Below are 72,089 nucleotides of genomic sequence, written 5' to 3'. Positions count from 1 at the left end.
AGTAACAATTTAATTGAAAGCTGAAATTTCATTAATAAAATAAAACTGCATTGTTAATGGAATTTAAATAAAGCTGAAATAAATTAACTTTAAATAAAAACTAAGAATCTAATAAATCGAAAGCTAAGCAATGTTCTAATCTTTCTTCTCCTTCTTTGCTCTTTTCCAATTCTTTTCTGCCTCCTCCTCTTCATCCATTAATTTGGCTAGTAGGCATCCTTTAGAGGACCTACATTCAATCTTAGAATAGATTGTTTCCCCTTCCGCTAGCACCCCATGCTTCTTTTCCACCCAAACCTTTTTGTCTGTAGTGGTAGCTTTCCTTTTCCCCTTGTCTTTAGTAGAATTCTTCTTCTTAGGCATTATAGGTGTCTTGAACTCAATTCTTGCACCTAAGCGTTCCTTGGCCGGTGTCACCTTGTCACCTAGACGATTCTTCACATCAGTCCTACCCTGATTAATTGAAGACTTCTTCAGCAACCACTTCTTTACATCATTAGGCAAAGAAGGGGGAACCTTTTGGGTAATCACTTCCCATAAAGGTCTAACGCTCCAGTACGTGTCAAATTTATCTACTTCTTGAGATATAGGATACTCATAGGGAGGACGAAGATCCCCGGAAGGAATATTTTGAAGCAAGCCATATTGTCTCTTTACTCTGCAGGGATAATAATATGTCATGAGAGACAAGCTTGGAAGACGGCAGAAAGGTTGCTTGTTAACACCAACCATCCTTTTTATTTTCCACCATGGGATGACCCACTTGATAGCAAAGTCACGTGATTCAAAGACTTTCTTCCACCCATGGCGCCCAATTTTAGGGATGCGTTTCTTTCTTCTTACAAAGCAAGTGGGCGTGTAACTTTCAATGTCGTCCGGAGGGCTAATTAATCCTAGTCTTTCCATTAGCCACATCTAAAAAAAAAAAAAAAAGGAAAAGTTAGGAATGCAAATAAATTAATATTACAATACAAAAATATATTTTTAATTTCTGTAATTAAAAATATTATTTTTCTACCTGTAATAAAATTGGAGAACCGCGAAGAGGTGCTTTTGGGTCCCTTTTCAATTCATCTAGACCAATCATAGTCTCTCCAACTATTAAAGGCATCGGATTTCTCCCTGATTCAATTTGTTCTAGCACAGTGGTTATAATTGATCGACCCTCGTTAATTTTACCACTACTAAGACAATATTGATTAAGCATGCAGAATAAGAACGCCCTTCTTCTATATATGTGAAGAGATTCAGAAAGCGGTTTATCAAAATAATAGCGTGCGAATTCCTTTAAGTTCACCACGTTGCCATTCACTATCCTTGATAAATCCCTTTCCTTCAAATTAAAGAAACGCTCAAAATCCTTATAGTAATATGCATCTACTCTAGGGATCACCACCAGGTCTATTGCAGGGAAGCCTAAAATAGCACCAAATTCCTCTGGCAAAGGGCTAATTTCATCATACCCTATTCTAAAACAATGTGTGTCAATGTTCCAATATTCTAAAGCGGTATGAATGAAGTCTATGTCTAGATCTACCCCTTTAATGCCATATATTCCCCCCAAGTGAAATAAATCCAATTCTTTTCTTTCTCTAGCATTGAGAGATCGACACCACTCATGAGAATATTGGGTGAAGGTTTTAGTGGCTAAAGACATGATTACTATTTTTTCTAAAGAGAAGAATATTTTTTTCTTTGGAATTATGTGAATAATCGACTGAGCAGGGGGCTATTTATACACAAATTGCGAGGACTTTCAACCTGACTGGAATACGTAGTCAGCGTTAATTGGCGTCACACACCTGAAATTAGCGTCACCCATCTGCTCTTGGCGCCACACGCTAGCAATAGCGCCTGGCGCCACGCGCCACAGGCTGACGCCAGCTGGCGCCAAGTCAGTAGGACAGCCGAGTGTGCTCAGTTTGCGTTTTGATATTAAATTGGAGTCGGTTAATGACTTTATGGCCCCGTTTTATTTTCTTCTAAATATCTTTCTATCCTTTTCTTAATTAATTAAATATAGCAATTATGTTTAGTTAATTGTTTATTCTTTTTTTGGGATTTTTTATTAAAATTAAAAAAATTCAGCCTTTCTCTCCGTTTTATTTTTCCTTTTTATTTTTTCTTTTTGGGGGAGAGAGTCGGATAATACCCTCCATCAATAATAAAAATGACGGAATTTTTGCGCAAAATTGTTATCACATTTGCACACACTAACATACACTAACATAATAATAATACATAATAGTAGATTTACAGAATAAAGTATCTAAATAACAAGTCAAAGGCAAAGTTCTATAAAAAGTCAAAATAAAATGCATATACAGAAATAAACTACGGCGCCGGAGGACGTAGGCCCATCATGCCATAAAACTGCACTGTCCGAGGAGTCACCTCTCCACCAGCTCCAGCCCCAGCACCAGTTCCAGTCTCCGTAGGAGGAGGGAAACTCAAAACAGGACCGCTCCAGTCAAGGCCAACCTGAGGCTGAGATCGCGGAGGCTGCTGCGATGACGAGCCAACCTCGTACATCCCACCACCTCTGAAAGCTGAGGTAGCCTCTCCTAACGGCGCAGCCGGAACCTCCTCAAAAGAAGACCCTGAGCCCTCAGCAACGTCGGCTCGAGCAGCCTCAGAACGGCCACCTCTACCTCCTGACGAAGTGCGACGACGTCTCGAGCTAGACCTCGCCGGCTCTCTTTGCCCCTCAGGCCTCGTACGGGTGTGAGAAGCAATTGGCTGACCCTGCAAAAAGAAATAAATCAGAAACAAGGTGAAAACTGAAGCATAAGTGCAGAAACAATAAGTAAAGAAAAGTTACCTCTCGGACAGCGTCGTCTCGACGACAGGTAGCTGCGTTTCTCATCCAGACGAGTTGGCTCCGGAAGGCATCAATGCATCGTGCCATAGCCGAAACCACCTTGCGTGAGAACTGTCAAGGAAAGTTAAGTCAGTAAAAATGCATGATAACTGAATACAAGATTCTGGATTAGAGGTAGACTTACTCTGGTCTGATGACGAGGAATCGACCGCTCCACGAAGCGCTCGCCCTCAGGAGCCGGAGGAATCATCTCCTCGATCGGCCCGTACATCCCCTGGTAGTGGATGGACATACGGGGTGGCACAAACTCAGTGGGACCATCCTGATATAACAGAAAAAGAAATCAGTAAGGTATTACTTGAGGGCTACTCAGTGCAAAACAAAAGCCAAGAATCTTACCCTCACATCCTCGGCCGGTACGGGGGCTGGAGCAAACAAAGGAAGTAGCTCCTCAGCATAACTCCGCCCAAGGATCAGATGGGATCGCCAAAGAGAACCAGGCTCCTCAGCCATGCTCGACAACTCTCTCTCGTCGAACATGTGGCGTGGTGGAGGAGCAGGAACGACAAAGACATCGGAAGAGTGCTGTCTAGCAACTCTCTCTCCTAAATACGCAACTGCTCCGTAGGTCCCCAGAAAATAACGGCGCTCAGCAGAGTACTGTGCGGCTAATCCAGGGACTGTCCAACCACCCCATGGCCGGTATGCTACCTCATGTCCCTATAAAAATACCAATCGGGTAAGAACATGTGAGAAACATCGCAGAAGAGCAAGATAAGCACCAAGAATCATACCGAGATGATCCGACTCCGGACACGTGCAGTAGACAGGTCCACATGGTGGCCGCCCAAAGAGGCGCTCACCGGATACCCCCTCGACGATGGTCTCGCCGGCGCAATGGAAGGAAAGTATTCATAGAACCAGATCTACAAAAGGCTAAAGCATGAGTAAATGCTAATTAAACATATAGGGCTAAATGTTATAGGGAATAATGTTTACCTCTACAACTTTCCAGAAAGCGGACAAAGCGACATTCGTCCTAAGAGACCGGTGGCGACACGAGTCCCTCAGTGCGCGAACGAAGTCAGTATAGGCCAAGCTGGCCCAGTCATAAGTCCCGATCCGCCGGAGATCGCGAACAGCAGGAAGATAGTAAAGCAATTCCCTACTACCCCTATCAGGGGAGAATGTCCCTGACAATAACATCAGCACGAAGATGCGCACCCGCTGCTCTCGGGTGGTCGCATCGTCATCAAGAGCCGCTGCCAGCGTCGAGCGGCGAATCCCTCTAGAACTAAACTGAGTCGTCTCGACCTCAGCTCGGGCCCGAACAGCAATCGGCCCCAGTAGTTCCTCGACCTCTGGAGCAAAGACGTCAATACTGCCGTCGAATGGCAGCGGCACAGAAGAGAAATCCAGTCCTGTGATGAGACTGAAGTCTGTAGGAGTGACCATCATCTCACCCCATGGAAAATGAAATGTGTTGGTGGTGTCCCAAAAGAACTCCACCAAAGCGCGTACTACGTGGTGACCCCCGCTGGAGGCGACCATAGCCTCGGAGGTCTCAAACAGGGCAACCAACCCGCAAGACTCCCATAGGAGTCTCGTCTCTCGATCTCTGGCGATATGCATCCTATACAAATCACCGAGACCATCGCAGCCAGAGCCGTGATGTCGTGTCCTTCCCGGCTCGGTTCCCCGTCTCACCCTCTCAGAAATGTGGTGGACAGGGGCAAAGAACAATGTTTGTTCATCCCACTCTAGGAACTGACCAAGCGAAGTGGATGGTGTAGTGTCGTCCTCCACGGGCTCATGCTCCCGTCTAGTGTTTCGGGACCGTGAACCGGAGCCTCGTTGTCTAGCCATGCTACATTGTGCAGAATCATCATAAATCAAGGTTCTATAGTATCTAAAGGTTTTCCTAGCCGCATGATACTATGTTCGCAAAAACAGAGTACGTAGTACTAAAACAGAGCACAAATTCGAATTGAGCATGACAAGAATTTTTCAAGTAATCAAACAATTTCTTGCAACACTATAGTGATTATTGTGACAAATTGAACAAGAATTGCTAGCAAAAACATCAAGAACGAGCCACATTGTTCTTCACGACCTTAGGAGGTCCAACAATGGCGGATTGCTCATTTCTTCGCCAAATTGAGTCAAACAAGTCTCAAATTACTCCCAAGGCAATATACAAACATAAACAAGAAATTTCATGGCATAAAACTTGATAAATAGAGCAAATTGGGCATTATAAGTTTTGAATTTTCATGAAATTCGTGAATGAACATGCCAATAATTCATAAAAACCGGTGTGAGTTGGAAGGAAACTTACATAGATCGAGAATATGGATGAAAAGAGCTTTGATTTGCAACAAATTTGAGCGAATTCGGTTGAGAAATGAATGAGCAACGATCAATTGAAGTTTAGGCTTCTTTCGAGCAGCGTTCGCAACAAACCAGAGCACGAAACGAACTGAAACGGGAATTTAAAGTGATTCCCGTGCTAGCGCCAGTCCCTAGGCATTGGCGTCACATTATGTGCTTGGCGCCAGACGCCAATTTCAGCGCATGGCGCTAATGCGAAAAGCTGGCGCTGATCGATTTTCAGCGACGCCAAAGCAGCCAGCCACCTTCTAGGGTTGTGCTAGCCTTCTGCAATATGTTTTGGGTTCCTTGGTACGCCAGTTAGCCCCTCTGAGCAATTTGACATGATTAAGTAATCGGCTTGATTACATGAAGTGATCGACCTGATGAAAAGATCGTCTCACTAAGCTTAAAGCGCCTAAGCATTGGCTCATTAGCAAAAAGCACCGACATACAGGTTCATTAGCAAAAGGCACCGACATACAGGTTCATTAACAAAAGGGCACCGACATATAGGTTCAAGAGCAAAGAGCGCCGACGTACAGGCATAGCAAAAGCAAAGTTCAGGCGAACTTTTAAAGATCGACGGGCGTGGGTCTTCGGTATTTTCCTTTGGGAGATTATCGCATCAAATGAGGACGACTTCAAGAGAAGATGTCTTCGGCATCATTCCCTAGCTTGCGGAAAGTTGTCACAAACAACTGAAGGTAATTTCGGGCGAAATTGTCTTCGATCATAGTTCCTAAGGCGTGGAACGTGATCATAATGCGGATGGGAATTATTTCAAGAGAAATAATTTTCGATGATATTCCCTTGGACGTGGAATATTAGCAAAGCGGAGAGGATCGTTTCGGGCAAAGCAATCTTCTAATTTGGAAGCAGTTACAAGGCGTAGCGGTTTTCAAGCGGGATGGCATTCTCTAGCTTGCAGGAGGTCATCAAAGAAATCGGTTATTTTCAGAGACGTGTGCTCGACGGTGCAAGATATGCGTTTCTTAACTCTTTTATCTGTTTAACTAACATTGTTTTGCAGGTATTGGCGTTATAAGATTGATTTAGGATCGCAGAACGTTCTGAATCATTCTCCGTCCCTATCGATACTTTGACTTTCGTTTTTTGAAACTTGCGTTTCTCCAAACTCAGTCAAAGTGGGGGCTTCTGTAGACACCCATTTGTGTCTCCCCAAAACCAAACCCAGTGATGAGTACCTTTCACGTTGAATCATGATCGAATGAAACGAAAGTGTGGAAAGGTCTAGTGTTGCGGAAAGTTTTATTTCTTTTCTTTTCTCTTCTCTCTGTTTTTGAAAACTTTATTTTAAGAAAACAGCCAATCCAGTTTGGTTGGTCCATGATAAGGGTCCAATGGTGGTGTAGTTGGATGGGGCTTGCAAAGACCTTTTCAACGATATATTATAAGCCCAATTCCGATGAATATTGAGGAAGTTATGGCCAATTTACTAAACTGGGCCCGGTTTGAGTTTTAAGTACGGCCCAATGATCTAGGGGAGGGCCTAATATGATTTATCATTCCTAATGTAATTAGGAATGGTTTTGGTCTTCTAGAACATTCTAGAAGGTCTTATCATTCTTAATTTAATTAGGATTCTTTAGAGTTTTAATTAGATCAAATAGCATTTTCGACTGAAATTATATTATTTTATCTTCCAGTACGGTAAAATTATCATAGTTTCGAAAACGTGTTAAAAGCCGGTTTGGCGTCCAACCCCAGGCCTTGGCGCCTGGAACCAGGATTGGCGCCAGACCCTAGCCATTGGCGTCTGGCGCTAGCCACTGGTCCTGGCGCCAATGAGCCAGGGCTGGCGCTAAGTTGTTTCTGTGATCTTCAGGCTCTGTTTTGATAAATTATCTTTTTTGGCCGATTTTCTCTATAAATATCGTATCAGAAAATTCCGTTTGGATTCACCAATTATCACCAATCACCAATTATCTCCAATCACCGATTATCAATTTTCTTCATCTACATTCTCCAATTCTCTTTATTCATCATCTTTCTTTCATCAATTCTCAATAACATTAATCTTTTGGCATTCTTTCTTTCTTGCTTTTTTAATACAAAATTCCGCATTCACGAGATCTAGAAACACCTAGCCATATTCGAAGTTGCCTTCTCCCTAGACGTGAAAGGTTTAATTTCTGAGGGTTTGGTCCCAAATCTCTATTTCAATTATTTAATTTAATTGCTTTGATTTATTATTTTCCTTGAAGTTACTAACGTGTGTATTTTGTTATTAGAAAGAGGTACGAGGCATCCAAGTAAGTATTTTAATTGTTTTTATGATGTAGACATCATGTGTTTATTGTTATGATTCCTAGTATCATGTCTAGGGTGTTTCTAATATCAAGCATGATTAAAAGTATGATGCTTCCTATGTTCTTTCTAACATTTATGATTATGATTGATGATGATTATTTATTATGTTGCTTGATATGCCTATTATTGTATATTGTTATTGCTTGATCACCTTTTATTGCAGGTTAAAGGGAATTTGTATTTGCAATCACGCTTAATAAGATAATTAATAATCTTGTTAGGTTAATTGTGATTATAATTCAAGTGATCGCCAATAATAGTTTAATTGTGCATTAATATTCAACCAACATAGATTAAACAGGTTTAGGGTTAATCTATTGATTGTATGTTAGTCAGAAAGCGCACATGAATACGATCAGAATAAAGTAGAGGCCTATTATTAGGGCAGGTTCAATCTCTTTTAGGTTGGATTTGTACCTTCATCCCCGAACCCTTATTTGGTTCATGACCTTATGGAGTTGACGATCTCTTGGATCGTTAAGGGGTGTAACCTTCACCTCGTGATGGTTTACAAGTTCCTTAAAAACTTGTTGGCGACTCTTTTGCTCTATCTTCTTCCCTTTTGGACGCCACTGTACTTTAGTGTGTGATCACAGTGGGGTTCAAGCTAGTGGGATTTTAAAGGCTTGAAACTATTCCCTACAGTGAGTATTCTTCCTTTTTTAGCATTGAGGACAATGCTCCATTTAAGCTTGGGGGGAAACGTTCTCACACTTTTTGTGTATATGTTTGTGATCTTAGCTTTGAATAAGCTTGGGGGTGTTGGTATTTTTTTTTGGTGATTACTCGGTTATGGTGTAAAGAAATGCGCAATCTTTGCTTCACAATTTAGGTTAACCACCAAATTTTAAATTTAGCCTACCTTAACCCTTTTTGCCTTACGTTACAACCTTTGGGAAGACCTTTTGACCTAGGGGTTGAGTCATTCATCGGTGGAGGGAATCATGGGTTATAGCCTAAGGAAAGGGGATGCGAATTCAAGATGTCGAGTAAGCCAAAAATTTGATCTTTTTCCGGTTCCTTCGTGGAATCTATGAGACGCTCACTAAGGGGAGATATGAGATTAGTAGGGGGAACGCGGTAAGACCGTTTGGTATGAAAGTGGAGTGTGATAACTAGTTCCTATGCTTAGCATATTTATGTTTCAATCAACCTTAGGTATCTTGGAGCGTGCACTCCCTTACTTATTTAGAAAGATTTGCATTCATTTGTGCTTGTACATTTTTAAAAAATCCTTTCATGAACATGTGTTTGCTCTTCTTTTCTTTTGATTTCCTTCTTTATGCTTTGCCTTGTTTGTATTATTATGAGAGTTATGGGTTAATCTCTTAGGAAACCTTTACGAGAGCATCACTCGTCCTCTAGGGCGATCTAGGGGTTTAAATGGCTTGTTGTAGCTGAAAACAACCGTGATTCCTACGACAGTGAGTCTTAGTGTAAATTCTCGCCCCTCTTTTTCTTTTTGCTTCGAATAAGCCCTTCTTTTTCCTTTTTAAACTTTGTTTTGCTCAGGACGAGCAAAAGTCTAGCTTGGGGGAATTTGACAAGTGTTATTTATGGCACCCATAGGGTAGTCTTTTAGGGTTATTTCTTTCCCTTTTTCATGCTTTCTTCTCTTATTTTTGGTCCTTTTTCCTTTAGTTTCTCTTTCTCCTCTTTTCTTTATGGTTCTCGTGTTTTTCTCGTATTTTCCTTTTATTTGGCTCTTTTTCCCTTTTATTTCCTTTTTTTGTTTGCTTGTGTAGGTACTTGGAGAATCACCTTTGCAAAGAAATCAAGTTGGGACCTTAATGACCAAGCAAGGAAGAAGCATTTGGCTAGAGAGGGCTTAGAGAGGCCTTGGAGAGGCCTCGGAGAGGTCTCCAAGGTATTGCCAGCAGGCCACGGGCGCGGGTCAGTGAGGCCGCGGGCGCGGGCTCAAGAAGCACAAATGGCTAGATTTTGGCAGGAACTTCCCGCGGTTGCCCCGCGGGCTCTCCGCGGGCGCGGGAAACTTGGAGAGGGCGCTCCGTCTCAGAGAGACCGTGGCCCCCTGATTGAGCTTTGGGAGCAGGGGATTAGCCGCGGGCGCGGGTGTTGCCTAGATAGCCCGCGGAGGGTTCCATACCCATTTCTCCGCGGCCGCGGGTTCATCGGGAGAGGGCGCGGGATTTGCCGGTTTCTTCTTTGCTTATAAATAGAATTGTAATTCCTTTTTGAAACGAACTTTTTGACCATATTTTCTTAGCTTAGTTGAGAGCTTCTCTCTCTAGCTAGTTTTAGGGTTAGTTTAGGAGTAGTTTTAGAGAGAGAAAGTGAAGGATTTCAATGGTGATTGAGAGATTGAAGATACAAGGGTGACAATTGTGTTCAAGATCTTCTCTATTATCAATGAGCATTCTTAACTCTATCTCTCCTTAATGCTTTGTTTAATTTCATGTTTGTTTGGTTTAATTTTGATGTTTGATGCTTGATTAGTGTAATTGTTCTTGATATTTTGTTGATTCTTTATTTCCGTAGTTGTTAGTTGATAGATGATGATTCTTGAATAGTTGTTTGGCTAGGAATTGGGTGAAACTTGTATGATTGATTAATTGTGATTAATTTGGGAATTGTGTTGATTGATTGTTGAGATTAAAGTGATTAGTGAAGGTTTGCATGTGTGTAATTCAATTAGGCCTTGAGAATTATGCTAGATCGCATTGTAATTGCTAATGACATGAACAATTGATTTAGGAATTGCAATTATCGATTGGTTTTGATTGTGATTCTCTTAGTTTGTTATTCATAGTGAACCCTAGCTTAAAAATTAGGAGATAGCTCTTTGATTCCTATTGATTGCTCTTATCATTAGTCCTCACAACCTTTGATTGGCATGCTCTTCCCAAGTTGTTGCAATTGACATGATTACTTGTTGATCCCCGTTCCTAGTGTTTTATTTCTTTGGTTACTTGTTTTGTTAGTTGTTAGTATTCTCTCTTACCTTCGTCTTCGACCTAGTTTAGGCGCATAATTGAAAGTCCTTGAACATTACCGTTCCTTTGGGTTCGACCCTTGACTTGCCTCTATACTCGTATTTAGGTTTGTTAAGTGTTTATAAATTTAGTTTGACCGAGGGAAGATTAGATAACGACCTAGTTTTCCCCTCGCCAATTTAGCGTCTGGCAATAGCTTTCAACGCTTGGCACTAGATCACAGAGTCTGGCGGCAGAGTCAATTCTTGGCGCCAGAGATATTTCAGCAGCGACAGAGCTCGAAGCCTCTCAGAAAGGTGATTTCGACCTCATACGGAAATTTCGGGTTCCTTGGTACGCCAGTTAGCCCCTATAAGAAATTTGACATGATTAAGTAGTCAGTTTGATTACAATCACAATAAGTAGTCGACCTGATGAAAGATCGTCTCACTTAGCTTAAAGCGCCTAAGAATTGGCTCAACACAGAAACACCGACATACTGTTTTCAGCGGAAGCAAAGTTCAGGCGAGCTTTAGAGATCGACAAACGTTGGTCTTTGGAAATTTTTCTTCAGAATATTATCGCAACAAACATTCAATCATCGAAGCTCTTTTGTTCAGAGACGAGTGGACATATCATCAAAGCTCTTTGCTCCAGAGACGCGTGGGCATATTATTCAAGCTCTTTTGTTCAGAGACGCGTGAACGTTTCCATCAAGCTCTTTTGCTGCAGAGACGCGTGGACAATCCTTTTCAAGCTCTTTTGTTCAGAGACGCGTGGACATTTCCTACAAGCTCTTTTGCTCAGAGACGCGTGGGCATCCTATTATCAAGCTCTTCTTTCAGAGACGCGTGAACACATCATTTAGAAGATCATATCAAAAAGAAGCTCTTTGTTCAAAGACGCGTGAACATATCAAAAAGGAATCTCTTTGTTCAGAGACGAGTGAACATCGAAACAGCAAGGTGGCGTTCCCTAGATTGTGGAGAGTTGTCACAAACAACTGAGGATTGTTTCAAGAGAAGAAATCTTCGATAGTATTACCTTGGACGTGGAATATTATCAATGCGGATGAGGATTGTTTCAAGAGAATCAATCTTCGATAGTATTCCCTTGGACGTGGAGTATTATCATAGCGGAAGAGGATTGTTTCAAGAGATGCAATCTTCGATAGTATTCCCTAGGACGTGGAATATTATCAATGCGGAGGAGGATCGTTTCAGGCGAAGCAGTCTTCCAAATTGGAAGCAGTTACAAGCGTAGCGGTTTTCAAGCAAGATGGCATTCTCTAGCTTGCAGGAGGTCATCAAAATAACAGCAATGCGGCAGCAAATCGGTTACTTTCAGAGACGTGTGCTCGACGGTGCAAGATACACGTTTCTTAACTCTTTAATATGTTTAAATAACGCTAGTTTGCAGGTATCGGCGTTGCAAGAGTGGTTTAGGATCGCAGAACATTCTGAATCATTCTCCGTCCCTATCGCTACTTTGACTTTTGTTTTCGAAACTCGCGTTTCTCCAAACTCAGTCAAAGTGGGGGGTTCTGTAGACACCCATTTGTGTCTCCCCAAAACCAAACCCAATGATGAGTACCTTTCATGTCTAATCATAATCGAATAAAACGAAAGTGTGGAAAGTTTAGTGTTGCGGATAGTTTTAATTTCTTTTCTCTTCTCTCTGTTTTTGAAAACTTATTTTAAAAAAACAGCCAATACAATTTGGTTGGTCCATGATATGGGTCCAATAGTAGTGTAGTTGGATAGGTCTTGACAAGAGCTTTCCAACCATATATTATAAGCCCAATTCCGATGAATATTGAGGAAGTTATGGCCAATTTACTGAACTGGGCCCGGTTTGAGCCTTATATGCGGCCCAATGATCTAGGGGAGGGCCTAATATGATTTATCATTCCTAATGCAATTAGGAATAGTTCTAGTCTTCTAGATTCTTCTAGAAGGTTCTTTTCATTCCTAATTCAATTAGCATTGATAAATTGACTTTTGTTGACTTTTCAGAATTTTAATTAAAATCAAAGAACATTTTTGAGGAAAAGATACGATTTTATCCTCCTGAACGGCAAAATTTATTTGATTTTAGAAAACGCGTCAAAAACAGAATTAGCGCCTAATGCCAGACATTGGCGCCTGGCACTAATCCTGGCGCCTGGCGCTAGCATTGGCGCCTGGCGCTAATGTTGGCGCTTGGCGCCAATAAGCCAGCGTTGGCGCCAACCTTGTTCCACATGCGCCAGACTCTGTTTTAATAATTTTATCTTTTTGGCTGATTTTCTCTATAAATAACGTCGTAAAAACTCCGTTTTCATTCACCGACAACCAGTTTTCAATTCTCTCTCATTCTTTTCTAATCATTCGCCAACTCTCATCAATTTTCTTTTTACTTTCCATCTCTCTCTCTTTTTCTAAACTAGCCTTTTACATACAAAATTCCGCATTCATTAGACCTAGATACACCTAGCCATATTCGAATTTGCCTTCGCCCTAGACGTGAAAGGTTTAATTTCTGAGGGTTTGGTCCCAAATCTCTCTTTCAATTATTTAATTTAATTGTTTTGATTATTATTTTCCTTGAAGTTACTAACGTGTGTATTTTGTTATTAGAAAGAGGTACGAGGCATCAAAGTAAGTTCTTTAATGGTTTTTATTGATGTTATGATGTAGAGTTCATGCTTAGATTGTTATTTTGATTCCTAGTATCATGTCTAGGGTAATTTTAATATTAAGTATGATTAGTACGATGCTTCTTATGTTCTTCCTAATATTTATGATTGTTAATATCATGTTAGGATTAAAGATATGATTTTTATTGCTTAGTGACATGCTAGGGTTTGTTATTAATCTTGTTAGTATCATGCCTAGGATCTTGCTATTATTATGCTTTAACATGATTATTATGATTATGACTATTATAATTATTATTATGATGATTATTATTATGATTATTGTTTTGATGATTATAATTGTTAATATTATTATTATGTTGCTTGATATTTTATTGCTTGATCACACCTTTTATGCATGTTTAAAGGGAATCGGTACTTGTAATCACGCTTAATAAGATAATTAATAATCTTGTTTAGGGTTAATTTGATTATAATTCAAGTGATCGCCAATAATAGGTTTATTTGTGCATTAATATTCAATCAACATAGATAAAGAGGTTTAGGGTTAACCTATTGATTGCATGTTAGTCAAAAAGCGCATATGAATACGATCAGAATAAAGTAGAGGCCTATTATTAGGGCAGGTTCAATCTCTTTTAGGTTGGATTTGTACCTTCATCCCCGAACCCTATTTGGTTCAAGACCTTATTGGAGTTGACGATCTCTTGGATCGTTAAGGGGTGTAACCTTCACCTCGTGAACGGTTTACAAGTTCCTAAAACTTGTTGGCGACTCTTTTGCTCTATCTTCTTCCCTTTTGGACGCCACCGTACTTTAGTGTATGATCACAGTAGAGTTCAAGCTAAGGGGATTAACGCTTGAAATTATTCCCCACACGTAGCATTGACAACTTTCCCTAAATCGGATTGTCGTACATTGTTCAAGAGTTGTGTTGACAATTGTTCCAAAAGAAAAGAGGATTGTCATCACCAAAAGCATCAACAGCAAAATTCAAGCAAGCATGGAGGATCAACAAGCGGGGGTCTTCGGTAATTTTCTTCGGAATATTATCACAACAAAACTGAAGATGGATGCACGCTGAGTTATCTTCGACGACATTCCCTAGCTTGTGGAGAGTTGTCACAAACAACTGACGATGGCTTCAAGCGGAGTTATCTTCGATCGTGTTCCCTAGCTTGCGGAAGATGGTGACAAAACGGTAGAAGGTCGTTTCAAGCGGAGCAATCTTCAACAGTGTTCCCTAGCTTGCGGAATATTATCACAGCGAAAATTGAAGGCAATTGCAAGCGTGGTAGTCTTCAGGCGATATCCCCTAGCTTGAGGAAGATCTCCAAACAAAATCAGTTACTTCAGAGATGTGTGCTCGACGGTGCAAGATACGCGTTTTTTAACTCCCTTATCTGTTTTAACTAACGCTAGATTGCAGGTATCGGTGTTACAAGAATGATTTAGGATCGCAGAACGTTCTGAATCATTCTCCGTCCCTATCGTTACTTTGACTTTTGTTTTCGAAACATAAGTTTCCAAAACTCAGTCAAAGTGGGGGCTTCTGTAGACACTCAATTGTGTCTCCCCAAAACCAAACCCAGTGATGAATACCTTTCATGTCGTTTGATTATCGAATGAAGTGAAAGTGTGAAAAGTCTAATGTTACGGTAGTTTTTATTACAAATCTCTCTTTCTGTTTTCGAAAACCTACTCTATTTATGAAAATGTCCAGTCCAATTTAGTTTTATCCATGATAAGGGTCCAATAATAGTGTAGTTGGATGGGGCTTGAAAAGAGCTTTCCAACGATACATTATAAGCCCAATTCCGATGATTAATGAGGAAGTTATGGCCAAAATACTAAATTGAGCCCGATTTTGTTCTTACATGCGGCCCAATGATCTAGAGGAGGACCTATTATTAATTATTATTCCTAAAGCTAGTAGGATTGATTGTAGGCTTCTAGAAATTATCTATAAGGTTCTCTTTTATCCTAGTAGGATTAGGATTGATAATTATTATTTTAAAGATTTTTATTTGGAATAAAATATGTGTTTTAATGATAAAACGGATTTTAAAAATGATAAAAGCGGATTCTAATTCTTAATTATATTAGGAAAAGGATTCCGTACAAGTGTGTTTTTATCTTTTAAACAGCGCTAGATGACAAGCTTCGTCGCCAGGCAACAGGCTCCGTCGCCAGGCGACAACTTTGGACAGAACCAATTTTATTCTAATTTAAACTCAAACTCTTTTCTATCGAAATCTGGAATTTTTTCCTAGAAATAGGGTCCTTGGACCTCCGTTTTCAATGAACCAATTCTCATTAAGAATTCTCTAATTTTCTCTCATCTCTCTCTCTAAAAGCTAAAAGTTTTCTCTCTCTCTCTTCTTTTTCTAAACCTTCCTTCTCTCAAAATTCCTAACTCATTAGATCTTGAAAGACCTAGCCAAGTTCGAAGTTGTCTTCGCCCTAGACGTGAAAGCTTTGATATTTCTGAGGGTTTGGTTCCAAATCTCTATTTCAATTATTTAATTTAATTGTTTGTTTATTATTTTCCTTGAACTTACTAATGTGTGTATTTTGTTATTAGAAAAAGGTACGAGGCATCAAAGTAAGTAATGTAATTGCTTATCTATTATTTCGATGAAGAAAGCATGCTTAGATTGTTTTATTAATTCTTAGTATCATGTTAGGATGTTATTATTGCTTTCTAGTATCATGTTTAGGATGCCTTTTATGCTTTCTAATATCATGTTAGTATCATGTTAGGGCTAAAGCTTTATTCTTTATCGTTTAGTGACATGCTAGGGTTTGTTATTAATCTTGTTAGTATCATGCCTAGGATCTTGCTAATAATATTATGCTTTAACATGATTATGATTGTTACTTTGACTGTGATTATTGTTATGATGATGATTATTTGTCATGTTGCTTGATATATTATTGTTATTGCTTGATCACACCTTTTATGCATGATTAAAGAGAATTTGTACTTGTAATCACGCTTAATAAGATAATTAATAATTTTGTTTAGACTAATTTGATTATAATTCAAGTGATCGCCAATAATATATTTTTTTGTGCATTAATATTCAACCAACATATATTAAACAGGTTTAGGGTTAATCTATTGATTGCATGTTAGTCAGAAAGTGCACATGAATATGAGAAGAATAAAGTAGAGGCCTATTTTTAGGGCAGATTCAATCTCTTTTAGGTTAGATTTGTACCTTCATCCCTGAACTTCCAGTCAAGGTTTCAAACCTATTAGAGTTAACGATCTCCTGGATCGTTAAGGGGCGTAACCTTCACCCTGTGAACAGTTTACAAGTTCCTAAAACTTGTTGGTGACTCTTTTAATCTAGCTTTTTTCCCTTTGGACGACACCATGCTTAAGTGTATGATCACAGTGGGGCTCAAGTGTGTGATGACTTGAAATATTCCCTACACTGGGTGACCAATAATCTTGGTATTTAATTAATTGGTCACTAAATAGTCATTTTCAGTGTGTTATAAAACGCTTAAATTGACCTTTTAGTAATGTTATGAGCTTATTTTGAATTATTATCTTGGTATATTATGTAATTATTAGCATTGCAATAATTGTGTCATATTGAATTGAAGTGTGTATCGACCGATCTAAAGAGGATTTTGTGATTTGTTTGGCCCTTTCTATTCTCTAATCCCCAAATCCAATCAGCTGCATTTGGCCATAATAGAGTTATCATTTAATTACACTATGTTTGGATAACAATACTGAAGGGAAAGGGAGAAGAAGAAGAAAAAGGGAAGGGAAATGGAGATTAGGGGAGGGAGAAGGTGAACTCCCATTTTACTTGCAAATTTCTCCAATAATGGAGGGATTTGGTTTATTTAAAGGGGAAGAAAAATGAATCCTACCAATTTCATCATAAAAGATTGGTCCCTATCAAATATATATGTAGCAGTATTATGTGGTTAACAAACAATATGTGTATTCAATCTAAATTATGAACTTAGAATGTCATAAAAACCAACTAAATTATAAAATTCTAATTAAATTTGTGTAATTAATGAATTTAACTAATAGAAACTTTAGATATTAAGAATGCTGATAAAAATTTACGGAGATATTGGTTGATGAATAACTATAAATTTGTAATTAAAATATCATAGTTTATGCAATGATAGATATATTAGTTGCTTGGGTAAGGGGAAAAAGGAATTATTAGGGGCCCTTTACATAGTGAGGCCTTGTTTAGAGAGTCTCTTTGCACATCCTCTTAGACGGCCATGACATTAAGTATCCAAGCAAAGGATGATACATCCTTAGTTTTCCTTTCTCTTTTCTTCCCTTTCCTCCATTTTTCTCTATTCAAACACAGTTTTAGTCTTTGTTGGATACCGCCGCAGCTGTCCCATACCTTTGCCCAATTTGTAAATCCAACTAATTTTATAAATCATTGACCATTGTGATAAAAAAAACAAGTCAAGTAAAAAAAAAAAAAACCAACGAAAAAGTTAATTAGATGAAGTATATAAGTTTAAACATCCATCCAAACTCAACCCAAAAACAAAAAAATAGTGATATATGGTCATTCCACACACTACACTTGAACAATTTGGTCCTAACCAAACACACATTGCTTCAACTCAAATCCATTATATATGGTTTTAATAGGGTTAACAATATTAAAAATAATACAACTCACAGAATTTAATACAATTGGATGCTTGAAAATAAAAATAAAAACAATACAATTATTAATTAGAGTGTTGCCAATTGGCGAACGTTGATAGGGTGTGCATATGTATTGGCCTTGGAGTTGTATGCCATCTTGGCATATATCACATTGGCTACCTCCGTTGGGTGAAATGCATCCCAAAATAGATACTTGGAGCGATTTTCACAAGGAGTTTGCAAAGGAAGGCAAGTAATTTGCCCATTGTTTTTCCCTACTCCACAACACCCCTCTTCTGTTACCTCGAGTCCTACACACGTAACAAATAAAACATTTAAAATTGATAACCAAGCAATAACACAAACATGAATTAAACAGAACTAGAGAGTCTTATGTATGTACATACCACTAGCTAGTGTCATTTACATACGCATAGTGGTGAAATAGAGTCAATAAGAAACTCTAAAATATGTGAACAACTTGACCTTGAGATCAACTCAACAAATATAAGGTGAAAGATTTGCTGATATTCTCACATTACGATCAAGGAAAGAATACGTACCATAAGATTTTTTGTTAGCGGTCAATTCTTTGCTGCCTTTAAAAGAGTCTAAGTACACGAATTTAGCCCCTGGAAATTGACCATTGTTTACAATATCAACCAATTGTTTTAGTCCTGAATTAAATATATTGATAATATTGTTCTTGTCCTCGTTACAACGGCTTTGTGCTGTCCCATTGAACCTTGCTAGCTCATAAGGAATGCATCCAATTGGCCCGATTCCTGGTATGATCACCTTCCTTGCTCCAAGTCGATACAAATCCTACACGAATTTGTTCAAAAATCGTTATAGAAAACGTTTGTAACGCTAAACTAGGCTAAGCATGGTCACTTCATGTGTGCATTTTTTGTCAATCAAATGACCTCTGTTTAAGAGTTAATAATACAAACCGTGAGTTGGCTCGAGTATTCTTGAAGAAGGGCAGTAGCATAAGCTTCAGGGGTAAATTGATTAGAAGTAGAGTAGTAATTAGGCATGAAGTAATTGTTGAGGTAGTCATTGCTTCCTAATCCGGAATAAATGATGCACTTGTTTAGATAATTTTGAAGGGAATTTGCATCTCCCCTAAAAAATCTCCTTAATTGTTGTACAACTCTCCCAAAGTTGTTCACTTGTTGATTCATTGGAATATGAGCTCCCTGCATTTTATGAATGAGTTAGAACTCTTAAAAGCAATCATCTTTTTTCCTAATTGGTAACTTATACACAATGGTTCATATGGTAATAGTTTGACTTTTAAACTATTTAATTATTTATATATCTACTTTGACTATTTTTTTTTTATCAATATATAAATAACATATATTTTTTTTATATAAATGAAAGATACAAGAAGTTAGGATATATAAATAACATATGTTACTACGGCTGTACACCGGTCCAAAATCGGACCGGACCTGACCCGGACCTGAATGGACCGGGACCTGAATCCTTGATTTTTAAGGACCGGAGACCGGACCTGAATCAACAAGTCTGGTTCCGGTCCAGACCTGAAAAATCAGGTCCGGTCCGGGTTTGGACCTGAATAGACCTAATTATTATTTTTTTTGATTTTTTTTTAAATAATATGAAAGTGATGACCTGTTTGGACCTGTTTAGACCTGTTTGGACCTATTTAGACCTGATTAGACCTGTTTAGACCTGTTATGGACCTGTTTATGGACCTATTTAGACTTATTAAATAAAAAAAAAGTAGTTTTACCGGTTTCAGGTCCGGACCTGAAATTTCCGGGTTTTACCCGGACCGGACCTGAAACCCGGAATCCTTGAATTTCAAGGACCGGGACCGGACCTGAATTTGCAGGTCCGGTCCCAACAGGTCCGGTTCAGGTTGGTTTTCAGGTCCGGGCCAGTTTTTGTACACCCCTATATGTTACTATGTAAAATATCTTTTGATTAGCCTTTATATATTTATATTTTCATTATAAGCTTTATACTTCTTAATGTTCTTACTAATGTTTGATTATTTATATTAATGGTCAAAATTGTGCATTAATTGAGGGATTATATTTTCTTCTTTCTTTGTATTTTCCTCTTTCTTTGTATTACTACTCAAATATTATAGACTAGTTTAGTGCCCGTGCGATGCCCGGATTGTTTATTAAATTTAAAGATATATTTTAATCTATATGTCAAATTTTAAAACATATCATTGATACAAAATTAGTTAGGAATTGACGTGTTTTTGTGACGATTTAAACTTGTAGACATGTAATGACAAATAATAATAATATTGGTGAAATTTTTTTTTTTTTTTGACCTTGTCTGAAATGACTCGTGACCCGACCTGATTGACAGGTCTACACACAGTAATAAAATTATATTAGATTGTGAAGTATATTATTTTAATTGATTAGAGTATGTTATAAACCATGGATGTGGTACATTTTGAACTAATTCCTTTGCTCCAAAAAAATATTATGATACAAAAAATAAATTTATATGATAATTTATGACAGTAATAATCTATTTTTTTTAATAAAATTATAATTCAATTTGTACATATGAAATATTGGTACTTTATCAAAAATAAAACTCTAAATTAACAATTTTATCCTAAAATTCTATCCAAATTTGATTGAAAATAAAATTCTAAACTATCTTTTTTATCCTACAAATTGAATTCTATATAATTCTATCCTACGTGGCACGACACTTGGCGAAAAGTTGGAACGCTAAGTGTCGCTATCTCGTCGTCTAGCTAAAAGTTTAGCTTTATATTTTCTATCTAAATTTGATTGAAAATAAATTTCTAAACTACCTTTTTTATCCTACAAATTGAATTCTATATAATTCTATCCTACGTGGCACGACACTTGGCGAAAAGTTGGAACGCCAAGTGTCGCTGTCTCGTCGCCTGGCTAAAAGTTTAGCTTTATATATTAGTTATATGATATGATATGATATGCAATTTAATAAAATATTTTTAAACTATCTAATAGAATACGATAATAATAAGAGTACTATATAGATATGAGGATAAAGGACTTGAGGGATGATAGTCCTTCTATCTTTCCCCGGTATGATCAGGGTTTGATCTTTACCCCATTCCTCCCGTGATAGGTTAGAACTTTAAAAAATGAGTAGAACAAAAAACGAAGTAAGTTAGAAAGGAAGTGAAAAAATAAATAGAGGCCGGGAATATTTGTCACATTTATTTCAACAGAATAAACATTTCAAAATAAGTGAACCTCGAGAACTCAATTAAATGCAACCTATATATTGTAAAAAAAAAAAAAAAAAAGCAAAAAAATCGTACCAAGTTATTGCCAGTCTCATCTCTAATACCAGAAGCTCCCGATGCAAAATTCACTCCCTTGATAAGAGAATCACCTGTTGCACTTGAAAATGGTGGAATGTAGTCTGTAAATCCTAGAAGTTGAGCTGTGTATTGTTACACAACATTATTAGTACTTAATTAATACTTTAGTCAATTTTAATTTTATATGAAATTTTAGTTATACGGTTACACCTACAAATAAATTTAAAGTTGATAATTGATATAATACTAATATCACAACAATATTTTAAACGGCATAAAGTAGGAATACGATTAAAAATGGGAAGAAATAAGTAGTTAGACGATATGAAACAGAGAGAGTAAAAAGTCTAGTTACCCAACACATCGACAACAGTTCGACCATTACAAAAACGACCTGTGGCTCCTTGTGCAAAATCAACACCATAGGGCTGATAATTAGCTCTAGCCAATGTAAGAATACCATTGTTATTACCGTTATCAACTAAAGAATCACCAAATATGAAGAAACAAGGCACTTGCACTTGTTTTGGTTGTTTCGTAGCTGACGTCCTGTTATTACATGCCGAAGCTATGTAACACAACAACAATGCAATTACAATTGAAAATACTTTCTTCTTACTAAACTTGATATTTTCCATCTTTATTATATAAATTTTTAATTTCCCTCAAAAAAAATATATATATATATATATAAATTTTTAATTTGTTCTTTTCTTATTTTGGATATTATGTATAAACTATATATAGAGATGAAAATGACGGTCAAAACAATTGTTTTCATGGGAAACATGCAATTTGTACTTTAATCATTTAATTGCTTAATATAAATTCAAGCATATAAAAAAGATATGCGGTGAGGTTAATTGATGGTAGCTTGCAATTTGACGGACGGTGATGAGGTTCCTATATCCCGTGAGTATAATGCCGTTGATTTAGTTTATGAGGTGAGGTCAGTAAGCTGCACTAATTAGTAGATAAAGGCATACTCTACTTTTGATAATTTACTAGATACTTCTTGAGCAATGTCCGGTTTTTAAAAATAACTAGGTTAGTTTTCGCGCCATGCACGGTCATTTTCAATAATTATTATTAAATTATCTTTTAATTATTTTTTTATAAATAAATAAAATAAATTCTAAAAATATAGTTGACAAATTTGGATCAAAATGAATGATTACGAAAGATATGTAAGATAAAAAAATGAAGTAGAAACTAATCAAAATTATGTTAAATTTTTTTTTATAGAGTTATATAAATATTTGTATTAAAGATATGTCAAATCTTTTTTATTTTAAGCTATACAAAATTTTGACATATCTTTAACACAAATATTTCAATATAGTAATACTTCACTTTCTCTAAGCTATTTATATAGTAGCAATACATAATCGTATATTGAGTAAACTAATTGCTTAGCTTATTACCAAAAGTGAGTAAACTATAAAGCTAAGTACTACCTTTGATTTTTTTTTTTTTTAGTTGCAACTAGCATAGTGCCCGTGCGATGCACGGTTTATAAATCAAACTATTAAACCCGTAGGGAAAATAAAAATAAAAACAAAGGTAATTCATTTACTATTAAAGGACTTGGTTACTAATGGTCAATAAAAAAAAAAATTAATGGAACGTTATTTGAATAGTATTTTATGTTATTTGAATTTCTTTTAATTTTGTATAATGTTATTTTATTAATTGAAAAATAATTGAATAATGCTCCACATAGCTATATAAGAAGTGGACTAATTTATTTATATCTCCCGTTGAGAAAAAACTAAAATTTTCTTATCATACCATCCGCATCAGTAGCTACAATCAATCTAATATATACATGTTTTATTTACCCGTCGCACTCATTAAATCTATAGACACAATAATAACCTTATATTTGACCTACCAGAACATATATTTTCCTAAGTTAAGCATTGTTCCAAAAACTATATATTATATAATAGTCATATATATAACCAACAGCTGATTAAATATAGTATACAACACAAATACTTCGTATATAGGTATGGATACTGATAATTTTATATAAATAAAATATACGGAGTATATATTACTAAGATTTATCCCTACATTTTGATAGGTTTATATCTTTCATATTAACAAAAATTTACAAATGTTATTATTATATTTTGAAAAAAAAAAAATTAGACTTTGGAGTTTTGTATAAGATAGATAAAGGATAAGTTAATTCCCGTCATATATGCATTGAGTTTTGGGTGTTCTATCCGGTTCACCCTTTGGGCTAATCCAGATTTGAGGATCTGTTCTAGGCTATTAGGTTCCACTCCCCTTCCGATTGTTGTTGCAGGGGAGCGAACACAGGTCCTCCCTACCAAGTGTAGTTTTAATCACAACTACACCAACAACCAAACACTTTGTATGGAGGACACGTGTTATAAAATATTATATTATATACATATATTTTTTATATTATAAAAAATATTATATTATATACACATACTATTATAGTTAAAAGTATTATTATGTATAAAACAACATAAATTATTGCACATGATGGTTGTATATCTAGTATAGTACATGAGCAATGCACGATTTTTAAATCAAAATGTTAGTTTTTCTAAAAAAAAAAAAAATCATAAGTAATAGCATTGTTAATACGAATATTACAATTTAAAACACGAGTAATAGTTATAATAAATTTTATATCTATCCCTTTTCTGTCAAATGTCTAATTAAACTTTAACTTTTTTTCTTCTTGTTTTGATTGGTTGTTGGTTCAGTTTTTTTTTTTTTTTTTTTTTTATGCAAGAAAAACAAAAGGTGATTGTAAAAGACATTGTATAGAAAATGAAAGGCCGATTAAAATTAAATTTATGTTCAAGATTATGTATTTTTTTCCAAGACAACATTTCGGCTCAGCATTCAGTATTTGTCAAGGAGCACAACAAACGATAAAACTTTTGTATTCATCCGATTACTTGAATTGAATTTAGGATAATTTGTAGACTATTTTGGGTAACTTTTATCAATAAAGCATAAATAACTTTTATTCATTACAGGGTAGCTTTTATAATAGGTGCACAATATTTTATTGTACATATGACTTTTTATAAATGTTTGTATTGATTTCATAATTGATGTCAAACTAAATTCTTATCAATTTTATTTAATTTTCATAAAAAAAAAATATTAGCCTTTCAAAATATGAAATATTTGTTTCCTTAATTATGTCACTTTAATCATATTGCTTCAAATTAGTTATTATTCTTTAACTTGACTATAAATAAAGATTGGAAAGACTTTATGGATTATTTGTAGTATTGGAAAGTATATATTTATTATTAAAAAAAATTAAATCAATATTTATGTTAGGAAATCATGAAAATCTTATGCATGTATAGAAACTTGCTTTTATTGTTTGAAGTTTAACAAAAATAACTATGATTGAATATGTAAACAGTAATTATATAGATATATTTAATACTTAAGATAAGCCAATGAGAGAGTGATATTTGTCATCCTCACATTGAGGCGCTTGTCTTTTAGTATAATATATAGAAGATAGATAGATAGATAGATAGATAGATAGATGGATAGATAGATAGATAGATAGATTTTAGGGTATTATTTGAAAGATATAAAATATTCCAAAGTTGAAACTATAAAAGATTGGAGCTAGTATGATATTTAAATAAAAAATATATATATATATATCAATTGATACAATCAAGGTGATACTAAGTAAATCCTATCTTGAACTATCAAAAAAAAAAAAAAAAAAGTAAAGTAAATCGTATCTTGAAGATGCATACAATAAAAATAAAAAAAATAATAAAAAATTTCATTTGATAACTTATTCAAGAGTATATTTTTCAAAAGAGTTATAATTGTAATTTTATAAAACTCTCTAGAGAATGTAGCTCAATATTTAATTAAAAAAACAATGATATTTCTAGGCATTTTATAAATTTTTTTTTAAAATTGAAATATAAAACTCTCTAGAGAATGTAACTCAATATTTAATTTTTAAAAAAAAACAATAATATTCCTAGGCATTTTATAAACGATTCTTTTGAAAAACAAATAAAGTTTAAGAGGAAACATTTATTTCCTCAAAAAATATAATTAATATCATATTATATCACTAATAAATAAAGCCGGTCTCGCAGCCAGACCACGAGACAATGACACTTGGCATTTCAGTTTTTCGCCAAGTGTTGCGCCACATAGATGACAAATTCTATTATTGTGACTAGGGGTGTGCAGAAATGGACCTGGACCGGAAAACCGACCGGGACCGGACCGGAATTGGACCGGATAGGTTGATTCCGGTCCGGTCTTCGACCCTCACAAATTGGGGATTCCGGGTTTCCGGTCCGGGTAAAAACCGGAATGGACCGGAAAGTGTATTTTTGTAATTTTTTTGGTGAAAATTTAAAATTTTATGTTTAAATTTCTAAAAAATTTAGGTACAAAACTTATAATTTATAAATTAGGTGCAAAATAGGAAAGCACGCAAACAAAAACAAGGCGTTAAAAATGTATGTATATATTAAGATACTAAAATGAAAAAGAAAAATTAAAAAATAATGTAACCGGTCCATTCCGGTCCAAAACCGGACCGAACCGGAATAAACATGTCTAGACCGGGACCCGGACCGGTTGATTACGGTCTGGTCCCGGTCCCCAAAAAAATCGATTTCCGGGTTTTGGTCCGGTTTTGGACCGCTACACAGCCCTAATTGTGACACATATGATGCTAATAATCAAATTTTGGATAAATTTTTATCAGATAAAATTATGTATAAAATTTTATCATCGATATACTTTCTAATAAATAAAGCAGGTCTCGCAGCTAGACCACGCGACAGTGACACTTGTCATTCCATTTTTTCGCCAAGCGTTGCGCCATGTAGACGACAAATAGGTATTATTATGACACATATGATGCTAAATAAGCAAATTTTGGGAGTTATGACAACAATTGGGTACTCAATTGTTGATTTTTTCATCTTTTGGGTACTCAGTTTTTTTTTTTTCATCCTTTAGGTACTCTAAAAAATCTTCAGGCCAACTAAATGATAGGCTAAAGTCGTATTACCTTATCAAAACCAATTCCTAAGTCCACTAACTATGCAGATAGGGAAGAAGGGTCGAACCACAAGGAAACAAGTCAATTTATTCCTAATTAATTAAGAGTAATCTAAATTATTAAGTAACCAATTTGTTGTTATATAAAGGAACTATACTACGAAGAATAAAAGTAGGGAGAAATAAAAGTAGGGGGGAATCAATGAATAAAAGACCTAGGGCATAGGTTCACCAATAAACAATATTCAAAGGTAAAACATAACAATCAATCATCAATGCATCAATTAATTAGATCATAAAGGGCTTTCGCTACGTATTACAATCACAGAGTTAATTTACCGTTATTAAATCTCATCTCTCGAATCTCAACTTAACCATTTATAAATTAGTCTTCCTATTGAAATTAAGCCTAAACACCAATTCTCATCTCTCGAATCTCGAATCAATATTGCTAAACTCATACATAAAAGACCTGTGTAAGTCTAGTTGCATAGCATTAAATCAATCAATGACAATCAACAAAAATAAATTACTCCTTCACATTATTTATGGATCCCATAAACCCTAGAAAGAAAACTACTAACGCATAATTAAATCTAAACTAATCAAAGCAATTAAACAAGTCATGATGAATTTAAAAAAATAAAATTACTGAAATTAATAGAGAAGAAATCGTTACCAAATTTAACGAAAATAATGGATTGAATCAAGAACAAAGTGTAAAGTTGTAGAAATAGAAAATCAGAGAGGAAATAAAACTAAGTTGAGAGAGAAAGTCTAAGAGAAAAAGTCCTAAAATTACTTAACAAAATCGTATTTATATTAAACTTCAAAATCCTTAACTTAAACGCACTAAAAATCGACTTAATTAACTTCCAAAGACACGCGCCCGTTCGGGCGCCACACTGCCCGATCGGGCGCAACTTTTCTCCATCAGGTCTTCTCTTAAGCCAGGTCGGGCGTGATATCGGGCGTCTTGCTTCTTCGGCCCCGCCCGGCCGGGCGCGCCTTCGAGCGGAGCCATCCTGGCCGGGCAAGGCCACTTCGGGCAAGTTGGACTTCGATTGGGCCCCGATCATTCGGCCCAATCCAGATTTCCTCCTTGGGGCTTGACTACTCGGTCCAATTGCCTCAGTATATCGGTCGTGCTCCTCCAATGCTCATAGTAGCTTCATAAAATCCCGGGAAAATGCTCCAAATGTGCAATTCCCTACAAAACTCAATCAAAACTACGAAAACACTAGAAAACAACAATTAGTAATAAAAGTGACTCAAAAGAGCCAAAAACACTACCAATTATGACCAAGGGATGGGGGTAAAATACTATATAAAATATATATATCAAACTCCCTCAAGCCAAACCTTTGCTTGTCCCTAAGCAAAGAACTCATCAATGAATACATAAAACATGCCTCACCCCAAATAATCAAAATCAAGAGCAACCAATTCAAGGCAAATCCAACAAGCATGCATCAGCATCAACTAATCTCATCCATCCAATCACTCATCCTCCCTAACAATTGTGAAACAGATCAAACCACAAGAGCATATAGAATTCATGACTAGTGCTCACACACTGAACTCTCATTTATGTGGCGAGTAAAAGATGTACTCGATCGCTCTCCATCCCAACCCTTTATGTGAACAATGCCTTCCCAAACTCACAACACTCGTGTGTGTAAGAAAACATAAACTCAACCTAAATAGTCAACTCGGAATATGTCAAGTCATTCTTTGCATTGATAAACAACTAATTTCACATTCACACAACTCTATGCACAAAGGTTGGAAGGTCTTTAAAGCTTGTAATGTAATGCTAGGGTAAAAGGTAGGATAAATTTGGGAAAATGTGAGAGTAAAGTCATGCTTAAGGGAGCCATATCCTAACAAACCCCAAGGTCAAAAACAAGTAATGACCATATCATCACCAACACGACTCAACTCCACCAAAAATTCACCAAACAACTCCAATCATATAAGACAAATCTCAACACTTACAATTTCACTCATAAAAATATAATGATGTAAACTTGAGTGAATAACAAACTTCAACTTCCAAACTTGAATATTTTTTCTCATTGAAACTCAAATTTTTTTCCTTCTTGATCAACCTTCTCTTAGAACATTTGAACATTTACATTTTTTCGTTTTTGCTCTTTTTTTCTTTTTCTTTTGAAGTTCACTATTTTTCTTTTTTTTCCCCTTTTTTTTAACTTCTTTTTTTTTTTTTTTCATATCATCACACTTTATTTTTTTCAAAGAAATTTAACTTTCAAGATCATCAAAAATAAAACACAATCAAGAACAAAAACAACTCCTCATTTCCACCCAAATTGTGCAAATAATATGTGAACCTCTATTCATAAAAGGTTTGGATAAATTATGGTTTATTGTAATCCCCCGTATTTTTAAATATGTTATAAATGAAATTTAATTTTATTTATAATATTGATATGTATTTTTCCGTAATTTAATTTCAAAATATTCAAATTATTAATTTGGGTCAAAAATTATTTTGGTACAAATTATTTTATGAAACTTCATTCTATAATATATTTCAATACAACTAAAACTTAGTCCATTTCATTCATTTGGCCCATTAATTTTATGAGGCCCAATCTTTCTATTTACCCTACAACATTCTCCCTTATAAATACCCCATTAATCCCCAAAATTTTCCCACAAAAAAAGGTTAGTCTTATTTTCTCCTTTGTTTTATTACTTTGTATAATTATAATTATTGATTTATGGGTTTTGATTTTATTGTTTGAAATTAATTTAATTAGTATCAAATTGTATTTTGATGATTAAACTTTATAATTTCAGATTTTATAAACGTCATAATTTTCAGATTTTGTAAATTTTATAATCTAGGGTTTTTAATTATCGAAAATCATGATTTTAGGGTTTTTATGAATAATTGATTTAGGGCTTTTATAGTAATGATGTTTTGAAATTTTGGTGATTATAACTACTGATTAGTTTAACTTAATTCCAGATTATTTTGAACACGTAAATTCGTGTTTTAACATTTAGATTTCCGTTCGTTAATATTAATCCCGTTTTAATCCCGATCAGGTTCTGAACTCATCCGATTTTGATAAAAAAAAAGTAGTGTTTCCATGTGGAAACAACGTTTTAAGATAGACTCAGTATCGAGCACCACCCTATCGTGGCCAAATTCAGCTTTTAAATATGATTTTTGGGCATTTTTTGATTTTTAACAAAGTTTTTTTTATGCTTAAAATTTTATCTTTGAGTTTGATTAAGAAAATTAATTATGTTTAAAGTTAATTAAGCATAAATATATGTTTTTATTGAAGTTTTAAGAGGTTTTTCATCATATTATATTGTTGGAAATTACTTGGGTTAGTAATATTAATTGTTGGTTGTTTTTTTTAAGAAGTGATTATTTCCTAGGAGACTTTTAATTGAGTATAAAAGTGATGTGTTGATAAAGTTTTGAAGGTTTTTTTTTAATTAATCTAAAGAGCTGGAAATAGTTTCTAAGTACTACTTTTGATGTTTTATAAAGAGGGTTTATTCACCCATTAAAAAGGGAGATTATTAGGGGTTTTAAAATAATTTTCAGATTTTTATTAAACTTTAAACTTGCTGTAATTTCAAGTATAAGAGTGTATTTTTAAGGTTTTTATGAAGGAAACTTAAAGAACTATATATAAGCCTTTAATTTTAACTAAAGGGAAGGTTTTAAAGTGTTGTTTGATTTGAATTTTGAAGGTTTTAAAGTAAGTTAGTATTGCTGTAAATTTGATTGATTGGGTATTGATTGAGATGTTATTGTTTGGTTTAGGAGAGGAGTTTATTGAAGATGATTTCTAAATAGTAAAGTGGCATACCAATTCGTTTATTCAAGGTACGTACAAGTTACGAAACCTTGCTTTTAGGTGCATGTTTAAGGACGGATCGAGAACTTAGTACCATGTATAAGGATGACTGAGTTAAATGGTTTGGTTATACATTGTGAATTTCGTATGACGTGCACTATTTTATATTGCAAATATTATTTGTGCTCTAATTATGCAAGGTGCGCTTAGAGGCAAAGGTATGTGATTGGTGTAATGATTAATTTATTACTCATTCATGATTATGTAAACAGGATGAGTAAAGGAAGAATTTAAGTCTTATATAACGAGGTTAAGTTTGTGGGGTGCCTTATGCACTCAAGGTGTTTATACACCGAGGTAGTTAAAGGATTAAATAATAAATGTTGTTTGTCACTAATAAATCAAGAATTGAAATTGGAAACTTGCCTTGCTTGATTGAATTGTTATTGGAATGTTTGTATTGTTATGCATATGAGTCATCACCAAGACTAAACCTGTAAATCATGTAAAGTGCAAGATGGATGAGAGCAATAAAACTCTGGATTGGTGCACATCTGGAGTAATGACAACCAGGGGTTGGGGTACACGGGGTATTAGCCGTGTACTTTTCTCGAGGCCGTCTGATATACGAGTCTCTTATTTCAAATACTTTTCGAAAATAGGAGTTAGATGAGATCTCATACTAATTACGGTCACGGAGTCGCGCCCGTGGTCGTTGGATGTTTATTGATGTTTCCGAAAGGAGGCATGGGGTTTTTTCTTTTATTGATGTTCCAAATGGAGCATGGGTTGGACAACCTTGTCTACTGCTTAATCCAATGAATAAAAATAATGATTTACCTATTATTAATTAATGGAGTCTTAGTAATATAAATAGTTGAGTCATGTGTCGAGTCTATAAACTAATGATGCGTGATGATTGATTATTAGTAGCATGTTAGGGATTTCTTTTATGTTTTGCAGCTTGTATGTACTCAGCTTTGCTGATTGCGTGCTTTGTGTGTCTTTCTTTGGTCATGGCCTTCGCCTTTCAATGACCCTGTGACGATCCAATTTTTACACTTGTAATATTGGGGAGCAGATTAACCACAGGTTCTTACACATGCAGCATCCGTTTCTAGATGGTGGGATCTTGAGTGGAGAGTTGGTTACTTTTCTTATTTTTATTGTTATTTACTTTTAAAGTTATTTAAACTCAACTTTACTTTCATACTATTCTATTGGTTTGAGTTTTAAATAAGGGCTTTAATGGTTCCGAGTTGTAAGATTTAATTTGGAGCGGTTATCGGTTTTGAAACTTATTTATAATTAAATTAGTTTTTCCGCTGTTATTTTCTGATAAAGCCTTAACGTTTGAACACGTGGCGGTAGCACGCCAATAATTCTCTTGAATATTGTTCAGGGTCCTCACAGGTTTAAAGAGGGAATTATTGGGGTGTTACATTTATTGAAGTCAAACCATTTCGAAAGCATGTTTGATTAACTAAACTGATTTACATGTCTAGCATTTGTATGTACTTAACATTTTGGCTAGTACGTATTTGTTTTGTTTTGGCTTTGCCCTACTTATCATTAATGATGAGTTGTTAGGCCTAGGTGATGATGACCGAACGTCTTGGACTAAATACTGCACTGGGAATGATAGGCGGTGATCACCTAGTTTAATTTAATGTTGAAGCTTAGTCTAAGTATTTAGTTATTCCGAAAATGTTTTGAACTACTATTATTATTACTAATAAAAGATAAGTATTATTCTTTCGATGCATATCTCTATTAAGCCTTATGTAATCACGTGGTGGTAATACTCCCAAGTTACTCCCGAAAGTTGGATTATTATTGTCAATATTAGAGAGTAATTTGTGGGGGGGAGGGGGGGGGGGGGAAGGGGTGTTACATGCATATTTAGCTTCCTGTGAATGACACTAGCAGGATTAATCTATCCCCTCTTCAACCCCAATTATGTAGTATGCAATGTGTAGAGTATATCGGTTTTTGTAATTCTGGTATATATGTATATCTTGAGTCTCTGGTGAACAATGGTGGCAAGATTATTTTTTTCCCGTCTCCAACCTTAGTTGAATCTTTGTTTACCATTGCATCTTGAGGGTATTGTTTTCTAAGTTGTGGCTGATGTTGTTGGATATCTTCACCAATGGGGTAAAGCAAAGTGTATTATAAAGCCTTGAAGCCTTGATCTCCGACTATGAAAAGAAATTAATTAATGCTTTTTCTATGCATTGTGTGGTTATTTGGTATAACCTAATTTAAACCTAACTAAACCTAATTAACTAAAATTAAAAAAAAATAAAAAATTATACTTCGTAATAAATAAAATTAGAAAAAATTTGGAGTACTTTTTTTCACAAGACCCAATATTAAATTAAACCAGCATCGGGGTGGGGGTTGTTAGTATTAGGATGCATAGGGTAGGTGGATTGCCGAATATTGAGTTATAAATAAATAAATAAAATCGGCGATTGTTATGTTAATTTTCAAAACCTCATTTGTTTAAATAATTTTTCAATACTTAGTCATGATCGGTATTAGAGGTGATCAAATTTAGCTCGAACCACTGACCCGACCCGATTTTGGGCGGCTTTTGGGCAGATTTTTTTCGACCCAAAATTGGGTCGGGCTCGGGCCGACTTGAAAAATTAAATTTTTTTGGGGCGGTTTTGGGATGCGTTTTTATGCATTTTTAATCGATTTTTTTGGATTGGGCTGAAAATGGCCCAAAAAGCTCGCACGACCTGACCATTTTGTCGAGTTTGGGCACAAAAATTCCTGCCCGAAGCTTGGCTCCACTCGAGAAGTGGGCTAATTTTTTTTGGCTTTGGCCTGGCCCACCCCCGCCCATTGATCACCTTTAATCGGTATCTCAACTAAATCAAATTTTTTTTTTTTCTGGATTAATTGAGGGCAAAATCACATTTTTGTTCCCTTTTAAGTTGCATCGCGTTTTGTATGTGGCTAGGTTTGCCATGTGACTGTTTGTAAAAGAATAAAATATCTTTTATAATAATATTGACCAAATAACTCATGTATTGTTGACGGAATAATCCTCAATAACAATTATCGAGCAACCCTTATAACAATAACGAGGTAACCCCTATAACATTGTTCGAATTATCCCTGTAGCTCTAACGTGGCTAGCCACATATAAGAATTTGTGAACTAATATTAATATTAATATTAAAAAATAAAAATTATTTAAAACTATTTAAAATCAATCAATCGGATTTTTTTAAAATGGCGTGTCATTCTTCTTTCCGTTTTACATTATTTGTTCCCTGTAACATTTCACTACTTATACGCTGCACCACTCTCGCTCTCCTTCATTGAACCGTACTCTGAATTCTCCATTGAAGCAGCTTCTGAGCTTTTATTCTTCCATTAAAGTAGCTTCTCAGGTCAGAATTTCCTTATTTTTTTTAATCATCGGATATCAATTTTACAACCTAGGTTTAATTTCACACTGTTGTTGATTTAAAATTCAGTATAAATAATTTAGGGTTTTCTATGGTGATTTATCGAACTATAGAATATAATTACTCAAATTATGAAATATTGTAACGAGCGATTTTGTTGCTTAATTTTGTATGTGCAATTTATGTTGGAATTCTTAAGCAAGAAGAATTTATGTGATTTTTCAAGCATACTTCGATGATTGTTGATTGAAATAAGATTGGTTGCAAATGTGTTGCAGGGTTTTGTTTATTACCTTTAAATGATAGGACAAAGCTATAAAAATGGATATTTTGTCGTTAGGGCGGCGGCTGTGCGGCTGCCACTCTTGCCCTAGGATATGCCTTATATTGAGTATTTTTAGTTAAGGCTTCAAATATTAATTTGATGTTTCGTCTTTTGTCTCGATACATATGTGGCATGTCATATTTGGTTTATTGTAGCCTTTGGTTTGAAGCATTATATGTGAAAATTTCGATATTTTAATGGCTAAATTAATGATAATGTCTGAGCCGGGTTCAATCAACTTGGTTACACTTACACCCTAAATCCTATTGAGAATACATGGTTAGACTTACACCCTTAATCCCAGTGAGAATACTGGTTTTACTTGCACTCCTAATCCAAAATGATTTCCAATTATTTTGATTTTGTCATGGTTATGTTCAATTGTTTATTACAATTAGGTCTGATTTGTGTTATTTCCATTGCTAATACAATACCCCAATGTTTGTGTGGATGCAGTAAATATATGGGAACTGCTGTTGACTCTCCGAACATGGTAAATACCTAACCTTACTTTTTAATAATGTGATGCTGCTGCTTGATTTTAATAACAGTAAAATGCTAGTTTGTTTGTGTGTATTTTTTGTGTTAATTGGTTTGGTTTGTTTTATTTATTGGTGTTTCTAACTGCAGGAAAATGGCAGGAAGGTGACTGTTATCTTTGTTTTAGGTGAACTCGCTGATTCCTAGTATGATTATTTTTTCCTTTGATTCTTAATGGGTCAATGACATTGTTCTTTGCCAGCAATGAGCATATTTGGTTCTTTTATGCTTCTTGAATAACTTGCTGTCAGCTTTTCTCTCAAGTTTATTTTCTTGTTTGTGTATCAGGCTGAAGATATACATTAATACTAAATAGATTTCTCATATGATAGACCGATTTAGACTTTGTTAGGTTTGATGATATTAAATTTGTATATTGTCAATTTGTCACTAATAAGATGGTGGATTTGAAATATGATATTTAAATATTAGATGTGGAATGGAGCTCTTTGTCGCTATTTGATCTCTTAGTGCTTAAGGTATTTCCCTTGGAAATGAAAATTCCTAGGCAATAGCTAAAATATGTTATGTTTGGTTGTAAATTTCCTAGGAAATGAAATTTCCAAGAGAAATGTAAATTCCCACATAGCATGGGAAATAACTCACCAAGGCCCCCCTAGGTGAGTGAATTCCTACAATACATAGGAATTAGGAAGTTATTTCCTAGGAAATAAAACTTCCCATGATGTCAACCAAACACTTTTCCTCAATTTTTATGCAATTAGCAAGGGAAAAAACTTCCCATGGTATATGATTTCATGTGGGAAATAATTTCCCATGTTGAACCAAACATGCACTTAGATTTTCAATAATAATGATCATGAGTAACGTAAGTACTACCTCTAGGGACGTTTTGACCTAATTAACTTGGGTTTATTTAAACCTAGGAATTTAAAGCTTTATGAAAGTGGAAGTAAGATTCTAAGATTGACCAACATCCATGGAATTTGAGCTTTGTGTCAACTTCCTATCAAACTTTGGAAGTTGTTTACTTTCTTTGTTCTTTATTTGATCTTCCACAATAATATGTAGGAAATATGTATTCAAATAAAGAGCAAGGAGAATAGAGGAAGGCACCCATGTGTTGTACTTTGATTAATAGGCCATATTTTCATTTGGTCACTGAATAATTATGCAAGAGCTAAGGGTCATGCAAAGTAGTTTTATAATACAAGTATAAACGTGGGGCAAGTGGATCAATTTCTCATTAAAAAAAAGCTATTTACCATGTGTGGTACACAAACTTTCCACAATTAGTAGGGCCATATACTCTTTTTATTTCATAATACTTTCCACATTCACACTATTTATATATATCCTACGATGAATATATATGATAATTTATACTTGAGGAAAATCATTTTCAACTTTTAATAGTCTATTCTAATGGAGAATTATACATGATCAAAATCATGCATCGGCTAGTGCAAAATTATAAGTGTTACAAGCATTTAGAACTAGAGGAAGTATATATATATTAATAAAGTTAAAAACATTTTATTATAAATGTACATATTATTCATATATCTCATATTGTGAATTGTACATTGTTTTAAAAAATAGTGGTTAAACTTGAAATAGATTATGAAGGGGGCTGTTATGAAGTAGCACAATGGGGAATAAACATGGCCAAATTTTGAAAAAGATGCTAATTATGACTAGTCAATTGAACTAGATTGATGGATACAAGCTTTCGAGTGGCTTATTTCACTCCCAAAGGCTAACAAATCTAAGAGAAAAACTCAGTATTTAGGGTTCTTATTCCTTATGCTCCCTTATTTATAGCACTTATTATATATATGTTACTTGGACTCTGGTCTGGTATGTGTTCAACGTCCGACTTAGCTATTTGTGAAAAGATTCCATATTTTTGAAGTAAAGTGTCCAAGTGTTACACCCATGTCAAAGTCAAGAGTCCGACAGGAGTACTAAATGTAAAACGAAGAGCCCGAGTAACATAGCTTGTGATCTCATTTCCTTTAAACAAACCAATTATTTTCGTCTTCAAACTACACACAAGCTAATGTTGTAGTACCTACACTACCCATTCTATTAAGTTAGTTCATTATAGATGCCGTAATTTGTCTATGGTTTGATGATTAATATTAAAAAGATTCCTGTATGGATGAATAGGTTAATGATTTATTCACATTATTATTTGATAAATGATTTTTCAAATTAGCTGGCTTCAACTTTTGAAATCAAACGTGCCCTTTTCAATTGAAATTAAATTTTAGGTGGCTTTGTGTTTGTCTTATTGTTATTGTTGTTGGAGGTGGTAGTGCTGCCTTTATATATACTTCCTCCGTTTTTTTTTTTAATATTGCACCACTTGTCTTTTAAGGAAGTTTTACATATATTGCTCCATATCCATTTTAGGAAAAGAAATATTTGTGTCCACACTATAATACCTAATATACCCTTGCTTTTCAACCCTTACTTTTTATTTTGTGTATACAATCACATGGACAACTTGGTATTTCTACCTTTCTCTCTCATCCTTTTTTCCACTACCAAAAAATTTGTGTCAAACCCTTATGGTGCAATAATAAAAAAACGGAGGAATTATATAAAGTTAAGACTAAATCAATTACTTGATATTTTTTTATTGTTATTGTGACCTGAGTTTGACCCAATAACCTACCCGCTTAAGACTAAACCAATTACCATGTGAACTTGTTTCCTAATTGTTATTTAAACTCATATCTTAGGTTGATCAAATTTATTGCTAAAAGTTGCTTCAAAATTGTTACTATCCATATTACAAAGGATTACAAATTTACTTCCGACACACAAATTTTGCAAGAAAAGAGGAAATCTGAGAATGTTGAAAACTAGGGTATGAATTTACTATATTTGATGGTAAAGAGAGTATTGGAAAGAGAAAAGTGAGCCTAATATGAGTAAAAGAATTTTTTTTTATCTATTATTTGCCATGATGAGAATAAAGTTAAGGGAGTAGTTTTTTGTTGAACAGATAAACTTTAAGCAGATAACTCAACCCTAATAGAAAAAACCTGCAAAAGTTTAGTCAAGAACTTGGAAAATCAGTTAAAGGCAGTTCTAATAAGCAATATAAAGTTTTGAACCATAAAATCAGATTACCCTGATCCAACTGACATGTCTACCCATGGCCCATGACCTTGGACCCAAAGAGATAACAAATACACCACTCTCTTTCATTGAAGTAACCAATGAACATTTCGGTGACAAAATTTTATCATTCCTGTCCAACCAAAGCACAACTATTGGCAAAATTAAGTTCTGCCACATAAGTACATTATTGTATGCTCGAACTTCTTAACATGTGTATCTAACTTACCCAATCATTGAGGTCTTTCGGCTCACATTTCCATAGTTGTTCTCTTGATGAAACAAAGATGGTAATTGCTTCCATAGAATTTAGTATTCAACGGAAAATTTGTGTTAATGGAACCGCTATTTGTTGGAATAAACACTTAATTGGATCAATTAACAATTTAAAGCATCTTACCTATGTTTAAATCAAGAGACAGTGAGGTTGGGGAAATTGATCGAAGATATGGGCATGGACAGAATCTCAGAAAGCCTCTAGGGTAGCCCCTCTATATCATCCTCCAAAATCAATATTTTTTTTTTGGTTAAATCCAAAAACAATATTATTTTAATATATATATACAGGAAATAAGATAGAATGACCAATTTCTTTGACCAAATGAAAACAGTAAGAAAGTATAGTAAAAGTGGAGAGGTCAACCTAGAGCCCTTCTTTATCTGTGTTTGTGCTCTATCTTTTTACTGCAGATTTTATATAGATGAAGGCAGCTACAAAAGTTGGAAATAAATTATTTGGCCTTTGTGTTTGTAAATAAGGTCAGTTTTAGGAGAACATTAAAACACCTAGCTTGGTAATAGCATGCTTTTAGGGGGCTGTTTGGTTCACTAAATAGGAATAGGTTGGTCTAGAATCTCATACTAGGGAGGTATGAATTCAAAATTCCATACTAGATTAAAGTTTTTTGTTTTTATTGTTGGAATGATTTTTGTAACTTCATTAATGGAATGAATTATGATTCTTAGGGAGTGGGTGGGTATGAGATTATAGGTGGATGGGGGTAGAATTAGAAAATCCCTTTGGTATAAGGTTCCATAGTTAAAAAGCTTAACTAAACAATATCATAGATGGAAGGATTCTAATCCCAATTATCCAATTCCAAAAGATCCACTCAAACGATCCCCTAAATGCTAAGATTTTAAATACAAAGTAGAAGGCCTAGGTATTCATCTGCAGTCTTGCCTTAGCCTAGCCTAATCCAAATGGACATTGATTGCAATTTGATTGGACATGCGTGGTAATCATTTCCACCTGTTGGAATATTATATAAATGCCTCTATGATGAACCTACATGTAGTTTGTGCTGGTGTATTATCTATCCATGTATGTCATCGTTAATGCTACTCATACAAGGTCTAAATCTTTGGGGCTACTGCTTTTCGTGTATCAGGTGGTCCTGGCAGTGGGAAGGGTACACAGTGCGCCAATATTGTTCAGAACTTTGGATTCACTCACCTAAGTGCTGGTGATCTTCTGCGAGCAGAAATTAAATCTGGTTCTGAGAATGGGTATTGCCTATTTTCTCATAAACTACTATATAATTGCTTGTGGCAGGCCTGTATAATTTAAGGTTGCTTTAATCATCACTCCTGGCTTATATTTGCCATCTTGTCTTAAATAGGGCTGTTCTCTTTATATTTTGTATCTGTTGGCTGTAGGGTGATCAATCCGTAATTAGAGTAATGAATTTAGTGTTAAGTTTTTGTTTTACTGCTTCTTTTGGTTCCATGAAATGCAATAATAAAAGCTGGCCCCAAAGTTTAAATCCTGACAATCTTTCTTAATGGTTCTTTTGTGCAATTATTGTATCTGTTGATAAGCTGATATTGCATTCTTGGTGGTAATATTATTGAGTTGCATTCGAGAGGTCTAAAACCACTATTTTAATGAAGAATATGACAGGAGACCATCAAGTAAATATCACTTGGTGCCACATTCTAATTTCTTAGCTATACTTGGTCTTGTGTCCACTGCATCTTTCTATTGTGCGTGTGGAAAGGTCACCATGCTGGAATCTCATCTATTGACTCTCTTATGGGTTGGAACCATTTTGATAATTGTTGTCTTGTGGTTTGCTGCATTTGGAAAGCATTAATATAGTTTGGTTTTGATTAGTGCATTGGTGGGGCTCAGGCAAGAATTGCTTGATGGCTGGTTGCTTGTGTTGGATATTGAACTCCATAAATGATGAGTATTAGTCTGCCTGTCTTGCTATACTAGATATATTATTAGTTGGATTTATCGGTAGTTATCCTTGAAGTAATCTTCTGATAATAGCATTGGCTTTTTGGCTGTGGTTAAATATAGAACCATGATCCAGAGCATGATCAAAGAAGGAAAGATTGTGCCTTCAGAGGTTACAGTTAAGCTTCTCCAGCAAGCTATGCAGGAAAGTGGAAATGACAAATTTCTTATTGATGGTTTCCCTCGCAATGAAGAGAACCGTGAAACTTTTGAATCTGTTGTGAGTCTTAAATTTCCATGTGTTTAATACATAGATCATCAAATTCGGTTCAAAACTGTGCATTTTGTTATATCAAATTTCTTATGTGGTGCAGACTGGTATAGAACCAGAGTTTGTTCTTTTCTTTGATTGTCCAGAAGAGGAGATGGAGAAGCGTCTTTTGAGTAGAAATCAGGTTCATATTCTTTACTTGTCTATCTCCATTTTGTTCTGGCTTATTTGGTTTTCACTACACCAACCTTTTACATTTATGAAGGGTAGGGAAGATGATAACCTAGAGACTATCAAGAAGCGTTTTAAGGTTTACATGGAGTCTAGTCTTCCAGTTGTTGTGTACTACAGTTTGAAGGACAAAGTTAGAAAGGTCAGACACTGTTCATGCTTTTCTAACCCAGAGAGCTTTGGTCAGATCCTCTTGTATGTCTATTGTTTCAAATTGACTGGGAAGCTTTTATATGTGTATTAAGATTGATGCTGCTAAACAAGCTGAGGCTGTATTTGAGGATGTCAAAGCTATATTTAATTCGAAGATAGAGAAGGTAGTTTTTCTTTTGGCGAAGAGATTTCTATGTTCCTTGAAGTTCTTTGTATCCCTAATCTTTGCAAATGCAGTGCCTCTAATTTTGCTATATGTTATTCAGCAGGTTGCTTCTGAGGATTGCCTAACATTATCAAATGCGAAGATGCCATAACTAGAGTACTGAGGTGATTCGTTTTCAAATTTTGCGAATCTTCTCTATTGATTTTAACATGTTTGTGTTGTTCTTCAGAATTGAAGTGCTCATAATTCTTGTTGATGCATCTTTGAAATGATTCTTTTCCAATTAAAAATTTATCCGGGCTTGGACTTCTGTCAGCTGGAAATGATTGCTATAAGATGGCTGCACACCTGCCCATCACATATCACAATTGCCTGGGGTGCTGTTTTATGGGCCTTTGGTATAACAGTAATACAAACTACAGTTTTTTTTTTTTTTAGATTAATGTGTATGGTTTGAAATTTTTGTTCCAAGTACTTTTTTTTTTTATCCTTTGAAAGATGTGATCAATTTTGTAGCAAATACTCTACTTCATGTATGCACTCTTTTTGCTGACTTGTGGAATTTTGGCGATGTACTACAAGCCTTTGCTCATAGAATGAACAGCTTTGCATGTTGGTCTTGTGCAGCTTTCTATTATATGATGATTCTTTTGATGAGCTTAATGCCTCAAGTTTTATAAGCATTGGCAAATGTCTATGAACTAAGTTGCCGAGTCTATCTAGGACAAGCTTAGAGGTGATTGTTTGCGGGCTTGAACATGAAGCGGGGTGAGCCTATACTTTTTTGTCCAACGGGCAAAATGTACGAAATCCAAGCCCTTTTATGCGGGCTTGGCAATTTATACATACCCGCCCTTTAAACGTGTCGAGCTTGCATGTGGGGCTAATGGTTCTAAAATCTTTGTTTTATTTTCACCGACACTAATTAATCTTTTAACTAGTGTTTAAACCGCGTGATGCCCAAGATTGATACTTAAAATATTATTATATTAGCCTACTAGGTAAGAACCCGTTCGATACACGGTTTATATAAAACCTATTTTTAATTTGTACACTTTAAAATTTTTTATTGAGAAAGCGACACGTGGGCAATAGTGATGTCAGCAACTTCTATTTTAGTAATAGTTAATAGTTTATAATTTTCATGTAATATATTTTATGTAAATGAATTTGACTTATAGTTTTATTTTTTGATATACATAATAATCTTAAGTGTGGCTGCTCTTTTTTTTTTTTTTTTTTTTTTTTTTTTTTTTTTTTTTTTTTTTTTTTTAATAAGAAATATTTAAAAGTACAAATAAATAGACTCTCATGGTCTACATTAACTATAATTAAGATTATTAAATAAACAATATTATTAGATAGCAGAGATTACTTCTTATTCATTTTCCAATTGACCCAATGACATAAACATTTGTTTAATTGACGTGTACCGTTTATATTTCTAATTGGGTGATGTGGCATCTTGTTGGTTTCTAATTGGATGACGTGGCATCCTGTTAGTGGAATGGAGGGTGACACGTAGCATGTATACTTGATTATAAACGTTTTTTTTTTTTTAAATAAATAGTATAGGTTATTTATTTATGCCATAATTACTTTTGAGAAGGTATAGCGTGCGTACAGACGCACGAACTATTTGGTGCGAGAGGCTTGACTGATATATTTTACTCAGCTCGTTGGCTGATATGTTTGTTAGCTGATATGTTTCATTTGTTGGATAATATGTTTCATTTGTTGGCTGATATGATTTTTGGATTGGCTAATATATTTCTTTTGTTGGATAATATGTTTATTTATTTATTTTTACTTTTGTTGGCTGATATTAGACATAATTTGGCTTATATGTTTCTTTAGTTGACTGATATATTTATTTTGTTAGCTGATATGTATATTATAATTGTTGGCTTATATGTTTCATTTTGTTAGCTGTTATGTTATTTTGTTGGGTTACCTGTTAATTTTGTTGGTTGATACACTTCATTTGTTGGCTGATACACTTCATTTATTGGCTGATATGTTCCTTTTGTTGCCTTATATGTATCTTTTGTTGGCTGTTGTACTCCTTTTGTTGGCTTATATGTATCTTTTGTTGGTTAATATACTTTTTTTGTTGGCTTATATGTATCTCTTGTTGGCTGATATACTCCTTTTGTTGGCTTATATGTATCTCTTGTTGGCTGATATACTCCTCTTGTTGGCTTATATGTATCTTTTGTTGACTGATATACTTCTCTAGTTGTTATTGGCTTATATGTAACTTTTGTTGGTTGATATACTTCGCTTGTTGGCTTATATGCATCTAACATCCTACAAACTGATATATTTTCATTATGCCTTTTAGTAACAAAGTACAAGAGTAAATCTATAAGAAAACCATCACCGCTTACTGCCATTTTTTATTTCCTTTTTAACTTAGTTTTTTGGTGCCTTTTGGTTAGCAATCTGTAGTTTTGGTGCTCTTGTTATTATTCTCTAGTTTGGTTTATAATCCTTTGGTTAGGTTGTGCATGTTCTTGTTTTTTTCCCCTTTAATTTCTCTTTATTCTTCTAATTCCTTTGTAGGTTGTATCCCCTGCTTTTTCTTGTGTTAGGTATTTGTTTGTTGGGGATTGTTTTCAAGTGTTGTTCGAGTTTCAAGTTTTAGTGGTTCTGTGATCTTTTGATTTGTAGTAGCTGTTGAGCAGCTGTGCTTGAGGAGTTTCCTCCTTGGGATGTTTGTTGTGTCTGTGCTTTGTAAATTTGGTTAGTGTGGAAGTTTAGGTCTCAATATGGAGTTATTTCCAGCCTTTATTTCTTTTCATCTTCCTGATGATTTCAACGACGAGAGTATTTTCCACCTTCTATCCTCTATGGATAATCCGAGTGATGTAGTTGTTCGTTCCTCGGAGTTTAAGGAGCAAGGGAACTCCTTGTTTAAAGCTGGCAAGTTTAAAATTGCCTTTTCTAGGTATGAGTTGGCTAGTAAATTGTTGTGTTTTACTATGCCATGTTCGGTGGAAGCCTTTTCTTCGTTTCGATCTTTGGCATTTGCTTTACATCTTAATCTTGCGGCTTGTGCTTTGAAGCTTTTGGATTATTCTGCTGTTGTTAAGCTTTGTTCCTTTGTGTTAAAGTTTGATTCCTGTCATATTAAGGCTCTCTACAGGAGGGCATCTGCGTATCAAGAATTGGGCAAGCTTCGTTCCGCTAGAAAGGATCTGGTTAAGGCTACTAAAGGTGATCCTAAAAATTCAGAGTTGTTAACAAAATTACATTGTGTTGAGGGTTTGCTACAGGATGTGTCTTTAGTCGATCAGAAACAAAAGGGTAAGATGATACAGGATGTTACCCAAGTTGAGTCGGCTTTCCAAGTTCCCAATGACTGTGTAGCTAGTTGTCAAGTCAAAAGGGATTGTTGTGTAGCGGATGTGGCTACTCCGATTGCTGAGCTTCAGTGTAGTATGTTAAGTTCAGCTGTGGTTTCGGAACAAGCATTATCGCCTAGTTTGTCCGGTGGGGATAAGGATTATAATCTCCCACCACCGATTTCAGAGAATGCTGATATGGATTGTGTTTTCCAATCAGATTCAGTTGGTAATGACAGGATTTTAAAGAGTGCTAATATGGAATGTGGTTTCCAATCAGATTTAGTTGGCCATGACAACATGTCTGAGAGTGCTGATATGGAATGTGATTTTCAATCAGATTCAGTTGGTAATGACAAGAGTTGTAAGTCTTTGCCACCTTTTCGTCGGGAAGCTGAAGTCCCTCGTATGCATGAGTTTGTTTCTCGAAATGATTTGACTTCTTCCCTTCGCCTTTCTTCCTCACAATTGCAGCAGGTCAAGCAAGGCAATGCCATTCATTTCTTCCATTCTAAGTCCATGTCGTTAATGTCTATTCGGAGTTGTCCGAGTAAAACTTCTATCCAGACAGAGGTCCCCCAAGATGTAACTTCTAGGGAAGCAGAGACCTCTAATTCTACTTCAGTTAAGTTTTTAAGTGGATTGGAGCACCAGGTGGTGCCTACTACAGAGTTCCTGTCAGCTTCTATTTTGCAGTCCACAGATGCTCCGGTTTTACAATCATTACCGGAGAAGGTTATGATCTCTCATGATGTGAAGGCTGGTGTAGCGATGTCCTCTACCTTTACTTCGCTACAGGTATCTTGTGATGAGGATCGGCGGACGGTGCCCATAATGGAGTCTCAGCCGGTTCCCATTTTGCAGCAGTCATTAGGTGCTCCAGTGGTGCAAAACAGTTCGGAGTGCATGACTGCCCTTTCTGATGGTGATATTCCTATGGAAGGGATAAATTCACAAGAGTTTATGGGGAAAGTTTGCGTTTCCAGTTTTCAATTCGCCACCTTGCATTCCAGTGCCAACCCTTCAAGTCAACCGTTTTGCCGTCACAGGTCTATTGTTCATCCTCGGTTTAGGAAAATGAGATGTGTGGAGAATCGAACTAGATCAACTGCGGATTGCCAGGTGGTTCGTGTGGGTACAAAGCGTGTTCGTGGGCCTAGTGTGGACTTCAAATACTCCAACTTGGCTCGAATAAAGTTTGCTCGCAAGTGTCTCTTCGGTGGTTTTGCGTAGTGTTTTTTTAGTTGTCTTTGTTCTCTTTATTAGTACTCTTTGTCAAAAAAAAAAAAAAAAAAAAAAATCTATAAGAAAACTAATGACAAGTTGACAACTATCTACTTCCCTAAAACTAAGGGAGTAAATCCACGTCCAACAAATAAAACCTAGTCCCACTAACAACGACTCCTAATAATATGCTAAATTAAAACAACCCCCCCCCCCCCCCCCCCACATACTGATTAATCTTAATAATTGCAACTACATCCACTACTTTGAAGCACACAACCAACACCCATATACTGATTAAACTTAATAATAGAAACTACATCCACTACTTTGAAGCACACAACCAACACCCACACAGTGGCGGATCCAGGATTTTCGAACTGGTGAGTCACCATCAATAACTGATCAATGTCAGCAGAAAAGAGACCTATTATCTAAATAACATGTCTCTTTGTTATTTTAAAAAATCTGACAAAGTGCTAGGCAGCAATAGCAGCAAAGAGCCGCCTATCTATAATAGGAGGTCTCTTTGATATTTTTTTTTATTTAAAAAAAAAAACATTTTTTTTAAGCACCCACATACTTTGAAGCACACAACCAACACTCTCGATCTCTCCTTCGTCCTTCTTGCCGCAGCCCCCACTCACCACCAACACAATCAATCACACTCTTTTCCTTCCTGCCGCAACCCCCACCGACCACCACGCCGGAGCCCAGCCCAGCCACGACCAGCTGTGCATTCAGGCAACCCCGTATCCGTCATCTACTTTCAAACATAGCAAATCTTCAATTTTGATTCAATAGCAAGTTTCGAAAACAATACCATTTGGATTAATTATAATTGTATATGCAATAGATGTGAATTTCTGATTTTTAATTTAGATGTAGAAAGGAGGAGGAGCGTAGGAGTGAGAAAAAGAAGGGAAGAGAAGAAGGAGAGAGAGAGAAAACAAAATGTACATGATACATAAACACTCGGGCGCATGTGTTCGCACCCAATAGTTTGCGATTACTTTTATTAATTTTTTTGATTACAAATGATAATATAGAAATAAAAATGTTGAAATTGTGACATACATTAGTTGATCAAATAAAAAATAGGGAAATTCTAAATAATAACCCTCTAATTTTGCGTTTTCTACATTGTGCCTAGAGGTGTCAAAACCGAACCGACCCGAAAAAAATTATCCGTTTTGAACTGTAACCGATCCGATTTGATCCGAGAAATTCAAGACCCAAACCCGATCTGTAACCGAACTGAACTCAACCCGAATCCGAACTTGACCCGATCTGAACTTAAATTCGGCACCGATTTGATCCCGACCTGAACTCAAACCGAATCCGATTTGACCCGACCTGAACTCAAACCGAACCGATTTGACTCGACCCGAGCTCAACCCGATCCGAAATTGACCAGAAAAATAACCGATCTAATCCGATCTGTTTTGACCCGAACTGATATTAACCCGATTCGATTTTAACTCGATTTGATTTTTACCTGATCCGAATTTAACCCAATCATAATTAATTATTTACTTTTTTATTCAAGTTCTTATACTATATATTTACTAATTATTAATAAGTTAACTTTTTTACTACAAAGAAATAATCGTATCAGAAAAGTGCGGAGTACAATTGTGCATTATTGTAGAATTATAGGCGTTATACATCGCACGGTTATATACTCACTACATACATATGCAATAATTTATGCTTAAATAAAAAGAATTTACATAGTAACAATTAACTTTTTTTTTTTTTTTGAAATAAAATTGATTCATAAATAAAGTCATACGACATCTACAAAGAGATTTAGATCTAATGAATACATAATAATTGAATCAAATAAAAACATTCCATAAGCAAAGCTACGATCGTTGTTGAAAATCGTACATTCTTCATACCCTCTTTCATATCGCTGTGATTTACAGACTTCATTGGCGAGGGGGTCTATCGATCTGTTGTAGCCCTGCAGAAAATTTCCGTCTGATTCGCTAGATTGTAATCGACATATTAACCTCTTTTTCGATCTCGCACAAAATTTTACCCATGAAACAACTCTATAGCAATCCATAAAATAAAAAAGCAAATCCTCCCTCAAAAGAGAGAAGAAAAACCCGGTCTTTCGAAGGAGCCAAATCTTCCTAAAGAAGAAGAAAAACCCTGTCTTTCGAGGGATAAATATTCCTCCTAGAAGAGGAAGAATTATTATTATAAACCTAAAACAATAGAAAAAGCACACAAAAACAAACAATTGGGGCTTTCCACCGATAAAAATCGATGGAAGCCCCTCCAAAATTCAACAATAGAGGCTAGGGTTTTAGAGAGAGAAGAGAGGAAAGAGAGGCTACTTGTGTTAGTAACAATTAACTATAAATATGTATAATGTCAAGTTTTTAATATACAAATTGAATTAGTAATAAAGTAATTCTAACAACTCTAACAAATATCTTTAAAAAATTGAATCAGTAATAAACTAAACTAATAGTAGAGAACTTATAGCCTCATATGATTGTACAATTGATGAAGAGTTGTAAACTTGTAATAACCTAAAAAAAATGACATACTTTTTTGTATATATCACCATATGTAACTATTATTCGTCAATATATCACTAGCTCGGTCTCACTTATATAGGTATGATAAGTCATCGATAATTATTCAATCTCAATTTTCCTCAAAGATAAAAATTACACATAACTTGATCAAATGAGAAAATTAAAACTTCGTGCTTCGTAATTAATAATCATATTGACCCAATAATAAGGTAAAAACTAAACAATATCTCTAGTTTAAAAATAACCTAATTTGGATATGAATTTGGTCAACTCGACCAAAATCTAGCCAAACACAAAAAGGAATTGAACCAAAATTGACCGAACCGAAATCATCTGAACCGTAATCAACACGACCCAAATTCATCCAACCTGAAGTTACCCGGCTAAATCCGTTTTAAACCCGATCCAAATATATCCGAACCGAAAGTGAATCGATCTGAAGTTGACCTGACCCGGACTCGATAGACCATGACCTGAATTTAACCCGACCCAAATTTGACCCGATCCGACCCGATCCGAGTTAAAAGGATAATTTTGATCTGAACATATCCGACCCGAATAGACCCGACCCAAACTCCATCCGGTTATCCGAATTGACACCTCTAATTGTGCCCCATCTTCTTCAAAGTTATACATTGCAACCCTTAGGTATAATTAATAACCATACAATAACCTTGTCGTTATCCCGTCGTTAACATATTTTGTTATTTTGTTTTAATCACCGTTAGTGGGGCCTACTCTCCACTAATTAATATTTTTTTGTCAATTTGCGTGTTGGATTGGAAGATGTTCCAACGCCAAATTCCTAGGAAATATATGTAAGAAGATACTTGTTTCGGGGTTTTTTTTGGAATCCCTCGGGACACTGGTCACGCTTGAGTTGTCAACAAGACTCGGACACCTGCAAAACACGAATATTCCAGGATGGAATATTCGCCTCCGACGGTTAAGTTAGTAATCGGAAATCGGAAAAGCTAGATAGAGAAAGTAGAGAGAAGCTGGAGCTATTTAGTGCTCTATTTAATGTTATGTCACCATCCCCCTCCATCATAAATGATTGGAGTATTTATAGCGTTGGGAAACTGTGTTATTGCCTTAGAATGACGTGATTTGATTGGCGGCGCAATCAAGTAATGCCATGTGTCTAGGGGTCAGCGCCGTTTTGCGGCTTTCTCAGGATTTGGGCCTTTTGATGTAAGAAGGCCCTTTTCTCTTATTTCAGGTGCTCTTTAAGAGCTTGACACGCGTCATCTTCCCATAGGGACACATATAGCCCTTTGATTGGGCCACGTGTCACTACGGGATTGGACCACGTGTAAGGGGTGTTTTTACCTTAAACATTTGCCCCTCAGAGGGGGTGAATCGTACGCTACGGGCCTCCTCCTCTAATATTCTACTCTTCCTATTGCGTTCGAGTAAGAATGAATAGGGCATATGGTGGAATAGGTGGACGAATCTGTTCGCCTATTTAACATATGACTGCCTTAGGCTAAATGGCATATCCCGTCCGCCTATAATCCCTCTAATGGACGGCTAAGTCTGTGAATTGGGCGGACGGAACTCGACGCATCATCTTTTTAAGGGAGAGCTCGGACGACCGACCTTTTAGGGTGGCAGTTTTTATTCTGCTGACATGGCCGTCTATTTTGACGTGTCGTTATCCGTCCGTCTCTTTTTCCGTCCAAATTAACAGGGGGTCTTTTTTAACCTTTTTGAATTTTAGGTTAACTTTTTCAAAAAGTAACCGTTTGAATTCTTGGGCGGGAAAAGCTGGATTTACCATTTTGCCCCAATAAATTTTCCTATAAATAGAACAGGTTTGACCTCATTTTGACACTTAGGAACTTTAATAATTTTGGAGAGAAGTTAGAGCTTCAGAGAGAGAAAGTGCCTTTTCCCTTGAATCTTCAAGAGCTCCGCCGTTTGATTGAGTTTTCCGGTCAAAGTTTGAGGTTTTCAACCACCTTTCAGAGTTTTCTACACGTACAGAGGTAGACCGACTGTTCTTCCTTTTTCTTTTTACTTGCCTTTTTTTTTTAACTAGATCTACACTCGGCTTTGTCCGTTTCACCTCATGAGGCCGGCCGTTCGCTTGTGACTGAGGAGTCTAGAGTGGACGGAGACGGGTTGTCTCCTTCATGGAGTAAGTGAGTACACACACTTTCATCCACCTATTCTTCTCTGTCTCTGCTGTAAAAAATGGCCCGTACGATGCAAACGTATGATAAAGATGCAGAAAGAAACCTAGACAGCAGTCTGGTACATCCTAGGGTCCCGTACGACCCAAACAATGTGAACACGCAGACCAAATCTACCACCAACACAACCTCTACTGGTGGTACTGGGTGTTCGGCGGTTGAAGTGACCGCCTCGTTTGAAGAACGCCAAAGAACACAAGGCGTATCTTCCTCTAGGGGTGCGTCTGGGCAAACCCCGGAGCTAAGGTTCCCCCAATATGCCAACTCGGTCTTAGAGACCTCCTTCCTCTTTTGGGGTGGACAAAGCTGGTCCGTTCGTCTCAATTCCCGAACCACTCCATTCCAACATAGCAGGTTGGACAGGCCTTGGACAGGCATTGTTATTACCGAACCGTCCAACCTGCCATCTCGCAGTGCCCCTTTTTTGGGAAATCAGGCGGCCGCTGCGAAAGATAAAGGCAAGGTCCCCTGGTGCCTAAAGATGCGACAATATCTAGGGGCGGCCAAGGCTCCAGAAGCAGGAGCTCGGCTGAGGCTGCTGACCTGGAAAAGAGGGAGAAGGGTTTGGAGTTGCTCCTCACCCTGGCGAAGAGGGAGCAAAGAACAAGGCTGAGGGTGAGGCGGCGGCAGAGGAGGCCGTCGCCAACATTTATACCTTTAAGGACCCGTACGCTTGTACGATGGGTAACACGACCTTGGGCTACTTGAATGAGGCTGTAGAGGAGTACAAGGCATTCCTCCAATTGGGTGAAGGGTTTGAGCTGGTAGCCCCCAAAAGATCTCTTTCGGTGGCCACCTAGGAAGACAAGCGGCGGCGCCGCAGATCCTTTAGCGTCTACCGTGTCGCTCTAGATGTTAGACTTTGCTTCCCCCTTCATCCCTTTATTTGTACCGTCCTAAACGAGTACAACATTGCTCTTTTCCGGCTGATGCCGAATAGCTGGTTAAATATTTTTGGGTACTTGGTGGCGTGCATCCAGAAAGGCTTCAAGTCGGACTTTCCGGTTTTCTGCGAGATGCATGCCATGACCTGTCTGGAGAAGCACACAGATGGCTGGTTCATTCTCAGCACCACCAAAGACTATATGGTGGTAATGGACCGTATGTCAAATTGGCGAGACTGGAAGAACCGATTCTACCGCATCAAGACAAAGTATGCGGCATACAACCTGCAGATGAATTAGTTCAATGCTAAGCCAATTCAGCTTGGTCGAGGGGATCACAAACCATACAAACCACCCGTCCACCCAAGCCAAGCACACCAACTTGACTACTTTAGGGTCAAGAAGGTTAGGAGTGATAGTAAAATGGTGGCCACCAAAACTGGATCCCCTTGGCCGGCTGGTTCCGGGACCCAATATTTATGTCGGCTTGCAGCTTATACAAGAACCTTCCCCAAGGTGAGGCTTTAAAACTTTTTGACGTCCGCATGCTATCTTTTTGAAAATTTTTATAACTGTTTTCCTTCTTTCTTTTTTTGTAGAGGAGGCATGCGCCATGCTGGAACAGGAGCAAAAGGGGGAGATTGATATGTCCGAGATCGACTTAACTCGGTACAAGGCTCAACAAAAGGCGTACGAGCAGACCAAGGAGGTACGAACCATTGCCTTATGACCTGCTATTTTCCTTTTTTTTTTTTTTTTTTTTTTTTTTTGCCGAGCTGGTTGTTGGGAGGATATTCCTTTACTTTTTCACGCGGACTCTCCCCTTCGTTCGTGTTGGTATGTTGGGAAGAGGCTCCTTCCCTTCTTTACACGGACACATATTCATTTTAATATGTTCTTATACTAACCTTTGCTTATATTTCTTGTCCTTTCCAGTTGACCACTCCTACCCCAAGGACAAAGAAAAAGCAGCCTACCACTGCTTCTAAGGACAATGCATCCAAAACAAGGAAGTCGGTCGCTTCTAAGACCCATTCCGATCCTACGGCCTAGACGACGTCGCGGATTGCTTCAAAGCAATCACAAGGAGAACAACCCCAGCTGTCACCAAGTGGGGTCTCCAAGTCCGTGGACTCCGAAACAACGTCGGTCCATGATGTGTCCTCAGAGACAGACGATAGCGGCCCTGTTAAGAGGGTTAAAAAGTCAGACTAGCAAGTAGCTGCCAGTCATACGGCTGAAGAACCAACCACCTGCACAGGTGAAGGGGGAGGAGGAACTTCAGCCACCTCCTCCATTCACCTTCAACCTTCCTTCTCCTCCCAGCTTCTCAAACGGTTAGTCAGAGTTTCATACTTGTGTTTTATTGTAAGCTCTCTGTTGGCTTGATTTAACACCTTTTACGGCCGCGCGCAGATTTTGCGGAGGAGATGAATATGAAGCTGCCCGGCCAGTCGTTCACTGGTGCGGACAGGAAGGCCATGAGAGAAGCCATAGCCAGGGCCGTCCCCCAGGAATAGCAAAACAACCTGAGGGGGATCAACGAGGGATTCCTCGGCCCCATGCTAAACTGTAGCGCCGAGGTGACCTTTCATGATTGTTTGCCCTTTTAGCTTTCATACTTAGAAAATACTCCTTAATATGTTTTTACTAACTACTCTTTGTCTGGGTGCAGATCTTTCTCATGCTCACTGCCTTCTTAGAATGGAAGGAGAAAGAGAACGAGCGGCTAAAACGGGCTTGGGAAAGGTCAGGCGAGTAGAGGGTGTGGTCACTGGGACGGGCGCCATCTAGAGGATTCACCTTGATATTGATGAGTGATATTTATATAGAGTTTATAGGCACGTTTATGCTAGTTTTATAGTTGCTTTTTAGGTCTTTTTGTCTCTTTTTAGGTCGCAAATGCATAAGTTGTTTGTTTGTTCTCTATTACGCTCCATTTGTGTTTTTCTTAGTATTTCAGGTGATTTCATAGTCATTTGGACACTTTCGTAGTGTTTGGAGTAGATTCGAATGATATTTGGATGGAAGTCGATGAATTGAGCTTATTAATCAAAGATCTCATGTTTGTGGATGTTGACTATGAGGATTTTATGCATGAGAAATGAAAATAGCATCCACAATGATCGTTATGCACTTTTCGGAATTGAATTTGAGTTAGAAACGAAGTAAGTGGTAAAACTGACTCTTATTCCCTCTTTTGATCATAACTTGAGTTCTACAAATTGGATTGAGGTGATTCAAATTGCGTTGGGAACTAGACTTGAAGAGCTTTCCATTAATAGGTCACAAGCCTCGAGAACATTTCTAGAAAAAAAGTTATGGCTATTTTAATCTGAGATATGTACCCTGCGACCAAACCCCGCACCCACTCGATCCTCCCTGCTGCTACTGCCAGGGCGCGACCACCACCCTGCGGCCGCAGGTTCTGCCGAGCAGCCAAATCAATCCACGAGGCTTTTTCGCTGCACATCTTCACTCGTTCCTCGATTGCATCGATCATCTTCGTGCCATGTCATCATCTATCGCCCAATAGTAATGCAACTTATGTATTTATTATTTTCTTATTTCTTTTCTATAATTATTTTTAGATTAGTTTTAGGATAATATAAATACTCCAAGGGATATTATTTTTCCCTTATGCCTTTTATATCTTTTATTATTTTTACGTTCGTTTTAGTTTTCTCTCTAGCCCTAGTAATTCATGGACAACTCCATGGATTCCTCCATGGATTTGTTCTTGAATTTCTTACTTTAATTTATAAAGGTAATTTTATTTCTTTATTTTTATTATGCTTTCTTCATTAGATTTAGTTTTTATTATTTAGTTCATGCTTGAGTAGTTTATTTCTAGGGTTTAGGAATCCATGTTTATACAATGAATCTTGATTGATGTTTTTAATATTTTGATTATTAATTTCTCTAATTGATATTGCTTTATTGTTAATCTTGCAACCTGATCAATTGTTTGATTAATTCATGTTATTAAGAGTTTGAATCGAAAGATCTTACTTTTAGAGGCTTCCCTACATTTATCAATTCTGATTATATTAGCGACCGTACTGCATATGTTGAATTGAGAGCGTTAAGACCCGACCGTAGGCTTAACAATTGCTCTAGATAATTGATTGATTGAATTGTTAATGATATTTGATAGATTTAGAGCTATAAAAATGGTGAACCATAACCCTAGATCTTTTTATTAATTGTTTTATTCCTATTTTAATTTAGACTATTTAATTTTTCTATCCCAATTTCGTGACATAGTTTAGTTTCTCCATACCTTAGAAGTTAGATTGAATAACCATCTCTCTGTGGATTCGACCCTACTTACCCTACTACATTGTTAGTTGGTTTTGCTAGGAATTTATTTTTGACAGGTGTAAGACAACTAATCTATCAAATTTTGGCGTCGTTGCCGGGGAGACGCTATAATTTGATTTGACTTTTATTTTTGGTTGAACTAAACTTGTATATATATATATGTATGTATATGTATATATATATATGTATATTTATGTATATGTATATATATATATGTATATGTATATGTATATATATACATATATATATATATATATATATATATATATATGTATATATATATATATATATGTATATATATATATATATATATGTATATATATATATATATATATATATATACATATACATACATATATATATACATAAATATACATACATATATATACATATATATATATATATACATATATATATATATATATATATATATATATGTATATATATGTGTATATATATATATATATATGTATATATATATGTATATATATGTGTATATATATATATATATATATATATATATATATATATATATATATATATATATATATATATATATATATATATATATATATAATTTAATATTTTGTATATACTTTCTTTTTTTTTACTCTTATTGTGTTATCATGGAGTGGTATGATTATAGTTTGTATGAAATGAATGGTGTTAATTATCAGGAGCAATATGGTTATAATTCCAGGTATTGTAATGCTAATATTTCTATGTTTGATACATCATATGATTATCAAAATTCACATAATAATTGCATGAATTCCTGTGAAATTTCTTATTACCCTAGTGAGTCTTATATGCCCGATTTTAATTCCTCTTACCAACCTCAAGTGGATAATTATACTCAACCCAATTCATCGGAGAGTAGGGAACTTTTTAATATGATGAATGAGTTTATTGTTTATAAGCATGAAGAGCTTAATGAATTGATGCATGATTGTCAACGTATTTCAAAATCTATTGAATTACTTGCTGTGCAACAATATACTAACCAATTTGTGATACATGATGATAATGATATTGGTTTTGAGGATTGTATTTCAGTGGAGGAAAGCGCTAATTTGACTCATGATATTTACTCCCCGTCAAATGAAAGTATAACAGAGCAGAATAATTTCCCATCTATTTATGATTCTGATGGTGAAATTTTTTGGAATTACGATATAGAAGTAGTGGAGAAGGAAGAACAACAATTATCATGAAGTCATTGGTTGAGAAACCATTGGTTTTGGATCTTTTGGTAGTCGAAGATTTTGTTGACAAGCTTATTCATGAAGATGAAGTTGAAGGTAAAAACATTTATGTTAAGCCTAACCCATCTCCCCTTAATATCCCGTTTTCCTATAGGCTTGATCTAGTTCCTTCATTCACTATGTCAAATCCTCCATATTTTCTGAAAATGTCTCCATTTCATGATACACTTGGTCATATGGACCTTGATGATTATTCAAAAAGGTCTACATTGCCTAAGGGGCAAGCATGGGTAAGGTGTATACATTATTTTTCTTTTTATTTTAACTTTTCTTTTTCTGATTATTTTTCTTTTATTTTTTCTAACCTCCTGTATTTCAAGATTTATGTGCTTGATATCAAGGCATATGTGGTGCTCAATGATATGTTTGCAGGGGTGTATGATAAATTACTCAAGGCATTGGATTCTTCCGATTGACGAATTGAGTAGGGTCGTGCGGGACCTTAAAAACCAGCGCTAATTGGGAGGCAACCCAATTTTCTTTTTCTTTTTCTTTTTTTTTTCTATTTCCTATATTTATTTCAATTATTTTTCGTTATTTAAATAATAATTCTAATGTGTGTTCTAGTGATGACATCTTTTGCTAGGTACAAACATAGCTAAGTTCCTTGGCTACGTCGGCTACTCAATTACAACTACCAATTGTGGTGGAGGTGTCTATACCTTTGACGCTCCCTTTGCTTACCCACCCCTTTGTGAGTTGTGCCTCTCCCTTATTTATGCTTTAGTTCCTCTTTGTTCACATTGAGGACAATGTGATGTTTAGCTTGGGGGAGGATGATTGTCATCATTACTTTGTGCATGTTAGTTGTGTTTTATTTTAATTTTTATTGCTTTGTAGGTGTTTTATGGTTTGGACCATTCATTAGGAGTGGGAGTTTACATACAACGAAAAAGAATGTATTGCTTTCTTAGTTTTTTTTTAGTTGTTTAGATAGTGCATACTTGTGTCTATTTTTCATATTTTTGACTTCGAGCCATGTGCGGATTTGGTTTGACTCTCTTGAGCTTCTTTTGATCTTAGTTATAATTCTAAAATTCAGTCGGTCCGTGCTATACATTGCTAACTACTTGACATTATGTGAATCAATTGGTTGGTTTGTGGAAAGATCGATTGTCCCATATCAAGTATAGCTAGCCAATTCTCTTGTTAGGTCACCTTACTTTGTGTTTGTGTGATTGATGCAATTTGTTATTTCAATGACTTTGGCTTGAGTTTATTAGTAATATGATTATGATTCACGCATGCCGCATATGATAAAGGCCATGTTCTTTAGGTAGCCTTTAGACGATATTTAGATACATTCGATTCCCTTTTTGCTCACCTATGTTGTTGCCTTGCCCATTCATTGATATATAGCTACATTACAAGTCTCTTTAGCCCCATTGGTTACTATTCCCAAGTCTAGCTAGCTTGGGGAGCTTATTGATGTGGTGTCGTTGTTTGAGTGTTAAGCTTCATTTTATGCGAAGCATGGTGGAATGAATATTGAAGGAAAAAAAATGTATTTATAGTTGAAAAGTGTTACTTGAAGATGTGAAAAAAAAAGAAAGAAAATAAAAATAAAAATCTTGTTTATGTGTACTTCATTGAAAAAGCCAAAAAATTGATAGAAAAAGGTAAAGAAAAGGAAAAAGAAAGAAAAAAATTATTCATGATGATGTATAGTTGATTTCAATCTTGGTTTTTTTATTATGTTTAGAGAAAGTTGGTGATGTCAATTGGAGTTAGATCATTATTTGATCGCGTTTATGTTTTTGCTCCTCAAGTTGGCTTTTTACTCACATTTCCCTAAATATTATCCTACCCCTTTACCTTAGCCCCATTACAAGCTTATAAAGCCCTTTTGATCGGCATGTGTGTTTTGTGATTGAGTGAACGTTATTTCTTGCTATCGTCAAGTTACTCTTTGTTTTATCAAATATTCATAAACAGCAAGGTGTGCGGCGAACACTAGCTTGATTGGGACATTGTTTGAGGCCAAGTTTGGTTTCAATTGTGGATTGCGATGTTGAGTGTTTCTATTTGTATCCAAGCTAAATTTTGGTCTTAATAACTTTGGTTTGATTGTTTGCTCGAGATTCAGGTCCGTCTTATTCTGGTAGCCTGGAAGTCCTATTTGTCTTGTTTCTCCGTCTTGAGTCTAGTATTGCTTGGGGACAAGCAACGATTTAGCTTGGGGGAATTTGACGAGTCATATTTATATAATGTTTATAGGCACATTTATGCTAGTTTTATAGTTGCTTTTTAGGTCTTTTTGTCTTTTTTTTTTTTCGCAAATGCATAAGTTGTTTGTTTTTGCTCTATTATGCTCTGTTTGTGTTTTTCTTAATATTTCAGGTGATTTCATAGTCATTTGGAAGCTTTTGTAGTGTTTGGAGTAGATGCGAATGATATTTGGATGGAAGTCGATGAATTGAGCTTATTAATCAAAGATCTCATGTTCGTGGATGTTGACTATGAGAATTTATGCATGAGAAATGAAAATAACATCCACAATGATCGTTATGCACTTTTCGGAATTGAATTTGAGTTAGAAACGAAGTTAAACGATGTTTTACAAAGTGGTAAAACTGACTCTTATTCACTCTTTTGATCATAACTTGATTCTACAGATCGGATTGAGGTAATTCAAATTGCGTTGGAAACTAGAGTTGAAGAGCTTTCCATTGATAGGTCACAAGCCCCGAGACATTTCTAGAACAAAAATTATGGCAGTTTTAATCTAAGCTATGTACCCTACGACCAAACTCCGTGCCCACTCGATCCTCCCTGCTGCTACTGCCATGGCGCGACCACCACCCTGCGGCCGCAGGTTCTTCCAAGCAGCCAAAACAGTCCATGAGGCTTTGCCGCTGCACATCTTCACTCGTTCCTCGATTGCATCGATCATTTTCGTGCCACGTCATCATCTATCGCCCAATAGTAATGCAACTTATGTATTTATTATTTTCTTATTTCTTTTCTATAATTATTTTTATATTAGTTTTAGGATAATATAAATACTCCAAGGGATATTATTTTTTCTCATGCCTTTCACATATTTTATTATTTGTACGTTCGTTTTAATTTTCTCTCTAGCCCTAGTTTTTCATGGACAACTCCAGGGATTCCTCCATGGATTTGTTCTTGAATTTCTTACTTTAATTTATAGAGGTAATTTTATTTCTTTATTTTTATTATGCTTTCTTCATTAGATTTAGTTTTTATTATTTATTTCATGCTTGAGTAGTTTATTTCTAGGGTTTGGGAATCCATGTTTATACAATGAATCTTGATTGATGTTTTTTATATTTTGATTATTAATTTCTCTAATTGATAGTGCTTTATTGTTAATCTTGCAACCTGATCAATTATTTGATTAATTCATGTTAATAAGAGTTTGAATCGAAAGATCTTACTTTTAGAGGCTTACCTAGAATTAGCAATTTGGATTTTTTTAGCGACCGTACTGCACATGTTGAATTGAGAGCGTTAAGACCCGCCCGTAGGCTTAGCAATTACTCTAGATAATTGATTGATTGAATTGTTATTGATATTTGATAGATTTAGAGCTATAAACATGGCGAACCATAACCCTAGATCTTATTGTTTTATTCCTATTTTAATTTAGACTATTTTTCTATCCCAATTTCGTGACATAGTTTAGTTTCTCCATACCTTAGAAGTTAGATTGAATAACCATCTCTCTGTGGATTCAACCCTACTTACCCTACTACATTGTTAGCTTGTTGTGTTAGGAATTTATTTTTGACAGGTGTACGACAACCTATCAGATACCCAGATCACTGAGCTATCCGACAAAGCGGTGCGGCAAGTTGAGGATCTGGTTAAGCTGGGAAAGGCTCTTGAAAAAGAGACCTTGGCGAGGGAGAGCTTTCAGCAAGAAAAGGATGCGGCGACCCCGGGCGCCTTGCAATAGAAAGAGGGCTTTAAAGCCTCTGAAAAGTTGAAAGGAGATCTTACCCTAGCCCTGCTAAACCTAGAGACAACCCTCAAAGAGGCGGACTCCCTCAGGGCCGAGGTGGAATCTTTACAGAAGTTTGTTTCAGACTTCACCGAACAGCTGAAGGCACCTCGGCCGCCTAGCCCTACTGAAATCGTACAGATTGAGCATAACATTGAGGAGAGGCTAAAGAGCCATTTCTTCGAGGCTTTCGAGTTGATGGTAAAGGAGGGGGAGGCGGCTTACTACCAGGAGCGCTTCACCAAGTGTATCAACTTTGTTTGCCTTAGGGATGAGGCTAAGAAGGCCGGAAAGCCCTCTCCTGAGCTGGTCGTGACTCCGACTGGATCCGACGAGGATGAGGACGATGAGGAGGCGGACGAAGATGATGGCGAAGAGGAGAAAGAGGTGGGGCCGACTGGGGAGGAGAAGCCAGCTGAGGATCCGTCCACCCTCGCCTCGGAGGAGCTTGCCAAAGATGACAACTTAGCTAAGTAGAGCTCAGGTCCTCCAACGACCGCTACCCAACTTTAGCTCTTCAGTACTTAGTTTATTTATCTGGTTTCTGAACAATTTTAAGATTTCAATGCCGCCTATTTTGAGCGGTTTGTATAAGATATTTTGCCGCCTTTTGAGCAGTTTTATTGAATTTTTGCCGCCCTCTGAGCGATTTTCTATGCTTTTTCAATACTTAGCAATTTTTGCGCAATTTACCATGCTTTTTATTTCTTTTGTACGAGCATTAGGGGGTATGCCCCTTTATTCGGCGATCTCCTTGTCCAAATTTTAAATGGTTTGATTAACTTGGTAGATTTGTTCCTTTAAGGGTATGAATACTTAACAAGTTAATCAAATCATATACCATGATTTCCCTTAGACTAAGTGAGCGCCGAATCAATATTAAGTATATGGTCGTTTAATTGGTTTTGTAGGAACCGTCCGTTGAAACTATCGCTCGGACATGCCCATAAAAGTATAAGTAATATCTACCTGAAAGTTTATAAGTTTTGGCTAGACTAGGTCGACTTGGAATGCCCTTGCTCCCTTTTTGGGCATAAAATGCCTTAGAGAAGTTTTAAGCTACCTTTGCCATAGACCGTCCGTCTTGGTTATAGTCGGACGATCATTTTCATTGGGATGCTCTTGCTTAGGCAATTATGTGGCCGCTAAGTGATACCTTTTTCGGCCGAGCAGTTATTTTGCCAGCACCCTTGTAACTATTTTTATTTGACATTTTTGTTTAGTCTTTTAAAGGCCGAGCTGCTATGTTGCAAGCAGCATCGTTATCATTTTCACTTGGCATTTCTGCTAAATAATGGAAAGACATAAAGAAACAAAATAAGGTAACAATGTTAGACTTTTCCATTAATTTGTCAAAATTACATTGTTGGGGCCATACGACCTTAATTATAGTGCTCAGTCATCAAGACCTAGCTGTATATACAACTTTTGGCTAAGTAAAAGAAAACTTAAACATAGTATTTCTTCATATTGTCCGTTTTCCAGGTTTAGGGAATCGTATGGCCGTCTAAGGCTTCGAGTCGATAAGTGTCGTCTCGGACTTCCTCTCTAATTCGGTCCTTCCTAGTTTGGGGTTAGTTTTCCATCCTCATTTTCCCGGCCGACTGCTTCCATTTTCCTTAGGACCAAATCACCCATCTTCAGCGGCCTCTTAGACACTCGGCGGTTGTAAGTTCTTGTCATTCTTAGACGATATATTTTGTGTTTAAGCGTCGCGTTGCCCCTTGCCTCTGGAAGAAAATCCAAGGCGGTCTTCATTGCTTCCTAATTGGCATTTTCATCATAAAACATCACTCGAAGAGTGGGCTCGTACATCTCAATTGGGAGCACTGCCTCATCACCATAAAATAAGAAAAATGGGGTTTCTCCAGTTGAACTCTTTGCTGTAGTACGTATAGAAAACAAGGCGTTAACCAACTCATTCGCTCACATGCCGCCTGCTTTCTCAAGCTTTCGCTTGATGCCGTTGGAGATCAGCTTGTTGTAGGCCTCAACTTGGCCGTTGGCTTGGGGACGGCCGACCGAGACAAAATAGTGAGTGATGCCTTGGTCACTTAGCCATTCCTTGAGTTGGTGCATTTCGAACTGAGGTCTGTTGTCAAATATCATGGGCTGAGGCACTCCGTAATGAGTAATAATATTCTTCCAGATGAAGGCTGATACGTCCGTCCATTTAATCCCATGGACGGCCTCGGCCTCAACCCATTTGGTGAAGTAGTCGACAACTACAAGCACATACCGCCTTTGACAGGACGCTGGAGTATATGGCCCTAAGATGTCCATGCCCCATTTTGCAAAAGGGAGGGGACTACTTATGGCCGACAAGATATTGGCCGGACGATGAATCAGGGTTGCAAGCTTCTGGCACTTATCACATTTTTTCACCATTTTTATGGCGTCCGTTTTCATGCTCGGCCAATAATACCCCAGATGGGTAGCCTTTTCTGCTAAGGCACCTCCGCTTATATGGGATCCACAATGCCCTTGGTGGAGGTCGTCCTTTACATCGTGCCCTCTTTTTGGGTGATACACTTCAGATATGGTTTCACAAAAGATTTCTTGATCAATTCCCCTCTTTTCATTTCAAACCAGACTGCCCTCTTCTTCATCAACCATCTCTCTTTTGGGTCTGCCGGGAGTATCCCATCCCTTAAGTATGAGACGACTCCATCCATCCAAGAGGATCTTATTTCAATGATCTGTACTAGCTCGGCATCAATAATCCTCTTTTATTTTACTTCCTAAAACACTGATCTGGGAGTATCACATGATGCCGAGGATGCTAATTTAGAGAGTGCGTTCGCTTGATGATTTTTTGAACGGGGGACTTGCTGCAGGGTAAAGTGCTCTAAGCTCTCGGCCTCATCGTTAACCATCTGCAAATTTTTCATCTTGGCCGGCTCCTTGGCTTCATAGTCACCATTCACTTGGTTGACTATCAGCTGAGAGTCCGAGCTTGCATCAACTTTTGTTGCCCCGGCCGCCTTACACATTCTAAGGTCGGCTAGTAGGGCTTCGTACTCGGCCTCATTATTGGAGGCTTAGAACTAAAATCTCATTGCATATTCGAACTTATCTCCCTCGGGAGACTGGAATATTATTTCAGCGTCATATCGGGTCGCTGTTGCACTACCATCCACATACACTTTCCAGATTTGGTCTCCGGCCGACTGCAAGTCCGGTCAAGTCATTTCAACCAAGAAATTGGCAAAGGCTTGCCCCTTGATTGCCTTTCTAGGTTTAAACGTGACTTCGAAACCTCTCAGCTCTAAGGCCCAATTAAGCATGCGGCCACTGGCTTCCAAAGTTGCAAACGACTTCTTAAGTTGCTGGTCCATATGGACCACAATTGAATGCGCTTGAAAATACGGTTGTAGCTTCTTTGAAGCAATATACAATGCAAGGCCAAACTTTTCAATGGGGGGATACCTAAGCTCGGCATTATGTAAAACATGGTTGATGAAATATATAAGAATCTAATGGCCGTCTCTTTCAATAAGAAAGACGACACTTAAAGAGTGTTCTGAAATGGAAAGGTACATGTATAGATTCTCATTCTTAAGTGGACTAACGAGCCGAGGCAATGTATGCAAATGGCTTTTCAGCAGAATGAAGGCTACCTCGGATTCTTCTGTCCACTCGAACATTGCTTTCTTCTTGATATATAGTCTGAAAAAAGTATCGACACTTATCCCCTGATCTTGATAAGAATCGACCAAGGGCGGCTAAACAGCTCGTCAATCTTTGCACTTCCTTGATTGTCCTTGACGACTACATGTCCATGATGGCTTGAATTTTCTTAGGGTTGCCTAAATTCCTCGTCGATCAATCAAAAATTCGAGAAATTTGCTGGACTCAACACCAAAGACACTAGAGCTGTCAATTCGAGTAAATGGGTCGGGTTTGAGTCGGGTTAGTGTGGGTCGGGTCATCTCGGGTCGGGTCAGTACTGGTTAATGTCGGGACCCTATGCGGGTCGGGTTCGGGTTGGGTCATGCTTGAGTCAGGTCACGTCGGGTCATACATCTTATCGGGTTTGGGTCGGGTTTAGGTCGGGTCAATAGAAGGTCGGGTTACATTCGGGTCGGGTGAAAAACAGGTCGGGTTACATTCGGGTTTTTACGGGTTTAAACGAGTTAGGGTCCTGTTCGGGTTCGAGTCGGGTTCGGTTCAAGTCAATTATTTACGGGTTATAATCAGGTCGGGTCATTATCGGGTTCGAGTCGGGTTCGGTTCAAGTCAATAATTTACGGGTTATAATCAAGTCGGGTCATTTTCAAGTCGAGTCATTCTCGGGTTCGAGTTGGGTTCGGTTCAAGTCAATAAAATTTAAAAAAAAAAATATTTAAAGCTCCAAATCAAATTGCATAATTTAAAACTTTAAAAAAAAATATTAAAATAAACAAGTGAATACTAAAATTTGAAAAAAAAAATATAAGTAGTTATATGGAAGTTTATTTACGGTTTATAATCTTATGTATTTGTTAATGTCGAATCTCTATTGTAGATGTCGTATGACTTTTAATTAATGAAATGTTTTTGCTATTCAAAAAAAAAAGTTTATTTATAAGATAAATTTAGAAAAAAAAATAAAATACATTTGGCTGATTTAATTAGACAAAATCACTATCACCGATTCATCTCACTTACCTCATATTGCCTCAAATACGTTTAAAAAACATTGACGGCTTAGAGAGTCACAACTCTACTCTAATACTCTATCACCTCATGTCCTCATTAGGAATGGCAACGGATCGGATTCGGGTCGGATGTGGCTAAATCCGAATCCGATCCGTTTACTAAACGGACCCTGGACTCGGATCCGAATCCGAGTCCGAATCCGATCCGACTCGTAATTTTCGGATCCGAATCCGGTCCGTTTATACGGACCTCCGAAATGATCCGAATATTATTTTAATTTTTATTTTTGTAATGTCATATACCTATAATTGCTTGTATTGTCATACCAATTAAAGTATAAACATAACATATTTTAATAATAAACTAAGTTACATAACAAAATTTTGCTACAAAACAAGCAAATAATTGTCCCAAGTTATAGAGCATATGCTTATACTCTCGGATTCGTACTCGGATCGGACTCTGTCGGACTTTGCGTTGGGTCCAAGTCCGATCCACCTCCTATTCGGATTCGGATCTATTTTATCGGATTCGGATTAGGACTAATTTTAAACGGATTCGAATTAGATTTTTTTCTTCGGATCGGATCGGATTCGAATCGAACTCGGATTAAATTGCCATCCCTAGTCCTCATATAGCTCATTGCTCATATAGGAAGTTGAAGATAATTAGGAAAAATAAAATTAATCACAATAGAGATTTCATGGTGGAAAATTTCGTCAATCTTGCCATTAGAGTGCAACCTTCCTTAATATACTAAGATTCAGTCATTTTTTTTTTTGTTTTTTTTTTTTTGGATGTTGTCCAGTTCAGTTTTTCTTTGACGAGGATTATGCAAGAGATAAGTCAAGTAAGATAAGAAAGACCACTTTTGTTTTATAATTGGAATCCATGTTAATAAATTGAAAAAAAGCCTGAAACTCAATAGTCAATACGGAGTACTCTTTTTATCCTAAAAACTCCTAAATCCTAAAATTCAGGTTAGTAATAGGTCGAGTTTAAATTCGGGTCAGGTCAATAAGAAGTCGGGTTGAATTTGGGTCGGGTCAATAACAAGTCGGGTTGATTTCGGGTCGGGTTTGTAACAGGTTGGGTTTAAATTCGAGTCGGGTTATGAACGGGTCGGGTTAACCTCGGGTCTGGTTAGTAACATGTCGGGTTGAATTCGGTTTTTGATGGGTTAAATCGGGTTTGGGTCATTCTCGGGTTCGAGTCGGGTTCGGTTCAGGTCAATAATTTACGGGTCACATTCGGGTCGGGTCCTCTCTAGGTCGGGTCATGGTCGGGTTCGGGTCTCAAATACTCGGGTCAACTCGGGTCTTGGGTGGGTTTCAGGTCGGGTTAGGTCGGGTTTGGGTCATCATTTTTTTCGGGTTCAGACGGGTTAGGGTTAGGGTCGGGTTAGGGTCGGTATTTCGGGCCGGGTCAACTTTTGACAGCTCTAAAAGACACACTTCTTTGGATTCAGCATCCTCTTATGCCGTCTGAATTCGGTAAATGTTTCTTGAAGATCTTTCAGATGTTCAACCGACTCCTTCGACTTGACTATCATGTCATCAATGTATGCTTCCATATTCCGGCCGATCGGATCTCTAAAGATCGTATTCACAATTCTTTGAAAGGTAACAGGGGCATCCTTGAGGCCGAATGGTATGACTTTATAATAGTACATCCCTAGCTTAGTTACAAACGCCGTTTTCTCTTGGTCTTCTTCCCATAATGGGATCGGGTGGAATTCAGAGTATGCATCCATAAATCTCATAAGAGCATGTCCGGCCGTAGATTCAACCAATAGATCAATCTTAGTCAAAGGAAAGCTATCCTTCGGACACACCTTGTTGAGATTAGAGTAATCTACACACATTCCCCAGGTTCCATTCGGCTTCTTAACTAGTACAACGTGAAGGAGTTATGTCTTCGATAAGTGCAATTACTAGATATATCAAGGATCACGGTTATGGAGATAATTAGTTTATTCTATAGGGTCGTCAATGTTTGGTGCTAGATATGACAATTGATCTTTGGGCTAGCTAAATGGCCCAAAGCCTTATAGAGTGGATCCTACAAGGTTACACATAAGAGTATTGGGTTAAACAAGTTAGAGGCCCATTATTAGGCCTCATGAGTTTATGACATACTGTAGGGAATAATTTCAAGCTTTAATCCCACTAGCTTGAACCCCACTGTGATCATACACTAAAGTACGGTGGCGTCCAAAAGGGAAGAAGATAGAGGAAAAGAGTCGCCAACAAGTTTTTAAGGAACTTGTAAACCATTCACGAGGTGAAGGTTACACCCCTTAACGATCCAAGAGATCGTCAACTCCATAAGGTCATGAACCAAATAAGGGTTCGGGGATGAAGGTACAAATCCAACCTAAAAGAGATTGAACCTGCCCTAATAATAGGACTCTACTTTATTCTGCTCGTATTCATGTGCGCTTTCTGACTAACATACAATCAATAGGATTAACCCTAAACCTGTTTATCTATGTTGGTTGAATATAAATGCACATATAAATCTATTATTGGCGATCACTTGAATTATAATCACATTAACCCTAAACAAGATTATTAATTATCTTATTAAGCATGATTATAGAAGAAGAGGATAAAAGGCTCAAGACCCTCGATTAGCCCCCAAGGTGCGCAACCTCGCTTTTGAATCTTTATATTTTTATGCTTGAATTTCTATTCTTTTTTAGCCCTTTCTTTTGTTTTAGCATCTATTTTATTTTTATAAGTGTGGGCAATCCCGATCATGCGGTCTATCACTCACTTGGCATTCATGTTTCTCAGGCACGGTATCGAGCACTCAATAAGAGACGCAATCTGAGACGTGTTCTTATCGAAGATATTTTCATATCAAAGACATTGGAACACTTGCCCTTTTGTACACTTTTATTTATTTTTGCTTGCTTATTTTTGCTATTTATTTTGATCTTTTGAAATCACTCAAGCTTTTTAGAATTGCATAAGTTACACACCATCCCATCCCAAGGTTAGGTAGATGTAGGTTGAAAAAATGAAGGGTCTATCGTTAGACGAGGCTCAAAGTGGTTTATGAAGAAAGGATTGTAAATTTGAAAGGTGAAAGGAGATATGATGTGGCTACAAGGGGTGCCTCAAATCATTGGTATACCTTGTGTTTAGCTCGACATGGATTTTTTTTCTTTTTTCTATTTTCTTTTTTATTTGTTTTTATTTTTGATGCAATGCAATGTGATGATCATGTGCAAGGAAATAGATGCTCATTTTATTAGAAGAAAATAAAGAATCTACAAAGTTAATCTAAGGAAAGGAAAAGGTGCCTATGCTAGACTTATTGGGGAAAGAAAAGATGAAAAAGAAATAGAAAAAGAGGCCATGAAATCTTGTCGTTGCAGCTCGCCTCTTGTCTTGTGTCATTTGCTTCATCATCACCCAGTCTTCTCGCTAGCTAGAGGCAATGGGACCTTGTTTGCTTCTATGAGGTCTTGAATGAGATTTTGAAACCTGTAGCATTCATCATTGGTATGACCGTTTCCTCGATGGTACTTGCAATAGGAATTTGGATTCCATCTCGAAGATCTATTTTTTGGTGTTGGATCCTCGGTAGGGCCAATAGGTTTGATTAATCCTCGATCATAGAGACGATCGAAAGCAGCATCGTAGGTCATTCCAATGGGTGTGAACTCTCGCCTAGGTTTCCTTTTAGATCCTTGATTATCTATGGCTAAGACACCATTATGGTCAAAGGTACTAACATTATTACTAGAGTGGGCGTTTTCTGAAGAAGAAGGATTGTCGTTCTTCTTTCCTTTCCAGCCACCGTGGTTACTATTGTTAGTAGCTTTTTGCTTTGCGAGGTCGTCTTCGATTTCAATTCCGATGTCATAAACGGCCTTGAAAGTATTCAAGTTGTGTTGATATTTTAAGTGCTTTGAATACTTTTCTTGGAGGTTCTTGATAAACATCCTCACAGACTCCTTTTCGGTGGGGACCTTAATCATCTTGGCGGAAGTTTCCCTCCATTTATTAAAGAAAGAAGTAAAGCCTTCATTCTCTTTTTGTCTTAGCATCTCAAGTTGTCTATGGTCGGTTTCAACTTGGATATTGCACTTGTACCTATCAACAAAAGCGTTTACTATCGATTCCCAGGTAGAGGTTTTCTCCTTGTCAAGGGAGAAGAACCATTGTTGGCAAACGGTTTCAAGAGATAGTGGGAACAGAGAGGGGAAAACCTTCTTATCGATACCCTTAATACTCATTATGGTTTCAAAAGCTCTTAGATGAAAGTAAGGGTTATCTGTTGCCTTGAATTTAGGGATGTCAGTGGCGTTGAACTTATGCGGAAGAAGTTCCTTGTCCAGCGAGACCCCCTGCGAACTCATGCCCTGAAATTTATAGTCACTAGATAGCTTGCTTAGACTCTCTTGCATGAGATCCATCTGTTGTTGCTTTACGGGATCATTGACCTTAAGTGCAAGAAGTTTCAGTGTCTCAGTCACAGTAGCCAATTGGTTCTTAAGATCATTGACTTCTTCTTGAGTTGCCATTATCTTCTTAGCCTTCCTCTTTTGACGAATCGGTTTATTAAAAAGCGAGACTTGAATAAAGAGGTTGTCCTTGATTAATCGCCCTTCTCTCCTCGACCAAGTACTGTGGAAAAGGAAATTGGGGATATTTATTGATAATTATTTGACTCAAACTTTATTCAACATGCAATGGATGGAGGAAGTGAAGAAAAATTGGAATAGACTGTGAAGGAAAATGATATAGCTGGAGGGATATGAAGAATTAGGAATAGAATGTACCCCCCCAACTCAAATGACGGAAAAAACCGACTCATGCATGAACCTAAGACATGGTCATGGTGACATGTGCTCAAAGTGTGTGCTAAGACTAGTGAGGGTGTGTGACATGTTAAGACTCGTGTCATGACCATGTGGCTAGACTATGTGACCAAGACTCGATTAATGACTCAACAAGGTGTCATTGACAGCGAAAGTTAACCGAATTAATTAGCAAACTGGTTAATTAGACACTAGGTGATAACTCGACCAATAATCCGAACTGTCGGCCAAGCGACAGGACAGGCGTCACACCATGGAGCTTGGCGCCAGACGACAGAGCTTTCGCCAGGCGCTACACTTCATAGTGTGGCGCTACAGCTCAGACCTTGGCGCCAATATTGGAGCTTTGGTCTGGGACTGTTTTCGGTGTTATTAGTCAACTGGGGTATGCCTAAAGTCATACTAGGTCAATTCCGATTAAAATATTAGACTTTATTGACTCAGATTAATTAATTAATTAATTAATTAGGCAAAGTTCTTTAAGTCATTAATTTATTTAATCTCAACACAAGTCAACAAACGGTTAGGAGAAACATAGAATATATATGCACAACAAATAATTCACAATTAGTCAAGTAGGCACAATATGATGCAATGCGTTCGCAACCTAACCATGGCTCTAGTTCTCTAAAGTTCGGGATATGGTTTAGTCAATAGAGGGTCCATGGTTAATTGTCCGGATGCACCGCGCGGAAGCCTAACCGTGAAGGGTTGGCGCGAGTGGATGGGACACCGCGAGTTTTAGAAAAAACTCGCTTCCATGGTTTGGTGAATTCAACATCTCGGATGTACCCTTTGTTGCACGGAGCGTTCAATCGGGTAGATGGAGCATGAATTCCCAGAGGGTTATGTCCATATGTAGAACACATATGGGTTTCAGAAAAGTGAGAAAGAATTCAATCATGAAGTAGGATCGAGCAAACAATACGAAAAACTGGTCGAAATTAGAACGCATATTTCTGGCTCGGTATTGGGGGAACTTGGCGCCAGCAATCAGAGACTGGCGCCAACTTTTAACTGTAGCGCCTGGCGCCAATACTGGCGTCTGGCGCTACGGCAAAAAGTGTGGCGCCAAGCTCTGGCCCCTGACGCTACTTCCCACATGCCTCAACAGCTTTCTGTGCTCGATAAAATCTTCCAGTTTCGCGTGGTGTTATTTCAGTCCTAGTTGTGAAAGATATTTCTCAAATTTCCTACGTGTAAAATCCTATGTTTTTTACTCATTACGGATGGTCTTTCCAATGAGAACCTTTTTATGCATATGACAATAATGTTAATCAAAATTACGCACATGAAATACTTAGAACTTTTCGAGTCTCATCCACTCATTCTAAATCAATGCCGAAACAAATTCAGGAATTAAAATAGAAATCCTCCCCAGTGGAGTCGCCAAAAACTGTAGAGAATAATTTCAAGCTTTAATCCCACTAGCTTCAACCCCACTGTGATCATACACTAAAGTACGGTGGCGTCTAAAAGGGAAGAAGATAGAGCAAAAGAGTCGCCAACAAGTTTTTAAGGAACTTGTAAACCATTCACGAGGTGAAGGTTACACCACTTAACGATCCAAGAGATCGTCAACTCCATAAGGTCATGAACCAAATAAGGGTTCGGGGATGAAGGTACAAATCCAACCTAAAAGAGATCGAACCTGCCCTAATAATAGGCCTCTACTTTATTCTGCTCGTATTCATGTGCGCTTTCTGACTAACATACAATCAATAGGATTAACCCTAAACCTGTTTATCTATGTTGGTTGAATATAAATGCACATATAAATCTATTATTGGCGATCACTTGAATTATAATCACATTAACCCTAAACAAGATTATTAATTATCTTATTAAGCATGATTACAAGTACAAATTTCCTTTAAACATGCATAAAAAGGCGTGATAAAAAAATAAAATATAATCAAGAAACATAATAATAATCATTAAATATCATGACAATAAAATTATAATCATCATCAAAATAATAATAATAATAATATTCATAATCATTATAACAATTATAATCATAATCATGTTCGTGTTAACATTAAAGCATAATAATAATAGCAAGATCCTAGGCATGATACTAACAAGATTAATAACAAACCCTAGCATGTCACTAAGCAATAAAAATCAAATCTTTAGCCCTAACATGATACTAACAATCATAAATATTAGGAAGAACATAGGAAGCATCGTAACAATCATATTTAATATTAAAATTACCCTAGACATGATACTAGGAATATCATAATAACAATATAAACATGATTTCTATATTATAATAATTAAAACCATAAAATTACTTACTTTGACGCTTCGTACCTCTTTCTAATAACAAAATACACACGTTAGTAACTTCAAGGAAAATAATAATCAAAACAATTAAATTAAATAATTGAAAGAGAGATTTGGGACCATGACAACAGGAAAATGTATGTCGTTATGTACCCTTCCCCCAAGTCAAACTAAATTTGTAAACACCTTACCAACCTTATATGAATATAGGGCAAGTTAAGGGTCGATCCCTAGGGAATGCAATGATGAAAACCAGAGTCTAAGTCAAGCTACCTCGAAGATGGAGTTGATATTATGGTTGGCACTATGGTAAAATAAAGCAAGTCTAATCAAGTAAAACAAAGGTCTAAACACTAGGGATATGGGTTCCACATGCAAGTTCAATGATAATGCTAGTTTAAAGCTCAATCAATTAATTCAAGTATTGCAATGGACAAACAATAGTAGCAATCAAGAGAGTTCAAATGCTATCTCCTATAGGCCAATCTAGGTGTCACTATGAAAGGCAAATCAAGAAGAATCACAAGCAAACCCAATCAATTAGAGCAACTTTCAATTCAATTGTTCATGTCATTAAGAGTTGCAATGCAATCTAGATTAATCTTATAGGTTGATCACTCCTAGTCTAATCAATCACATGCAAAACTATGTCAACCAATTTAATTGCAACAAATCAATCAATCAAAGAGCATCAACTAGCAATTTCATTAATCAAACATGCTTCCCCCTTTCCCTAGCAACTAATCTACTCACTAATCATGGTGAAATTTAAGAACAAACAACTAGATATTGCTTTAATCTTCATTTCTATATCAAAATCTAAGGGAAATCAAAATAATCAACAATATCTAATTCCAATCCAAAGAAGAACAAGCAACAAGCAAAAATCAAATAGCAAGTAAGTAAAAGATGAAAGAAGGAAGAGATTCTCACTAATATTGATGATTGAAAATGAAGAAATCCAAACTTGATTGATCAAATGTTGAGTTACAAATCCAAAACCAAGAACTTCTCTCTAACTTCTCTCTAGATTCTCTCTCTAAAACTAAGCTAATGAAAATTATCAAAAAGTTGGTTTTAAAAAAGGAAATACAATTCTATTTATAAGTAAAGAAGAAATCGGCAGCTCCCGCGCCCTCTCTCGATAGACCCGCGCCCGCGGAGAAATGGGTATGGAAC

At 36.5% G+C, this 72,089-nt stretch overlaps 2 protein-coding genes across 9 annotated transcripts; one reads left to right on the top strand and one right to left on the bottom strand.

Moving 5' to 3' along the window:
- Nucleotides 1–17,585: 17,585 nt before the first annotated feature.
- On the bottom strand, nt 17,586–21,770 carry LOC145637925 (GDSL esterase/lipase At1g33811-like). The gene is made up of 5 exons (XM_081688925.1): nt 21,431–21,770; nt 21,073–21,197; nt 18,704–18,952; nt 18,314–18,575; nt 17,586–18,061 (listed from the first exon to the last, which is right to left on the bottom strand). The coding sequence occupies exons 1-5, from the start codon at nt 21,711–21,713 to the stop codon at nt 17,838–17,840; spliced, it is 1,143 nt and encodes a 380-aa protein (XP_081545051.1). The 5' UTR covers nt 21,714–21,770; the 3' UTR covers nt 17,586–17,837.
- An 11,482-nt stretch (nt 21,771–33,252) lies between these two features.
- LOC145639065 (UMP-CMP kinase 3-like) lies at nt 33,253–40,938 on the top strand. Of its 8 annotated transcripts, none has more exons than XR_014114813.1 (10): nt 33,253–33,394; nt 34,194–34,230; nt 34,368–34,404; nt 38,762–38,879; nt 39,679–39,835; nt 39,930–40,010; nt 40,092–40,199; nt 40,303–40,370; nt 40,478–40,540; nt 40,693–40,938. XR_014114813.1 is itself a non-coding variant. In XM_081690189.1 (10 exons), exons 2-9 carry the CDS (start codon nt 34,201–34,203, stop codon nt 40,525–40,527), a joined length of 651 nt encoding a protein of 216 aa, XP_081546315.1. In that variant the 5' UTR covers nt 33,253–33,394; nt 34,194–34,200; the 3' UTR covers nt 40,528–40,540; nt 40,693–40,938. The 8 variants fall into 8 exon arrangements, 6 of the variants coding, with proteins under 6 accessions (XP_081546315.1, XP_081546313.1, XP_081546317.1 ...); XR_014114812.1 differs by having other exon boundaries at nt 40,475–40,540; XM_081690189.1 differs by having other exon boundaries at nt 40,303–40,374; nt 40,480–40,540.
- The last annotated feature ends 31,151 nt before the right edge of the window (nt 40,939–72,089 follow it).

The sequence above is a fragment of the Chenopodium album genome, chromosome 7 (genome assembly GCF_948465745.1).
Source record: "Chenopodium album chromosome 7, dcCheAlbu1.1, whole genome shotgun sequence".
NCBI classification, from domain to species: Eukaryota; Viridiplantae; Streptophyta; class Magnoliopsida; order Caryophyllales; family Amaranthaceae; genus Chenopodium; species Chenopodium album.
This window is presented reverse-complemented; position numbering and strand designations above follow the sequence as displayed.

What these genes read in the sequence shown, in the direction of transcription:
- LOC145639065 (XM_081690187.1), top strand. Translation starts at nt 34,201, where the DNA reads ATGGGAACTGCTGTTGACTCTCCGAACATG. An exon ending in GTCTTTTGAGTAGAAATCAG is followed by an intron (nt 40,011 to 40,091) that starts GTTCATATTCTT and finishes ACATTTATGAAG; the next exon opens with GGTAGGGAAGATGATAACCT. An exon ending in TTAATTCGAAGATAGAGAAG is followed by an intron (nt 40,375 to 40,476) that starts GTAGTTTTTCTT and finishes TATGTTATTCAG; the next exon opens with CAGGTTGCTTCTGAGGATTG.
- LOC145637925 (XM_081688925.1), bottom strand. Translation starts at nt 21,713, where the DNA reads ATGGAAAATATCAAGTTTAGTAAGAAGAAAGTATTTTCAATTGTAATT. An exon ending in AACTGTTGTCGATGTGTTGG is followed by an intron (nt 21,198 to 21,430) that starts GTAACTAGACTT and finishes AACAATACACAG; the next exon opens with CTCAACTTCTAGGATTTACA. An exon ending in AATACTCGAGCCAACTCACG is followed by an intron (nt 18,576 to 18,703) that starts GTTTGTATTATT and finishes AAATTCGTGTAG; the next exon opens with GATTTGTATCGACTTGGAGC.